The following is a 72,089-nucleotide window of genomic DNA, read 5'->3' as shown; positions in this document are numbered from 1 at the left end:
ATCTAGAATTAGTCCTTCATCACTTGCCATTAAAAGCAGATGCCAAGCTTGTCAAACAGAAACTCAGAAAGATGCATCCCCAGGTGGCTCTCTTGGTCAAGGTAGAACTAAAAAAATTACTAGACGTGGGCTTTATCAGACCCATTGATTATGCAGACTGGATTTCAAATTTGGTACCAGTTAGCAAAGTAACTGGGGGCATCAAAATCTGTATGGATTTTAGGGATCTCAATAAAACATGCCCTAAAGATGACTTTCCACTGCCAAATATAGACATTATAGTTGACATGACTGCTGGATATGAGATGCTCTCATTGATGGATGGTTTCTCCTGCTATAACCAAATTCACATTGCTCCTGAAGATCAACATAAGACTGCATTCACATGTGCTTGGGGTACTTACTACTGGAATGTGATGCCCTTTGGTCTTAAAAATACTGGAGCAACATATCAAAGAGCTATGATGACAATTTTCCATGATTTCATGCATACTTTGATGGAGGACTATGTTGATGACTTATTATGCAAATTTGTCACAAGAGATAGTCATCTAGCCATCCTTGGCCCAATCTTTGGCTGAATGGAAACTTACAAGCTTAGACTCAATCCAAAGAAGTGTGTCTTTGGTGTCACAACCGACAAATTACTAGGGTACATTGTTTCTCACAGAGGCATCGAAGTTGACCCTACCATGGTTAAAGCAATAATGGATATGCCTCCTCCTTCCAATCTCCATCAACTAAGAAGTCTGCAAGGAAAGCTACAGTCAATCCGCTGGTTTATAGCTCAATTGGTAGACAAATATCATCCATTCCAGCATTTATTGCATAAAGGTGTCACTTTTAAATGGATTGAGCAATGTCAATCAACTTTTCAAGCTCTCAAGGATTATCTGCTATCACCACCTATTCTAATGCCTCCTATAGAAGGAAAGCCATTTATATTGTATATTTTTGTCACTGAAACGACACTAGGAGTTCTCTTGGCCCAACAGGATGAGAAAGGCAAAGAGCAGGCTATTTATTATATTAGTCGGACACTAGTGGGCTATGAGCTGAATTATTCAACTATTGAATGGGCATGTTTAGCTATGGTCTTTGCAACACAAAAGCTTCGACACTATATGTTAAGTCATCAAACATTGCTAGTTGCAAAAATTGATCCCTTGAAATACTTGCTTAGTAGGGAAGCTTTGACGGGTCACCTAGCAAAGTGGGTTATGATCCTCAGTGAGTTTGATATTGAGTACATGGAGTGAAAGGCAATAAAAGGATAAGTCATAGCGGATTAACTTGTAGAGGCTCCTATTTATGATGATCATCCCATGTTGACGGATTTTCCAGATGAATTAGTCTTTGCTCTCACCTCTTCTAATGAATGGAAGTTATATTTTGATGGATCCCATACCAAATTCGAGTCCAGAGTAGGTATATTGTTTTTCACCCCTCAAGGTGATGCTATTCCCAAATCCTACAGAATAACTTTCCATTGTACCAATAATATTGCAGAGTATGAAGCTCTGGTCACAAGACTCCGAGTAGCGGTCCACTGGAATATCACACATTTGTAAGTCTATGGAGATTCTCAGTTAGTCATCCGTCAAGTGAATGATGACTATGAAACAAAAGATGAAAAGCTTATTCCCTACAAGCATATGGTAGATTTCTTCACGACAAAATTCACGGCTATCCATTTCAGTCAAGTTCCAAGAATTCAAAACAAGTCGGCAAATGTGATGGCTATGATTGCTTCCATGTTAAATATGCCCCACAATATGGACAAATGTGAATTTTTGGTCAAACAGTTGCTTGTCCCTTCTTTTGAAATTTCGACAGCAAATGTGATGTGTGTTCTTGTTGGTCCTAACTCCCTGTGGTACAATGATGTCTATCAATATTTGAAATCCCAAACTTTACCACCTAACCTTTCCACTAACCAACGCCGAGCCTTCATCTGATAGACAACCAAATATGTCATCATTGCTGACACCCTTTACCATCATTCCTTTGACCATACCCTCCTCAGGTGTTTGGATTCTGATGAAGCACAAATGGCTTTACGAGAGGTTCATGATGGTATATGTGGGGGCCATTTCAATGGTCCGCGCTTAGCCAAAAATTTGATTCATGCTGGGTATTATTGGCCCACTCTAGAAAAGGATGTTCATGATTTTGTCAAGAAGTGCTACAAATGCCAAATCCATGGAAATTATATTCATGCGCCAGCCCAAGAGCTTCATTCTATCATATCTCCATGGCCCTTTTCTCAATGGGGATTGGATCTTATTGGCAAGATTCACTCGACATCTGCAAATGGACACAAGTTTATCATTACAGCCATAGAGTATTTTACAAAATGGATCGAGGCTATCCCCATGACCTATATCACTGGTGTGCAAATTTCAAAATTCCTACTGAATTATATCATATGCAGATATGAGGTTCCCCTTGCCATAGTCACAGATAATGGCCGTCCATTCAAGAATAAAGATGTCAAGGAACTCTATGAAAAGTTTCACATCCAACACTGTTTCTCCAGTCCATACTATCCACAGGGTAATGGTCAAGCTGAAGCATCAAATAAAACCATTATCAAGATCCTGAAAAAAGTTGTCAATGACGCTGGTCGAGATTTGCATGTACAGTTGAATCCAACACTATGGGCTTATCACACTTCTATCCGCACACCTATTGGCGCAACACCTTATTCTTTGGTGTATGGTGCGGAAGCCATTTTACCCTTGGAAGTGGAGATTCCTTCTTTGCGTATTTCCTTACAACATCTGATTGATGATGAGATGCATAGAGTCTCTCGGTTGCATCAGCTTGAGATGTTAGATGAGAAACGTCAGACAACCCTGACACATTTGCAAGCATATCAAAACCGTCTCCGTCGCTCTTATAATAAGAAGGTCAAAGGGCGACACTTCGAAGTGGGAGATCTAGTTTTAAAGGCAAACCCCAAGAATGCACAATCTACTAATGTCATCAAAGGCAAGTTTGAACCTAATTGGGTTGGGCCTTTCATAGTAACTGCAGCCTATGGCTTAGGGGCATATCAGTTTGCCACCCCAGAAGGTGAACCTTTGTCAGATCTTGTAAATAGAATGCACCTTCACAAGTACTAGGCATAATTTTCTATCAGCACTTCTTCAAGTATGATCCTTAATTTTTTTTTAAAAAAATCAAAAAATCAAAATAAAAATACAAAAAAAGTGAAAAAAGAGAAAAAAAGAAGAAGAACATAAAAGTAAAGAAAAATGATTCACCCTCTAGTGAAAACCTGGCAAACAGGTGCTTTGGGAAATTACCATGGTGAAAACCTGGCAAACAGGTGCCATGTGTAAAAAGATCATTGCTCTGTCATCTATCATGACCTCTAGCTATGCTTACTCTCTACAAGTTTATCATGCCTACCCTTGTCCTGACCCAATGTTCTATTTCAGGCTTATGATTGGTCAGCATCATTGTCTTGCATACTCCGGTTTCTTGTGCATATGTTTCGGTCCTGGTCTCTATATATGTCTTTCAGATGTGTATTGGGTGCATTCCCTTTGTCATGATCAATCACTGGAACTTTCAAATTGAATAATGTCCTGAAAAAAATCCAAAAAAATTAAATAATGTCCTGAAAAAATCCAAAAAAATTGAATAATGTCCTAAAAAAAATCCTAAAAAAAAAATCAAAAAATGTCCTGAAATAATCCCTAAAAAATCAAAAACTGTCTTGAAATAAATCCCTAAAAAGTCAAATAAAGTCTTGAAAAAATGAACACAAAAACATTATAAAACTCGCAAAATAAAACAACAATATCCCCTTTGTGCATAGACAGATCGCTGAGCATACCTCCAACGACACGTAATCACACATTGTGCTTTAATGAAATCACGCATTAACAGATGAACTTTTTCAATCAAACCAGACATTCAAACTGATCACAATTGTCATATCAATCAAATGTTAACGTCAATATCATTTGTCCTTGTCACTACTATCATGGATCTTATACAGGGTGTGGTATACTCGAAACCAGACTGTGTCCTATCTTAGACGGGGTACTGCATTCCCTGAAACTAGATAGCATGATCGTCCTATCCACACTTTCAACTTTTGACAATGAAGATCAAGATGTTTGTTTGAGTTGTTGGAATTGGCGAGTCTTATCTTTTTATTGATTTATCTTTGGCTTTGATCATGTTCCTATGTTGCTTGATGATGTCACTGAGTGATTTAGAGTGACCGGGATGGTTCATGGTCCCTTTCTTTTTTGTTGTGATTGTTGTTTGTGGAATGTTTGTTACAAACTGGGGCAACTATATCATTGGGTGTCTATGATAAGTATGTTCGCTTTGTGAACGTCGCACATACCTCGACCCTTGATGTATGCACCCTAGGATGCTTCACTCATTCCTTGTGTGTGATGTGTATGTCTTTTGCAAAAAGGGTTGTGTTTCAGCTCTGGCCTTCAATGCCATGATGCTCTGCATCCATTTTGCTACATTAAATAAAGGTTCTCACCTACAAAGTGCATTGGTGAAAGCAAGTTTTTCTTCATCTCTATCTATCCTCTATCTAATTTCTTCCTACTAACATTTCTTCTATCATTTGGTTAGTCAGTCCAGTCTAGTGCTCTGATCTCCAAAAACATAAGCAGCATCTTGCATTCATTGATTAGTACATTTGCATTACATCAAGCATTTTATCCATTTCATATTATGAATGCATCAAAAAAACACATCAAAATATATCCATACATGTTCCACAATGGTACATAAATAGTACATAAGCCATCCATACATGGAAAATAACTATAAGTCATAACACATTGCATCCCATCATATCGATGCATATCATATCATATATCAAAATAATATCGGAGTACAAAATTGGACTATCTGTCCTAAGTATGGCCTACAGGCTGACTACAAAATGTCAAACTACATAATGTCAACTGTCTGTCATAAGGAGTGCATGCCTCTATGACTGGGTGCTCCCTCTATCCTCCTCATCCCTGTCATGTCTCAAACATGATGTCCCTCCTGTCCTTGGTCCTAGCTGTGGTGGTCTCATAGGTCCACTCACCCCCATGCTGCTCACTGACCTCCGAGAATGTGTCCTTCTCTCTGTCCTCGATCGTGCCCGATATGATGCTGCTCTTTTCTCTGGTGGAACTGCACTCTCATATAGTGTCCTCCAATGGCATATCTCCTCTTTGATCTCTACCAACATCTGTGCCATCTCACATGCACTAGCATCCCTAATCAACCCAATATACTCAGTGACTCTCTGCCCTTCTTGTTGTGCTTGGGCTATTGTTGTATCTCGAGCCATTGTAAGTCTGGATATCTCTGCTCTAAACTGATCATGCTCTATCCTCAAGATGGCATTCTATCTCTCTAATGTCACAATGTGATCATGCTGACTCGCTATGGTAGCCCTGCACATCTCCATCTCCTCTATCCTAGCTGTCTCCGGCTCTATGGGTATATCCTGCAATGACTCCTGATCGGCTGAATCTGGCTCATAATATTCATCCTCATCATCTCTGTCCTCATCATCCCTCTCATGCTCTCCATCCTCATCCTCATCCCTATCCTCATCATCTCCCTCCTCCTCTCTAGCGAGTGGGAAGTCCTCCTGTCTCCTCGGTACCGAAATATCAGGATCTGTCAATGGCACTGGCCATCGTCATGCAAACCATCACTCATACTCCTCTATCATCCTGGCATCCACCACATCTGATCTTCAATCCCACTATCTCTTTTGTAGCTGTGTGAAGTCAGCATATGCTATGTATGGTTGAATCATCCTCCCCCACTAACTCGTCTCTCTGTGAGATCGGGCAAAGTGTGCAGTCCCTCTGGGTACATCCTGCCTCTCTCCAAACTGTCATCTCACTCTCTCTAGCAGGTACATCTCAATCACCCTCTAGTGGTTCACTGGTCACCCAATTAGGTACCTCTCCTGTCTACAATATGATAGCTCCTCCCTATCATCTGACCATCCAGGGCAATCAAGATATGGCCTCCATGTAAACTCTCTTAATCTGTCTAGCTCATGTCACCAATACAATATGTATCTGAAAGGACCCTGTCTCAGTACTCCCCCATAATAGTACACATATGGTCAGTGTGGTAATACCTATCTTTCTATAATCGGTCAACATATGGCTATGTGCTCAAATGCCCATACCTGTAACAGTGTGACTCCACAGCTCAATGTCTACACCCCCTAATATGCTATCTGATGCAACTAAAAATATAGCATAGCAAGCACACATGGTCGCCATGCATACATCATCCCCTCTGTCACCATCCGCTCTAGCACTCTTCCCCATCCAATAGGGAATCCATGTCCTCATCTATCTCCTACTAGTAGGCATGCTATAACCACTGCTATCACTACATATCACCGATCATACTCTGATGCCATGGTCTCCTAGCCAATCTCCCTCTCTACGATATCTAGATCATCTACGTCGCACTCAAATAATATGCACAAAGCATCTCTCCCTGTCACTGGGTCATACTCTATCATTTCCCCATGAATCAAAATGCGGAGGATATGCCATACATCTTCTAATGTCACTGTCGCCTCTCCAGTCGCCAGATGGAAAGAGGAAGTCTCTGAATGCCATCGCTTTGCCAATGCGGTAAGCAGTCCTGTGTTTGCCCTAATCTTGGGCATGAATGTGATATAGTATAATCCAAGTCCTACTAATGTATCTCTATCTGTGGTCCTGAGTCTATGTCGTAAGATGAAGCAGTTAGGTCAGTTCTCCCGCGTAATTAGTGGATACTGTCGACTCTACATCACAATTGGCGCACACTTTGTCAGTTTTAAGGTTTGCTCCTATGGGTTGCATTTCCTCATTTCATCCACAAATCAGGGTGTTCTTTGTCTATTTTGACCTATCCTACCCTTATCCCCCTTTTTGGGATCATTCGCATGCTGTTTTTGGTCAAATTAGGGTTCCCAGTGCACAATTGCACCTGTGTACCCTATTTTGCACCTGTGTACCCTACACAAGCGCATGACATCCTACACAAGCGCAGGATGCACACACATAGGCACAGAAGTCATTCTTTTCATTCCTTGTGGGCCTCACAATGTCCCGCAAGCAAGTCAAATTCATGAAATTGACAATATGGGTTTTCGAGATACATACCACTACTCCCGTGTCATCCGGTCGTCTGTAGGTGCGTACATGTTCCCCGAGGTGATCTGCCATTGAAATGTTTGCCATCTCTCTGCAAGCGTCCTTTTCCAGAGCAACAAATCCTCCTCTTTGGCTAGTGCAAATGAGCTCTTTTCATTCTCTTGGTCTCTTATATAGCTCTTTGTCAGTGCATAGATGGACGTGCACCCTCTCCATCTTATGCTGGTCGTGGTCTTTTGCACCTTCCATTGCTTGTCCTTCATGCATCCAATCTCTGATTTTCAGTCCGGTTGATCATATCATTTTCTATCATTCTTATCGATCAATTGGCCTCTTTTTCTGGCTATTTCCGGTCGATTCCTCGAGGGGGCATGCATATGCCATCATTATTGTCTGGGGCATTTTCATTATTGTTCTTTGAAACAATGCTTAGAATCACATTGTCTCAAAGAGGGGCAATATGTAGACATCTAAAAATGGTCAACCCTTGCGGAGTCATACTTTAACATCTGCGCATTGCCTTATTTTAGGGTTTTTGTGTCACATTAACATTTCTCCTATGTTGTGCACTTGGTCTTTATCATTTGTGAGCATTGAGTCCTTCTTTTGCATTCTTCATTTATCTCACTTTCAAATTTGGTCTTGTCGATAACGATCTTCAGTCATGATTTTGGTCGATCTTATCCTATCGCATCAATGTGCATGTTCATTTGTCATCATTTTGGACATCATCAATCCTAATTAGGGTTTTGTCCTCTTTTCAATCTTGTCATCTTGTGATCGATTTATCATCGATCATTGTCATTTTCAATCTTGTCATCTGGTGATCGATTTGTCATAGATCATTGTCATTATTCAATCTCGTCATTTTGCGATCGATTTGTCATCGATCGTTATCATTTTCAATCTTGTCATTTTGCGATCAATTTGTCATCGATCGTCGTCCTTCTCAATCATGTCAATTTGGATCAATTAGTCATTGTTCCTTGTCAATTGGTGCATTTATCAATCAAATCATTTATCAGCATTGGTCTTTTATCAAGTCAGAATCATGATCAAATCGATCCTACATCAAGACCTAATTGTCGTCCTTGCATTTATAATTCATCTTCTAGGGTTTTTATGATTTATTCATTTAACCTTGTTTGTCATTTTCCCTCTAGGATTAATAATTTATTTATTTATCCTAAGTCTTCTTGTCACAATTAAATATTTATTTAATTGGCTAACTAATTTCTCCTCTCTTTGTGAATTAATTACTGAATGAAAAATTATTAATTAATTTACCTAATTTTCCAATTTACTAATTTCTCCTAATTCCTAATTTTCTTATTTTCATCAATTTTCTAATTTCCTAATTTCTAATTCATCTAATTTTCTATTTTCTCTAATATTTCTCTAATTTCATGGGAATGACATAGCAATTTTGTCATAATTTATCATAATTTGTCAATCAATCAACTTTGACATAGCAATTTGTCATAATTTGTCATGATTATCAATCAATCAATCTTGCATAGAAAGTGTCAATTTTGTCATAATTTGTCATATTTGTCATTCTTGATTTGAAATTTCCTTTCAAATCTCTTCATGCTAATCTTGTCATCTCTCCAATTTGCCTATAAATTGGATGAATTTCTTCAATCAAAGATCCCAATTGATCACATTTTTCGAATCTCCGAATCAATCACGCTTCTAGTATTCTTGCGCTACCGTCTTGTCAATCTTGCTTTCACATTATGCTTATGCACTTGAAGGTGAGATCCACAAAACAAAGCTATTTGAAGGAGAAAGAAGGACAATGGAGAATCATGGAGGAGACATCCGCATTTGAGATGGTTTGCGTTTGAATTGAATGTTTCATTTCCATATCTCTATTGAATGTTTGTAGGTTTTGTTATCATTGTAATCTAGTTTTGTGATTGGGCTAGTTTAATATCTATTTGCTTTGATGATTTCCAGATTCCTATCGACAATAACTTAGTATTGTTTCCTCTTCTTTGGTGTCAACTTCTTTGCCGGTGGTCTCACTACCTATTGTTTCTGCCTTGGTGTTCTTGTTTTCTTGGGAGGAGGAGAGGGTATTGGTGAAGGTTTTCTCTTCCTATCAACTCTTTTAAACTCGGTAGGAATTTCACTATCAGAGGATGTAACAACCGGTGAGAGATGTGCCTCCGGTTGTAATCCTTCTAAGTCACTTCCTTAATACCCGTGATGTTCATAATGTTTTCTTTTATTTCCTTCACTTGCTTGGGTACACTCCTAATGTAGTTTTCTCTTCTCTTTCTCTGTTTCAATGTTTGTACACCACTTCCTATTGTTTGTGCATTTCCAAAAACCTTTTCTTCTAGTTCTCTAGGGGCTTCTAATAGGGCTTTGGCATAAGTTTCAATGATGTTTACATCTACCTCATGCCCCATTTTTGTTACCCATACAGTTCTAGGAAGAACTGCCTCCATCCATATCTCATCCTTTTTAATTATAAAACATATTTCCTTTTCATACTTGTCTACAATACTTTGTGGTAATCTCTTTCTTGTTTTCATTTTTTCTTTGAATGTTTTGAAGTACTCTGTTATATTGTTATCCTTATCAGTGCCCATACCGGTGAAGATTTCTAACAGTTGTTTGCCTACCAGTATATCATAACCAAAGTCTTTCTTACCAATACTGGGAACCTCTTTTGTGAGATACAACATCAGACATACCAGAAGATTGCCAAAACGAAAAGTACCTTTCTTGTCTCCTTTTATCTTTTTCAGATTGTCTATCAATTCATCTTTTAACCACTCACATATATCTATTTTTGCATCATTATTGACCATATCATATGTACTTTTAATACAAAGACTGGAAACAGAGTTGAGTTAGTTTGCATGTGTGGCTTTGTAACCTAGGATCATGCTTATAAATCTAACATTCACATCCTTAACATCATTCACTCTCAGGGATCTACTGTCATAGGTTGCTCATGTTAATGTCATCATTGTGTTATTGGGAACCTTCTTAGTCTTATCTAGTCTGTTACCGGTGGAGGGTAAACTAGTCACTGCCCTAACTACTTCTCTGGTGATTTTACAAACAAAATCTAGCCAAAAGAATTCTCCATGAACTCTGCTAAGGACAATCCTTACTACCTCCTTAGGAAAATCAGGGATGTCTAAGATCTTCACAAAACCTAAATTTTCAATTACCTTGTGTTTGGGTTTTACTTTTTCACTTTCATCACAGATAATAGTTTTAAATATTTTCAATATTTCTTTTGAACCTAATTCCTCAATATGGCAATGAATATAGATTCTAGGGTCTTCAGCATATGCAACACCTTTTGGAATTTTTGAAAAAGCACCTAGGGAATCATTCTGTTTCGCTATCTCGGGAATGATTTTAAAAACAGGCCTAGTGTGCTTCACAACTTCTACAACAGTAGGGTTTGCAATAAATTCTGAAGCAGAGGAGGAAGCCATTGATAAATACCTTAATCTACCTGATAGGTTTGAGTGCTTGAAGGAACTTGCTTCACTTCATCGCTTTGGATGCCCTCGCTCGTATTTTTGCACTCTCTAAAAGTTTGAATGCTTAGTGAATTGAAAAAGAGAGAAAATCATTGATTTATAATGTCTTTTCCTCCAACAACTATATTAAATGCTCATCGGTTAAGTGAAACTTAACACATCTGCTGGTAGAGAAGAAGTCCATCTTCTTACCATCAACCGTGGGTAAACTTGCATGATTTTCAACTTGTTGCAATACCCCCAAGGGTTATCTTTTCAGTTGGATGAAGAATCTTCTGCTGGTGGAGTAATACTGTGTTCTACCAGTGAAGGAATAGTCTCAACAACATTTTGATCTCTCTTTCTAATCCATTGTCTTGAAAATTATTGCTTTACCTCATCAACCTTCTCTTTACCTTTCAAACTAGGTCCTTTATTATTTTCCAGTGAAGCCTTGCTTCTACAAAATTTTGCAATATGTCCAATCTTGTTACAAGCATAACAAGTCACATTGTTCTTCTGAATAGCCTTTCCATATCCTATGCTGGTTTGTGCTCTGCATTGAATAGATAAGTGCCCAAATCTTCCACAAACATAACATCTTACATTCATTCTGTAGTTTTCTAAATTGTGACCAACTTTGTTACATTTGGAACATTGACCGGTGGGTGCATTAATGTTCTGATTGTTTCTAGATCTACACCGATTTTCTCTATGACCATACTTGTTACTGTTAAAGCATTTCCCATTAAATTTGTAATAATTAGGTTGTCTTACCGGTTTACCATGACCATGATTGTTTGTAGTACCCGAGCTTTCACCAACTTCAAATCCAAGTCCATTAGTATCTCCGTTAGGTTTTTGACTTTTCAACATATCATCAAGTTCTTTTGAACTTTTCTTTGATTTCTCTTTACATTGATTTGCAGTAGCCAACTCATTTTCCAGAATTCCCTTTTGTCTCATAAGTTCAGTTTTATCATGTTCCATGTGAATGAGATCTGTCTTCAACATATCATTTTCATGACTGAGTCTTAGATTTTCATTTCCAGCATCATTGAGTCTTTGATGAATACTAAGAGGGGGGGGTGAATTAGTATACCAAAAAATACTGTAATCAATCTTTTAAATAGTTTAGCAGATAACCAGTGCAACAGATTCACTAATAAACCAGTTAAGATAAATGCAAACCAAATAGCAAAAAAAGCATTCACCCACAAAAGCACAATCACCATAACACAAGATATTTGACATGGAAACCCAAATGGGAAAAACCATGGTGAGCAGAAACTCACAAGTAACTATCTGTAGAATAGTAACCAGACTGGTTAAGATCATACAATGTTCTTCACGAGAATAGATCCTATTAGGAATCTAGATCTCTGTTAGGAGATAAGTCTTGTTAAAGACTACCTTGTTAAAGGATTTCAGATCCATAGTTGTGAACCACCTCGTTAGAGGATTTACAAAGGCTTTGTTGGGCCTACCCGATTAAGGGTTTTAGACTTGTCAAAGATATTAGTAATCAACAAGTGAATGATCTAGATAATAGCACATTATGCTTAATTAGATCTATGACAGCTCATTGTTAATGCATTTCAGCATTACTTTACTCTTCAATATCTCTAGACTCTATCTCTTCACACAGACCTAATCCTCTCTTCTATGATCGCAGATAACCTTTTCTATTCTATCTCTTACATGCAAACCCTAGACATGATGTTCTTATAAAGGACTCTGATTTCATGTCGGTCCAATAGAATTATGTGAGGCCCTACCCCGACCCATCCTATCTTTTCAGTGATTTTCATGTTGGAACTATTATGGATGCTTTATTCTTATGCATTATGGATATAGAACTTTATATGATCCCATGAATTTGATAACATGGATATATGGATGCTTCATTTCTATGCTTTGTGGATATAGAATTTTATATGATCCTAGAATAGGGTAACATTGAGATGATCTATGTCATTATTTGATTTGCAGGACTTTATTATGATACTAGAAATATGTTTGCATATCTTATGAATGGATTAAATTATGAGGATTATGATAAATTGCTTATGTGAATTGCTTTGATATGTGGCAAATTGTATTGTATAATGTCAATTCTATGCAGAATGATTGTATTGTATTATTATTATGTGTTTTATATTATATGAGGCTATTGGAAAGTACTAATGTTTAAATTGAGATGTGCAGGAAATTATTTATGTCACCATGGAAATATTATGGAGAATCAAACCTAGGCCTATGTGCATTCGTAAAACAAGGGGTTGTCTATTTGGAGAGACAACACCCCATATGTATTGTATTTTATTCGTAAATGTAAAATGTTGCATGAGTGTAAATTGTATTTATTAAATTGTTTAAATCGTTCAAAGGAAAATTTCCATGTGTGTATTTGTGATGTGGAATTATTTTGTAGTGTCACTTCACACATATGTTGCATGTTGTGTTGGCAATTGTCATGTCACATTTTTGGAGAGTTTTATTTTTGTTAATTTTTATATCTCCAATTTATCCTTGAAGGAACCAAGAAATCTAGGTTAGTGAGCCACAGGGAGGGTCAACTCAGAGTTGACCCGTAGGTTAACTTTAGGTGGACTTTCTAAGGGTTAAATCAACTCTTAGAGTCAACTTTAGAGCATTTTTATTAGGCCTCATGGGGTACCTATGGGTGAAGGCCAATATTGGCCATGTGTCTTTCCCTTAGGGTTTGTTTAACCACCCAAAAAAGTGGTTTTCCCAAGATGGACGAATTCCATCTATAGGAGTGCCATCCTTGGTAAGATAACCTTCTTGATAGGTATAATTCCTCTTTCCCATTGCATTCCCCTTTTCTAAGTGCCTTGGTTAGGGAGTGTGTAAGACCTAGGGAAGACCAACAAATGGGAGCCCCTCACTCTATCCAAGAGGTTGGAAGGAGTGAGAGAAGCCTTCTTAGGCGAGGGATTTAAGCTTAGTGAGCTAATCACCCACTCTCCATTTTTGGAGATCTTGCAAATTTGAAAAGAAACCAGTTTTGGGATAGGAAAATTTGCCTAAGAATTGCAGAAAAGATTGTGGATTGGCTGCTCTTCGCCAAGCTTTTCCCTAGAATACCCTTGGCAGATTTCAAGGTTGGTGTTTCTTACTTGTTCATTTGAAAATCTGTTGGTAGAATGCGTGAATGTATATGTTGTATCTTGCATTGTATTTGTGAAAGTTCTATGTGATTCTTTTTCTATTTCTATTTATGCATTTTGTTGTGTTGGGAGTATCCAAGACTATCTAACCCTTGGGAGGGCCAAATGGTCTTGGGGGTGGCCAAATGGTCTTGGGGGTGGAAGGCATATGACAGCCTTAGAGTGAGAGGCTCTCATTATGAGAGTGATCTCAAGGGTTTGTCCATGTGACCCTTGCTACATATTTGTGCTATTTCATTTGGGGGTCATAAGGGAAGCAAATATGGCATGTTTGCCTTTTGGCGGTCATAAGGATGTGGGGGTTAAGAATGAGTTTTGGTTGTGTTTTCTTGGATGCCATGAGTTGGCTGTGAGTTACTATCTAACAGAAACTCCTCTAGGGTACTTGGTCCACTTCCACCCTAGTTAAACATCACATTATGTGATGAAGTTTTAGCTTGGGAAGGGAATGTGTTGTTGTGTTTTGTTTTCCCCTTGTCTGTTTGTGTTTGCTTGAGTGTAACCTGTCTAGGACTTGGTTCTCCAAGCTCGGGGGTGGCGTCTAGTAAGCCTAGGCTGGGAGGTGAGGACCCCATGGTCACAGCCTTATGATTATATGCAGGTTGCTTGGAAAGAGGAAAGAAAGCTAGGAGATGCAGACTTATTTAGTTGCCAAAAAAAAAAGTGTAACATTATGCTTTAGTTGCAGAAATATAAATGAGGAGCTTTATGTTGTTTTTTTAATTTCTGCATAAAGAAATGTATTAATGTATTCAAGCCCTCATTATTAGGAATGAGAGACCAATTGGGTTATTTCACCCATTGTAATAGTAGGCTATTTTATTCAAATATGCTATGAGAAAAGTGCATTTTATTTAAATTCTGTAATCTATAATGCTGCTGTAAATTTTATTTAATTCTATCTCATAATGAATTATGTTATTTTATTTATTTCTACAATTTTAAGTAAAGAAAGGAAAGGAAAAAAAAAGGAAGAAAAGCCATGTGTGTTTAAGTAATTTCCTGCAATATTTAAATGTTGTTATTGTTGTTATTTTTATCTCTGTTTAGGCATAGCTGAAAACTAATCTATAAATAAAAGAAATTTGTTGTAGATAACCCTGTTAGTATAACTGTCATTACTCCTAATGCTGCATATTAAAATAAATCATACCTAAGAAATGGAACATATAACCATTGAAATGTTGTCATTATTTTGTCAATTCCTGCAAGCTTTAAAATTAAAAAAATAGATATACATAAGAACTGCATGCTTATGTATAAATTTATTCAAAAAAAAATAGAGATTACTAACCCTAATAACTTGACACACACACACACACACACACATATATATTCACGCATTTAAAAATATACACAAATGGAAACATTTAAATATGTTCAGAACTGATTATATATAAATATATATATATATATATATATATATATTTAAACAAAAAGAAATAAAAAAAAATAAAACAAAATCGGGGGGGGCTTGGGCCAAACCACTGTGTGTTAACACAGTGGATGGCTCATGGCCGAGCCACTGTGTTTACACATAGTGGGTGGCACCGCCGCCACTGTGTGTAGACATAGTGGATGACCCGCGGCTGCCATTGTGCTACACACAGTGGGCGGTGCCGTCGCCACTCTATGTATACACAGTCGGTGCCAGCAACACCGCCCGCCACTTTGTGTACACATAGTGGGCGGTGTTGCTTGCCACTGTGTGTACGCACAGTGGCGTCCAAGGATGCCTGCGCCACCACCTCCGCCCACAACCCTCTTCTCCCTCCTTCGACCTCTGCCTCTCCATGGCCGTCGTCGTGCCCTAGCTCGGCCCCGTACTTGCAACACACACAACACACACACACTCACTAAACAAAAAAAAAAAATATTAAACCCTAACCCATTTTGGGTTAGGGTATAAGTAAATAGAAAAAGAAAAAGAAAGGATTTTAAATAAAAAAGGAAAGTGCAACCCTAACCCAATTTCGGGTTAGGGTTAGCATTTTAATAATATGAGCATTTTAGTAATGCAACCCTAGCTCATATTCGGGTTAGGGTTAGCATAGAAAAATAAAAGAAAGAGATTTTCAAGAGAATTTAAATAAAATATAAGGAAAAATTTACTCAACCCTAGTTAGGGTTTGAAATTTAAAATTTAAGTTAAAATAAGAAGAAAGGGGGGGGGGAATATTTTTTTAAAATTTGAAAAGAATTTCCCCCATATAATTTTAGCCATATGTGTTATTTAGTTAAAACTCCTTAATTCGATTTGGAAGAGAATTAAATTTTAATATAGTCTATTTTATATAATTTAAAATGGAGGATTAATGTTATATACATTAATCATATAGTTGATTTAATTTATTCAGCTAGGGAAATTTTATAGTTATTTAATATATTCAATTAGATATAGACATTAAGGTTAAAATTGGGAAAAATTAATAATTGAAAATTATTAATTATTTTTAGGAATTCTTAGCCCTTGAAGCCAATGTTGGCCAGATTAATTATATCGTCAAATTTAAAGGTTTAGGGGAAATTAAAATTGACTTTAGCATAATATCGGATCTAGTTGACAAATGACATTGTAGAATTTCGAACCCTTGTCGGTTAGATTTAAATATGAATTTGCATGTGTTTCAATTAATTAATTTTAAAATTAAGATAGTTTTATCATTATTGGACGGGGATGATTTAAATGCATTTGAGATAACTAATTATCCCTCGATTTTAATTAGCAACAACTTAATTAAGATAATTGAATTAACTAACTAAATTGCGACATTAATTAATCTCCATTAAATAAAGTCGCTCATTTGAGTTGGTTAATTAATCCAACCTTAGAAAACAATTCTGATTACATCTTAGTTAAGACAAAACTCTATTGATTTCATTTTAATGTAGGATATGTTATGAGTTTATGTTGTTCAAAAAAAAAATATTTTTTTTGTTCCCTTTTTTGCCCAAAAGTTTGGGCACGACATTTTGGTATCAGAGCAAGGTTTCCAACACTAGGAACCTTTCTCCATTATAGTTCGCTTTAATTATTTAATTAAATTAAAATTTTCTGCAAAAATTATTTATTTATTTTATTTTTGTTTTATTTTCTCATAAGGATGCCCTCGACTACATGACAAGCTCGCAAGCACAGAAGGTGTCCTAAGCATACATGTATGGCATGCAAGGATGTTGATAGGGAGGAACCGGTTCTAGAAGGGAACCCGGAAGCCCCTCCAAAACCACTGGTCGACCCAAACTAAGACATCTTATTAGCACTCCAGAACCTTATTGGGATAGTGCAGGATAGGCTTCTAGCAGTTGACTGTCATGCAGATTACCAAAACTTAGGGAGCCACAGGTCAGCGAATAGGGAACAGAGTAAGAGTGCTCCTCCTAATCCCATAGAGGGTCAAGCCGAGCATGAGCCTGAGTCCATTCATCTACCCGGACCACCTCCAGTAGCAGCACCTGTGTACTTTGAGAGAGCAAGTCGGGAACTAGGAGATCTGATCAGAGAGGTTTTGCACCTCCAGCCACCATCTTTAGGGGGATCTACCGATGGGGTAGAAGCTGGGGCTTGGCTTTTGAACCTAGATCGGTGCTTCACATTGCATTCTTACGAAAGCAATTTGAAGGCACAAGTTGCAGTCCACCTTTTGAGATCGATGGCCTCCACATGGTGGAAACAAGAGGAATTCAAGTGTGGTCTAACTGCAGACACCCTCACATGGGAAATCTTCATAGAGAGTTTCAGGGAGAGGTACCTATCAGAGAACTTTAGGCAGAGTAGGATTGATGAGTTCCATGACCCCCAGCAGAAGGGTCTCTTAGTGACCCAGTACAAGAGCAAGTTCATCGAGCTCCTACCTTATGTAGACTACCTGAAGGACGAGAAGCTTCTCATCAACTGATTTATCAGGGGACTTAATGCCAGGATAGCAGGACTGGTGAGGATGGCCGCTCTAGGGAGCCTTCGAGTTGCCATGGAGAAGGCCTTGATAGCCGAGGAGATTCAGGTCAGGCCACAAGACACAAGGGATCAGTTTCAGAACCGAAACTCGACACCCTAGTCTTTTGGGTTTCAGAAACCCCATTCGAAAGGTAGCCATAGAAATGCATCAAGGTCCTATAAACCCCCTCCTTTGCAGAAGTCACAACAGAGTCAGAGACATAGGCCTCCTCAGGGACAGCAGGGCTTTAAGTCCAAGCAGTGGCAGTCACAAGGTCCTAGGCATGACTAGAGAGCACAGGGTACATACACACCTCCGGCACGGACTTAGCAGTCCTTTAGGGGTGGGTACAATGGTTCTAGTAGGACAGGTGGGAAGCCTTACTCTAGGCCTCAGGGTGCACAGTTTCAGGCACATGGTGCTTGATTCACATGTGGAGCCATGGGGCACATGGTGAGAGAGTGTCTGCAGGGTTAGATGACAGGTAATCAGAGGATGGCAGCATCAGAGCCTACAGTTGGAGATATGGGCAAGTCCCATAGAGTCTTCACAGCAGTTGACAACCGCCAGGTAGAGCACCAGGCCACAGTCATTGAGGTTGCAGGTAAGATCAAAGGTAGTGGTATTTCTATATTATTTGACTCAGGAGCGATTGACTCCTTTATATCTCCATTGGTTGTGGAGCATTGCAGGCTAGTGGCAGTTAGGCAGGGTGTCAATTGGGAAGTGGAGTTAGCATCAGGGGCTAGAGTGTCAGTGGATTCAGAGGTTAGGGGATGTCCGCTCTAGATTGGTAATACCACCACCATAGTAGACCTTAGAGTTACGCCACTCAAATCTTATGGCATCATACTTGGCATGGATTGGCTTTGCACCCATAGAGCCAAGATGGATTGTCGTGTGAAAAAGATTGAGTGCGAGGATGATCATGGTTCTCCCATAGTAATTGCTGGGATTCAGAGGCCCGTGTCTCTTTGTATGATTTCCACTATGTAGCTTAAGTGGAGCATGCGAAAGGGATGCTTGTTGTTTGCTATCACCATCAGTGATAGAGAGGAAGAAAATGAGAAGGAGCCTTCCATAGATGATCATCCCATCCTTGAGGCATTTGTAGATATGTTTACCGCCGAGCTACCTGGTATGCCACCTAGCAAGGAGATTGACTTCCACATAGATTTGGTGCCAGGAGCCAAGCTAGTTTCGAGAGCACCTTATAGGATGACCACACCTGAGCTTAATGAGCTCAAGATGCAACTAGAGGAACTCTTAGAGAAGGGTCACATTCATCCTAGCATCTCCCCTTGGGGCACACTAGTCATCTTCGTGAAGAAGAAGGATGGGTCCCTTTGGTTATGCATGGATTATAGGCAACTGAATAAAGTAACCATCAAGAACCATTACCCCTTGCCCAAGATCGATGATTTGTTTGATAAGCTTCAGGGTGCTAAATTTTTTTCCAAAATAGATCTGAAGTCAGGGTACCATCAGTTGATGATTGTGGAGAGTAATATCCACAAGACTGCATTTCGCACCAGATATGGCCACTATGAGTTCACTATGGTCCCATTCAGTCTTATGAATGCTCTAGCTGTATTCGTGAGTCTCATGAATGGGGTATTCCACACTTTTCTCGATCGATTTGTGATTGTGTTCCTCGATGACATATTGATATACTCTCGGAATGAGAAGGAGCATGAGGAGCATTTGAGGTAGGTTTTGCAGTGTTTGAGGGATAACCAGTTGTTCGACAGTTTGTCAAAGTGTGCTTTCTTTAAATTAGAGGTCAAGTGCCTGGGGCATGTTATATCAGGTGATGGGATCTCAGTTGACCCATAAAAGATCAGAGCTATTATGGATTGGCCAGTGCCAACCATTGTGACAGAAGTCAGGAGTTTCATGGGTTTAGCAGGATACTACAGACGCTTTGTTGAGGGATTTTCCAGAGTTGCACACCCCATCACATCCCTCCAGTGAAAGGGAAAGAAATTCAAGTGGACAGAGAAGTGTGAGAGGGATTTTCAGGATCTGAAAAGGGCACTCACTAGTGCACCTATTCTTATTGTGCCAAACCCCATGACCGATTTCATGGTATGCACAAATGCTTCCTTGGATGGATTAGGAGAAGTCCTTATGCAGGAGGGTAGAGTTATAGCGTACAAGTCTAGGAAACTTAAGACTCACGAGCTTAACTACCCTACGCATGACCTAGAGCTTGCAACAGTAGTTCATGCACTTGTGAGGTGGAGACACTTCCTTTTGGGTCATCAATTTCAGCTTCATTTAGACCATCAGAGTTTGCAGTACATCTTCACTCAGCCTAATCTTAATGCCTGTCAGAGGAGATGGATAGAGTTCCTTTGTGAGTATGATTTTGATGTCCACTACATCAAAGGGAAGGAGAATGTAGTCGCTGATACCTTGAGTAGGAGACAACATGAGGTATACACCATATCTATGAGCACAGATTTGAGAGACCGTATATTGTAGTAGTTGCCAAAGGATGGATGGTATCTAGAGGTGTCTCAGAGGATCCGATCTTAGGAGATCTTGGAGGGGAAGTATGTGGATTATGTTGGTATTTTGGTATGGTTTTGTCATTGATGTCAACACCTACTAAAACTCTAGCACTTTGGAGATCCAGCAACATTCACCAGCAAGCAAGTGACTTTTGCACAGTCACCGGTATATGGTACACCAGCAGGAAATAATGATCACCGACACTTGGAATGACTTGGAAAGCACTTGGTAATGTTGAAGACATTGTTTGGAAATCTTATCTTAGAGAATTGTTTATTGGCATATTTGTATTTGCATAATTGTTGTTACCGGCAAATAGGTCCAGAGTTACACCGGCAGGTTTATCTTTTCCAAATCAGCATGCCACGCTTCGGAGATGATTAATTATTGTTGTAAATGTATTAAGCCGACATGTTCAATCAATTATTGCATCGGATATTGTTTTGTTTATAAAATATTTTTATTGTAATATCTTGTAGAGCCGACCTACTAAAATTGGTCCTAGGTTATGGTATAAATGTAAGATCTTATTTGTAAGATTGAAAGGGGAATGCGAAAAAGGTTTTGTGCGAAGGTATATGCGAGATTAAGTAGAGCTATACATGTAGACATCATTTGAAGGTGAAGCTAGGTTTTTGTGAAAGCATATCAGAACTACACCGGTACTGAATCTAGCATATGAAGATTCTATTTTGAGCAGTACATTCTTATTGGATTCAACCATCCAATTGTAGTCAGTGTGACTCAAATTTGTGTTTGAGCAGTGAGCTCTAGGCGCTTGGCCTTTTTGCATGTGCAGACCCCATTTATTTACACTTACTATCTGCAATAGTATCATCTGATTGTGGGTAAGGTTTCCCACCGTGGTTTTTCCCCTTACAAGGTTTCCACATACAAATATTGGTGTTATGTGTTGTGGATGACTTTAGCTTTTAGCTTCATGCATTAATCTTTACTGGTATTGCATTTATCTATTAAATTTGTCCACCGGTATAATAGACTGTTTCATCGATATTAAGCAGTAATTTGATTAAGTTGTTTTTGGTTTAATATTATTAGAAAACTAATTCACCCCCCCCCCCCCTCTTAGTTGTCTCTGGGACCTAACAATTGGTATCAGAGCCTAGTCCTCTTTTTGCAGAAGTTTAATAGCTTGAGGAGATCAAATGTCTAGCAACTATTTCAGGAAGGATAGTCCTAAACTTGATGGAACCAACTATGGGATAGGGAAGATCAGAATGGAGACACATCTGAATTGCATTGGAAAGGACATCTGGGATGTTACAAAGAATGGCTATACTGCTCCCACTTCTAGTTAGCCTAATCCACCTAACCTAACTAAAGATGAGGAAAATGATTGCAGGGCAAGAGAAGCACTCTTGAGTGCTCTATTAGATTAGCAAATCATGGGATTATCAGATAGGTCTACTTCTAAAGCTATTTTGGATCACTTGGAAACACTGAATGAAGGATATTCCACTATAAAAATTGCAAAACTTGAAAGCTTCTGGGTTAGGTATGAAAGTCTGAAAATGGAAGAGGATGAAAGAATTTCTACTTTTATGGAAAGAGTAAATAAAATTGTTTTAGGTATAAAATGTTGTGGAGGAACCTTAAGTGAAGATGAAATTGTTTCAAAAGTTTTAAGAGGATTGCCACCGGCATATAAAATGAAATTTACTACAATAAATGAACTTAGAACAATGCCCAACACATCAGTAACTATGGATACATTGATTGGAAAACTATCAACCTTTGAAATTGAGGAATTTGGTCATGTTGCTACTATAAAAATAGACTTAGCTTTTAAGGCATCAACATCATCTGCACCATCATTTGACAAGTCTGATTGGAAATCCTTTTATGCAAGAGAACTTGAAGAAAGCAGGAGAGAAAATGAAGAACTTGAAGCACTATTTGCAAGAAAAAATGCCTAAAGGTCTAGTTGGAAGTAAGTATGAAGGTAAAGCACCCTTTAAATGTTTTAACTACAATAAAATTGGTCATATAGCTTCAAGATGCCCTGATAGACATGCTAGGTTAAGAGAAGAAGCTAGAAGGACATACAAACCTAACCTTGAATATCACAGATACAAATTCAAGAAGAATAAAAACAAATCTTGTTATCTTGTTGATGAAGGAGTCACTGATGATTATGATGAGGATCTGGCAGACAATGGAGGGGTTTTTGTTGCTATAACAGAAGATCAATTGGCACATGTAGTGCAATCGGTACAATAGGCCTTGGCAGCTAAAATTGAAGTAAAGGATGAATGGATCATTGATTCTGGATGCTCACATCATATGACAGGAGATAAAGGTAAATTCTTGAACTTTCAAGAATATAATGGCGGCTTAGTAAGATTTGGAGATGATAAAGCTTATTAGATCAAAGGTAAGGGTTCAATATCTCTTGATGGTAAGCATAACACTGACACTGTTTACTATGTTGAAGGTTTAAAGCATAATCTTCTGAGTGTTGGTCAATTAGTTGAGAAAGGATTTTAGTTACAATTTAAGAATGGAAAATGCAAAATCATGAACAGAACTAGTTTAGAAATTGCAACCGGTAATCAGACTATAGGTAATATCTTTCATTTGAATAACAGTGAAATGACATGCTTGATTGCACATATTGATGAAAGTTGGTTATGGCATAAGAGACTCTGTCATGTAAATTTTGATTGTATGGTAAAAATGAGTACTACTAAGGCAGTTAGAGATTTACCTAAAATTGTCAAACCTCACAACACAGTATGTAAGGAATTTCAATTTGGAAAACAGGTTAGAGCTAGTTTCAAAAGTATTCCAAAAAAATCAAATAATGCTCTTGATTTAATTCATATTGATTTATATGGTCTAGCTAGAACTAAAAGCTTACAAGGTGATATATATTTCATGCTAATCATTGATGACTATTCTAGAATGTGTTGGGTTACTTTTGTCAGAGAAAAATCAGAAGCACTTGGAAAGTTCAAACTATTCAATGCAATGGTTGAAAATGAAACCGGTAAGAAAATAAAATGTTTAAGATCAGATCAAGGAGGTGAGTTTACATCTAAGGAATGTAATACCTACTGTGAAGTAAATGGAATTAGAAGATAGCTATCAGCACCCCAGACACCAAAGCAGAATGGAGTTGTAGAGAGAAAGAACAAAACTATCTTGGATGCAGGAAGAAGTATGTTGACTAAATCAAATATACCACATGTATATTGGAGAGAAGTAGTAAGTACAGGGGTCTATACATTCAACAAAGTTCATATGAAAGGTGAAACTGGTAAGACCCCTCATGAACTATGGTTTGGTATTACTCCTACTCTTAAATATTTTAGAATATTTGGAAGTAAATGTTACATCAAAAGAGATGAGTACATTGGTAAATTTGATCCTAGAAGTGATGAAGGAATATTTTTAGGTTATTCATCTAAGAGTAAAGCATATAGATGTTTTAACAAGAGGTTGCAGAAAATTGTTGAGAGTACAAATGTAAAGATTGATGAACAATTCAGAGGAACTTCAAGGTATATAGATTCTGAGCCGGCAACAAAAATTCTAACAAATGAACCTACACCAAATCCACCGGTATAGAGTGAAGATCCAATTACACTAGTATCATCTGAAAGTTCCACTATAACCGAGGAACAACAACAAACAAAGACACCCCGATATGTAAGATTGAATCATTCTGAAGATCAGATAATTGGAAATAAATACAAAGGAGTTATGACAAGAGGAAGATTGACAAATGAAGAGGTATGTCTTATTTCTCAAATTGAACCATCATCAATTAATGAGGCATGTGAAGATAAATATTGGACTAAAGATATGGAAGAAGAATTAGAGCAGATTGAGAAGAATGACACATGGACATTAGTTCCCTGGCCTAAAGATAAAAATGTTATTGGAACCAAATGGGTATTTAGAAACAGACTTAATGAAGATGGTAAAGTAATCAGAAACAAAGCAAGACTAGTGTGTAAGGGATATTCTCAGAAAGAAGGAATTGATTACAATGAAACTTTTACACCGGTACCTATAATTGAGGAAGATAGATTATTCTTGGTTGTTCCAGCTCATAAGAACTATAAAGTATATTAGATGGATATTAAATGTGCATTTTTGAATGAAATTCTTGAAGAAGAAGTTTACATTGAACAACCTGATGGATTTTCTTTGACAGAAGACAAAGATATGGTTTGTAGGTTAAGGAAAGCCTTGTATGGGTTGAAGCAAGCTCCAAGATCTTGGTATGCAAGATTAGATAAGTATCTTTTGAATATTGGTTTTTCTAAAGGAAATGCAGACAATAATTTATACTATAAAGTAACTAATGATGACATCTTGGTTATAGAAGTTTTTGTTGATGATATAATCTTTAGAGGAGAAGATGGATTATGTAAAGATTTTTCTATCAAAATGCAGCAAGAATTTGAAATGTCTATGATTGGAGAAGTAAAATTCTTTTTAGGATGCAGATTTCACAAACTAATAAAGGTATATTCTTTAGTCAATCAAAATACTTAAAAGAGTTACTTAAGAAATTTGAGATGGAGAACTCTAAACCGATAAGTACTCCTATGACAACAAATAAAAAATTATCACTAAGAGATGAGTCAACACCTGTTAATCCAACTAGGTACAAATCTATGATAGGAGGTTTACTGTATTTAACACAAACAAGACCTGATATTATGAATGCAGTATGTATTGTTTCAAGATTTCAAAGTAATCCTAGAGAAAATTGTGAATCAGTAGTAAAAAGGATTTTTCGGTACTTGCAAGGCACTACAAATCTTGGTTTATGGTATCCTAGAGATGAAAACTTTGAATTAAGTGCATACACAGATGCAAATTGGGTAGGAGATGTAGATGACATAAAAAGCACCACTGACAAACATTTTTCCTTGGAAACAGATTAATTTCTTGGTTGAGTAAGAAACAAAGTTGCACATCTTTATCAATAGCAGAATCATAATATGTTTTAGCACCAACAAACTGTACATAGGTATTATGGCTTAAACAAATGTTGAAGGACATAAAGGTAAATTGCAAGGAACCTATAACTATCTATTGTGATAACACTGCAGCAATTGATATATCTAAGAATCCGGTACTACATTCTAAAAGAGAATGTTGAAGCAAAAGTAGTAAAACTGGTTTATGTGAATACTAAAGAGCAGATTGCAGATATTTTCACTAAACCTCTGCCTAAGGAGACCTTTGAATATCTAAGAGATCAGCTTGGGGTCATACCCCCACCAGTAAAAACTTAGATAGTTGATGTCTGTCATCAACCGGCAGGATTGATAGAGATATATTCTTATTCCAGCTTTGATGAGGAAGCTACTTCTCAGGGGGAGTAGTTGGTATATTGTAATTGGTTGGTATTTTGTATATGGACCTGATTTTTTTTTGTAAATTTGGCATTTGATGTCAAAGGGGGAGAGATATCTATTGGAAAAACACATTATCTTTTGGGAAGAGATTGGTATAGAAAAACATAAGGGAACTCATATTACTCTAAGGGGGAGAGATTGTTACTTTAGGGAGATTATTGGTTTTTATACTTGGTATTTCTGGTTTGGCACTTTGATGGTTTTTTCTTCTTGTGTTGCCATCAATGCCAAAGGGGGAGATTGTTGGTATTTTGGTATGGTTTTGTCATTTATGTCAACACCTACTAAAAATCTAGCACTTTGGAGATCCAGCAACATTCACCGGCAAGCAAGTGACTTTTGCACAGTCACCGGTATATGGTACACCAATAGGAAATAATGATCACCGGCACTAGGAATGACTTGGAAAACACTTGGTAATGTCGAAGACATTGTTTAGACATCTTATCTTAGAGAATTGTTTATTGGTATATTCATATTTGCATATTTGTTGTTACCGACAAATAGGTCCAGAGTTACACCGACAGGTTTATCTTTTCCAGATCAGCATGGCACACTTTGGAGATGATTAATTATTGTTGTAAATGTATTAAGCCGACATGTTCAATCGGTTATTGCATCAGATATTGTTTTGTTTATAAAATATTTTTATTGTAATATCTTGTAGAGTCGACCTACTAAAATTGGTCCTAGGTTATGGTATAAATGTAAGATCTTATTTGTAAAATCGAAAGGGGAATGCGAAAAAGGTTTTGTGCTAAGGTATATGTGAGATTAAGCAGAGCTATACATGTAGACATCATTTGAAGGTGAAGCTAGGTTTTTGTGAAAGCATATCAGAACTACACCGGTACTGAATCCAGCATATGAAGATGCTATTTTGAGCAGTACATTCTTATTGGATTCAACCATCCAATTGTAGTCAGTGTGACTCCCATTTGTGTTTGAGTAGGGAGCTCTAGGCACTTGACCTTTCTGTATGTGCAGACCTCATTTATGTACACTTACTATCTACAGTAGTATCATCTGATTGTGGGTAAGGTTTCCCATCATGGTTTTTCCCCTTACAGGGTTTTTACATACAAATATTGGTGTTATGTGTTGTGGATGACTTTATATTTTAGTTTCATGCATTAAGCTTTACCGGTATTGCATTTATCTATTAAATCTGTCCACCGGTATAATAGATTGTTTCACCGGTATTAAGCAGTAATTTTATTAAGTTGTTTTTGGTTTAATATTATTAGAAAACTAATTCACCCCCCCCCCTCTCAGTTGTCTTTGGGACCTAACAGATTACTCTTTAGAGTCCGATGGACTATTACGCCATAGAAGGCACATCTATGTACCTTCTCCTAGGGGATTGCGAGAGTTCATTATCATGGAGGCTCATAAAGCTCCTTATGCAGCACATCCCAGGGTTAAGAAGATGCATTCAGACTTGAGGTAGTTATATCATTGGCCAGGTATGCAGGAACTTATCACTGAGTTAGTAGCCTGATGCCTTGAGTGTTAGAGAGTTAAGGCAGAGCACCGCCATCCAGGTGGGTTGCTCCAGTCACATGCTATACCCGAGTGGAAGTGGGATACTATATCCATGGATTTCATCATTGGTCTTGCCATGTCATCTCGTCACCATGATGCTATCTTGGTGATAGTTGACAAGTTGACCAAAGTGGCCCACTTCTCACTAGTCCGGACTACCTTCACAGCTCCAGCAGTGGCACAAGTTTTCCATGCAAGATTATTTTTTACAGGGATTCCCTATTCACTTCTTCCTTTTGGAAGACATTACAGGCAGCTATAGGCACCAAGCTCAATTTCAGCACAACCTATCATCTGGAAACAAATGGACAGACAGAGCAGGTTAACCTGGTGTTAGAGGATATGCTCCGCATGTACGTCATGGATCATCAGACCAGATGGGAGGAGTACCTTCATTTAGTAGAGTTTGCCTACAATAATGGGCATCACACTTCTTTGGGGATGCCACCTTTTCAGGCTTTGTACGACAGACCTTGCAGGACACCTTAGAGTTGGGATTGTATTGAGGATAGAGTGGCCATAGGCCCTGAGATGGTTTGTGATATGGAGCAGTAGGTAATTTTGTTTAGATAGTGCCTTAGAGAGGCACAAGATAGGCAGAAGAAGTATGCAGATGCAAAGAGGATAGACCAGAGTTACATGGTTGGGGACAGAGTTTTTTCTGAGAGTGCGACTGCATAAGAGTCCAATCCATTATGGAAAGGGTTCTAAGCTCGCACCTCGCTTTGTCAGACCTTTTGAGATCCTTAAAAGGATAGGACCAGTTGCTTATCATCTAGCTTTGCCACCTAGCCTATCACACATCCACGATGTGTTTCATGTATCAGTTTTGAGGAAGTATATCTATGATGAGTCTCATATTTTAAATTGGGATGCTTTGCAGGTGGAGTCGGACAAACAGCTAGCTTTAGAGCCCATTCAAATTTTGGCTCACTGGACGTTGGCCCTTCGAGGTCGAGAGCTAGACCAGGTTAGGGTCCAGTGGGATTGCTATGATGAGGTTACAGCTTCATGGGAGGATGCAACACGTATGAGATCGCAGTACCCTCATATTTTTGATGAACTCCAGGAGGACGTTCATGCCTAGAGGGGGAGGATATGAGGTCCTACCCCAACCCATCCTATCTTTTCAATGATTTTCATGTTTGAACTATTATGCATGCTTTATTTTTATGCATTATGGATATAGAACTTTATATGATCCCATGAATTTGATAACATGGATATATGGATGCTTCATTTTTATGCTTTGTGGATATAGAATTTTATATGATCGTAGAATAGGGTAACATTAAGACGATGTATATCATTATTTGATTTATAGGACTTTATTATGATGCTACAAATATGTTTGCATATCTTATGAATGGATTAAATTATGAGGATTATGATGAATTGCTTATGTGAATTGCTTTGATATGTGGCAAATTGTATTGTATAATGTCAATTCTATGCAGAATGATTGTATCGTATTCTTATTATGTGTTTTATATTATATGAGGCTATTGGAAAGTACTAATGTTTAAATTGAGATTAATAGGAAATTATCCATGTGACCATGGAAATATTATGGAGAATCAAGCCTAGGCCTATGTGCCTTCGTAAAATGAGGGGTTGTCTATTTAGAGAGACAACACCCCATATGTATTGTATTTTATTCATAAACGTAAAATGTTGCATGACTGTAAATTGTATTTATTGAATTGTTTAAATCATTCAAGGAACAATTGCCATGTGTGTATTTGTGATGTGGAATTATTTTGTAGTGTCACTTGACACATATGTTGTATGTTGTGTTGGCAATTGTCATGTCACATTTTTGGAGAGTTTTATTTTTGTTAATTGTTATATCTCCTAATTATCCTTGAAGGAACCAAGAAATCTAAGGTAGTGAACCACAAGGAGGGTCAACTCAGAGTTGACCCGTAGGTTAACTTTAGGTGGACTTTCTAAGGGTTAAATCAACTCCTAGAGTCAATTTTAGAGCATTATTATTAAGCCTCATGGGGTACCTATGGGTGAAGGCCAAAATTGGCCATGTGTCTTTCCCTTAGGGCTTGTTTAACCACCCAAAAAAGTGGTTTTCCCAAGATGGACGAATTCCATCTATAGGAGTGTCATCCTTCGTAAGATAACCTTCTTGATAGGTATAATTCCTCTTTCCCATTTCATTCCCCTTCTCTAAGTGCCTTGGTTAGGGAGTGTGTAAGACCTAGGGAAGACCAACCAATGGGAGCCCCTCACTCTATCCAAGAGGTTGGAAGGAGTGAGAGAAGCCTTCTTAGGCTACAGATTGAAGCTTAGTGAGCTAATCACCCACTCTCCATTTTTGGAGATCTTGCAAATTTGAAAAGAAACCAGTTTTGGGATAGGAAAATTTGCCTAAGAATTGCAGAAGAGATTATGGATTGGGCTGCTCTTCTCCAAGATTTTCCCTAGAATAGCCTTGGTAGATTTCAAGGTTGGTGTTTTCTTACTTGTTCATTTGAAAATCTGTTGGTAGAATGCTTGAATGTATATGTTGTATCTTGCATTGTATTTGTGAAAGTTCTATGTGATTCTTTTTCTATTTCTATTTATGCATTGTGTTGTGTTGGGAGTATCCAAGAATATCTTAACCTTGGGAGGGCAAAATGGTCTTGGGGGTGGAAAGCATATGACAGCCTTAGAGTGAGAGGCTCTCATTATGAGAGTGATCTCAAGGGTTTGTCCATGTGACCCTTGCTACATATTTGTGCTATTTCATTTGGGGGTCATAAGGGGAGCAAATATGGCATGTTTACCTTTTGCAAGTCATAAGGATGTGGGGGTTAAGAATGAGTTTTGGTTGTGTTATCTTGGATGCCATGAGTTGGTTGTGAGTTACTATCTAGTAGAATCTCCTCTAGGGTACTTGGTCCACTTCCACCCTAGTTAAACATCACATTATGTGATGAAGTTTCAGCTTGGGAAGGGAATGTGTTGTTGTGTTTTGTTTTCCCCTTGTCTGTTTGTGTTTGCTTGAGTGTAACCTGTCTGGGACTTGGTTCTCCAAGTTCGGGGTTGGCTTCTAGTAAGGCTAGACTGGGAGGTGTGCACCCCATGGTCATAACCTTATGATTGTATGTAGGTTGCTTGGCAAGAGGAAAGAAAGCTAGGAGATGCAAACTTATTTAGTTGCAAAAAAAAAAGTGTAACATTATGCTTTAGTTGCGAAAATGTAAATGAGGAGCTTTATGTTGTTTTTCTTATTTCTGCATAAAGAAATGTATTAATGTATTCAAGCCCTCATTATTAGGAATGAGAGACCAGTTGGTGTTGGTGTAAATAATTATTCATCATGGATATTATTACACTTACTTAAGTTTACTTAGGAAATGCAATTTCATAGTAGTTTGGGTATGAGACACTTGGGTGTTTGTGCCACATTCGGATAGTGTGTGTAGGAGAAATTCCACCTTTTATGGTGTTGATCTTGTTGTTACACTCCACTCTTGTTGTTACACTCCACATTCAGTGGGTGATCCACCTCATGTGGACTATTATATTATTTCTCCTAAAAATCAAAAGAAAAAAATCACAAAAGCAATTTTTGGGGGGTCCGCAGACCCCCCCCATGATACCCATACTGCATCTGCAGGTCTGCAGCGCTGTCAGCCCGCATACCTGCCGGACCTGCCGCAGTCGCCACAACCTCTTCCCGCCACATACCTATCTGCATGCTATGTACGTCCCATCCTCGCTGCTTGATTGCCAAGACCACCGCCCGTCTGCAGGTCCAGATCATCCTACCACTGTCAGTCCGCGTGGCCTCACAGTGCATTCTGCCGCTGCTGCCTTCTACCCCCTCCGGCCATGTTCCCTCCGGAGCCTGCCGCCGGCGTCCGGACTGCTTCCCCTCTCCGGTGATAGCAGCCCCCTCCCGTCGGCCGGGACACTGACTCCGCCGATAGAGATCTCCGGCACCTGCTACCACACACCGTCGGGGAAAATCCTTCGACAACCACCCAGACCGGTGAACCCGCGCCCGCCACTGGCCCATGGGTACAACCCGTGACACGTCACCTTTGTACATAGTGCCACATCATCTGTATGGTCACAACGCAGATGCCACGTGGCTCATCCAGTCAGCAAATCTATATGGTACGGATTGCACAGTCACTTGCACAGTCATCTACCACGTCAGCTATCCGTACAATACAAACGCACAGTCAGCAGAGAGGCAAAGTTTTTGTGATGGTCATACTACCATCAAATTTAACCCAGTGAATTGCTGACATCAGCGCACACATCAGCATTTTTCAAAAATTTCACAAGCCCCTCTCATTGAGCTTTTTGATTTTGCAGTTCAACTTCAAATGGCCATAACTTGCTCATTTTTGCTCCTTTTTGGGTGCAATTTTTTTTGAAATGGGCTAGAATTTCATGCTCTCCGTAGTGGTGAAGAAATTTTTTGATTTTGATGCACTGATTTTTTTAGAAAATGTAGTTTTTGGTGACTGTACCTGAGTAATCCCAGTTTTTGCAACTTCAGAGGCTTCGTTTGGGGTCATACGACCTCCTTTTCAAGTGCCATTTTTTTTTAAAGTGCGTATTTTTTCATCTAATTTCACATGATGCTATCAGATTGATGTCATTGTAAGTATAAATTGTACTTTCAGACTTTGGCCATTTTTGGCTCTTTTGGTACTTGTATATTTGTTTGAATCTCAGTTAGATTCATTGCACTATTGATTGAAGTCTCTTGTATCTCATTTGAGAAGTTGTAAAATTTGCATCATAAGTCCACTTTGCCTTGTTTTGCAAGTGGCTCATTGTAATCGCACTAAGTATAAAGTGCCAAAATCATCACTTTGGGGGGGGTACTTTGATTGAGTGAATTTGGGGGGGTGTCTCTTATGCTTTTTTTCTCTTGTGTTCCTTCCTTTTTGCTTCTATGGGTTCTTCTAAGTTTCCTCTCTTAACTCCACATAACTATGCTACTTGGAAAATTGATGCATGGAGTAAACTTATGGAAAAAGGACTCACTCATTACATTGATGGAACTATTGTTGCTCCCACTGATCCTAAGGTTGATCCAGTTGGTCACTTGGATTGGCTCACTAAAAATATCATGGCAATTGGTACCTTAAGAAAGTATGTATCAAAGGATCTCATTTTTCATATTGAGAAATGTACTCTAATCAAGGATGCTTGGCAAAAGTTTCAAGACTTGTATGGTCAAGTTGATGAGATTAGGGGATATCAAATTGATAGTGATCTCACCATGTTAGATCCCAAGAACTTTGATACTATACAAGATTATGTCACTAAGGCAAATGAGTTGAGGGCACAACTCAAAGATTGTGGCATTGATAAGAAGGATACTCAATTGATATTCAACTTGATAAGCAAGCTTCCACAAGAATATGCAGCATTTGTTTCTAGTTTCCAAACCCATAGGATGACAATGGGTTCAAGCTACACAATGCCTACATTTGATGCTTTCAATGAAATGTTGATGATGGAACAAACTAAGTTGATAAGCATGGGCATTCTTAAAGCTTCTAAGTCTCAAGCATTAGTGGCAAATCAAGGGAACAAAGGAAATCAAGGAAAGGACAACTCAAACAAGAAGAAATGGCAATCAAAGCCTAAAGAAAAAGCACCATCTTCTCCAAAACAAGGAGATTCATCCTCTTCCAAGAGATATAATTCACCAAAGAGGGAGAGACCTACTTGTGCTTATTGTAAAAAGATTGGTCATGAGGAACATCGTTGCCATTCTAAGAAGATTGATTAGCTCACACATATCATTAAAAAGAATAACATTGATTTGCCTAAAGTCTACAAGAAGGATGATTCATCAACTTCCACTTCCTCACATTCAAAAGGAAAAGGGCAAGCATTCATGGCTTCTACAAGTGGAAAGACTCACTCTTTTGGAACAAGAAAAGGAAAAGCTCTATGTGCTACTATCAGTCATGATTCAGAGAGATGGCTTCTAGATTCAGGGGCTTCTCATCATATGGCATCTTTGCAGTCCATGTTCTCTACATTTGAGCCTTGCACCATGCCACAAATTTTGATGGGCAATCATACATACATGGATGTGATTGGGAAAGGATATATTGACATTGGGGATAACTCCTTCAATGATGTGTTGTGTGTACCCCACTTGACAAACAATCTCCTTTCTATCTATCAAATCACACATTGCGCAACTAAGAGAGTTGTGGAGTTCACACCTGACTCAGTCTTCATTAGAGACTTGGAGACTAGAGCTATCATTGTGACTGGGGTGGTTGATCATGCATCTCGGTTATACTCCTTTTTTAGATTTTGTTGATGATGATGATTTCACATTTGATGATTCTACACATGATGATCACACTTCTTGTGATAGTTCAGATTTTGAGGAGAACTTTGGGCACTTGAACATGGGGATTCTCACATGTGACTCCATTCTTGAGTCTTGTATTTCATCTCCTCATATTGATATCACATCACCTATTACACCTGATGATGCAGATAGTGCGACAGTTTTGCCTTCATGTGATTTAGTGCAGCAGGATATTTATTGTCTTCCAGCTTCAGATTCATGGGATGATTACTTAACAGATATTGCAAGTTTGTTTATGGAATCCTACATTGCAGATTTGGGAGACATCATTGATGACATTCATCTTCTCTTTGATGAAGGTGATCCTTCTTCGATTGTTGTGAGGGCACACTCTGACCCTCTTGTTCATTCTCTACATGATCATTCTTTCGAGGTTGACATGATTGTGGATACTTATGTACAACAGTTGGAGGAGGTCTCTTTATTTTTTGAGGAGACACGTGAGTCTTTGGAACATGTTCTACATCCATCTCCACTAGATCTTGGAGTGCCTTTTTCAGCAGTGTGGCACAGTTTACCACCTTTGGAGGGGGTATCTTTCAGCATCGACATGGGGACATTTGAGCAATTTTCAGAGATTCCTTTCATCATGAGTTTTCTTCATACATCTTCCCTTCATGATTGGGGAGACTTCATGGATACACCTTTGGTTTTGTTTCTTCCTAAGGGGAGGAATGTTGTTTGACGTTCGTGGAGCAGTTTCTTCATACATCGAGCTTCTATCATTGGTACAGATTCTACATTGAGGGGAAGCTTCCTAGTTTCTCTTCTTCTCTCATATGGGGGAGACTTTTTCCTCACATGGGGTTTTGTCCTTCATATTCTTCTATGAGAGTTCTCTTGTATGTTTTCATCCCTCTTTTGGGGGAGGGTTTTTTCCCATTGGGTTTTTCTCTCTTTCCCCACTTTGTGAGAGATTTCATTGCATTGGTTTTCATGCATTTGCATTTGTACATGGGTACCTAACATGGCCTCATAGCCGGGACCCATCTTGCATTGCTTAGTTGCACTTAAGGGGGGGTGTTGGTGTAAATAATTATTCATCATGGATATTATTACACTTACTTAAGTTTACTTAGGAAATGCAATTTCATAGTAGTTTGGGTATGAGACACTTGGGTGTTTGTGCCACATTGGGATAGTGTGTGTAGGAGAAATTCCACCTTTTATGGTGTTGATCTTGTTGTTACACTGCACTCTTGTTGTTACACTCCACATTCAGTGGGTGATCCACCTCATGTGGACTATTATATTATTTCTCCTACCTACCCACACCTATTTCCTACCTACCCTTGTTTCTTATTGAGCCACATGTCATGTTTGTGTGCTCACATATCGCTAGCCTTGCCTATATAAGAAAGCTCATCTACATTGTATGTAACTATGTAATTTGATTATGGATCATTTTCTATTGATGAGAATACAGTTTATTCTTGTCCCATATTATGTCTCTATTTTGTACATTTCATTGAGCTCTTGATCTTGGCAAAATCTCACAGTTGGGTTATTTCACCCATTGTAATAGTAGGCTATTATATTCAAATATGCTATGAGAAAAGTGCATTTTATTTAAATTTTGTAATCTATAATGCTACTATAAATTTTATTTAATTCTTTCGCATAATGAATTTTGTTATTTTGTTTATTTCTACAATTTTAAGTAAAGAAAGGAAAAAAAAAAAAAGGGAGAAAAGCCATGTGTGTTTAAGTAATTTCCTGCAATATTTAAATGTTTCTATTGTTGTCATTTTTATCTCTGTTTAGGCATAGCTGAAAACTAATCTATAAACAAAAGAAATTTGCTGTAGATAAACCTGTTAGTATAACTGTCATTACTCCTAATGCTGCATAATAAAATAAATCATACCTAAGAAATGGAACATATAACCATTGAAATGTTGTCATTATTTTGTCAATTCCTGCAAGCTTTAAAACAAAAAAAAATAGATATACATAAGAACTGCATGCTTATGTATAAATTTATATAAAAAAAATAGAGATTACTAACCCTAATAACTTGATATTTATATATATATATATATGTGTGTGTGTGTGTGTGTGTGTGTGTGTGTGTGTGTGTGTGTGTGTGTGTGTGTGTGTGTCTATATATATATATATATATATATATATATATATATATATTCATGCATTTAAAAATATACACAAATGGAAACATTTAAATATGTTCAGAACTGATTATATATAAATATATATATTTATATATATAGATGTATATATAAATATATATATATATATATATTTTTTAAAAAAATAAAAAAAATAAAAAAAATCAGGGGGGCTTGGGCCGAACCATTGTGTGTTAACATAGTGGATGGCTCACGGCCGAGTCACTGTGTTTACACACAGTGGGCAGCACTGTTGCCACTATGTGTAGACATAGTGGATGGCCCGCAGCCGCCACTGTGTGTATACACAGTGGGCGGCGGCGACACCGCCCGCCACTGTGTTTACACATAGTGGGCAACACTGCCCACCACTATGTGTATGCACAGTGGCATCCGAGGAAGCCCGCGCCACCACCTCTGCCCGCAACCCTCTTCTCCCTCCTTCGGCCTCCTCCTCTCCATGGCCGCTGTCATGCCCTAGCTCGGCCCCATACCTGCAACACACACTCACTAAACAAAAAAAAAATATATTAAACCCTAACCCATTTCGGGTTAGGGTATAAGTAAATAGAAAAAGAAAAACAAAGGATTTTAAATAAAAAAAGAAAATGCAACCCTAACCCAATTTCGGGTTAGGGTTAGCATTTTAATAATATAAGCATTTTAGTAATGCAACCCTACCCCATATCTGGGTTAAGGTTAGCATAGAAAAATAAAGAAAAAGATTTTCAAGAGAATTTAAATAAAATATAAGGAAAAATTTACTCAACCCTAGTTAGTGTTTGAGATTTAAAATTTAAGTTAAAATAAGAAGAAAGGGTGGGGGAATGTTTTTTTTTAAATTTGAAAAGAATTTCCCCCATATAATTTTAGCCATATGTGTTATTTAATTAAAACTCCTTAATTCGATTTGGAAGAGAATTAAATTTTAATATATTCTATTTTATATAATTTAAAATGGAGGATTAATGTTATTTACATTAATCACATAGCTGATTTAATTTATTCAGCTAGGGAAATTTTATAGTTATTTAATATATTGGATTAGATATAGACATTAAGGTTAAAATTGGGAAAAATTTATAATTGAAAATTATTAATTATTTTTAGGAATTCTTAGCCCATGAGGCCAATGTTGGCCAGATTAATTATATCGTCAAATTTAAAGGTTTAGGGGAAATTAAAATTGACTTTAGCATAATATTGGATCTAGTTGACAAATGACATTGTAGAATTTCAAACCCTTATCGGTTAGATTTAAATAATGAATTTGCGTGTGTTTCAATTAATTAATTTTAAAATTAAGATAGTTTTATCATTATTGGACGGGGATGATTTAAATGCATTTGAGATAACTAATTATCCCTCGATTTTAATTAGCAACAACTTAATTAAGATAATTGAATTAACTAACTAAATTGTGACATTAATTAATCTCCATTAAATAAAGTCGCTCATTTGAGTTGGTTAATTAATCCAACCTTAGAAAACAATTCTATTTACATCTTAGTTAAGACAAAACTCTATTGATTTCATTTTAATGTAGGATATGTTATGAGTTTATGTTGTTCAAAAAAAAAAAAAAAATTTGTTCCATTTTTTGCCCAAACGTTTGGGCACAACAAATTAGACTACAAGTTCCTAGGTACAGTGCATCTAGACACATTTAGTAACACGACACAAACAAACTGCCAAAGTGTCAGTGGATGATAACTCATCACACATTACAGTAATATCGGTTGGTAACTCATCACAGATATATACCGGTTAATACAATATACCGATTACCGGTTGTCAAAAATCAAGACTTGAAGATCGTAGTGTTCCGATCAAAAGTTAACTACCGCTTGGGTCCTTCATACCACTTGAGATCCTCGAACTATTTGGGGTCTTCATACCGCTTGGGATCTTCAGTTAATTTGTGACCGGTAAACCATCTTCTACAAAATACTGATAGTCTAAAGACTATACATTCAATAATACACAATACCGATTCGAACAATTACCAGTTGAGCATAACTCATACATCAAGAAAGTGTGTGTCCATCAATGAAAATAAAAACATCATCACAATGCCAACAATCTCCCCCTTTGGCATTGATGGCAACACTTAGGAAAATTTTGACATCTAAGTATTTTTACAATAATAACACAAAAGATGCTACAATCAAAATTACTCCCCCTAAGCATATACACTACCCCTTTTGCAAAAATTACAAGTAAGTGCATAAAAATTCACCAAAATTTCAATGTATGTACACTACTCCCCCTTTGCCAACAATGACAAAGTAATGCAAACTATCCTTTTTTATAAAATAACATAAAGTAGATGTTCATGACAATAAGGAATGAAATTTCTCAAAAATAGATTTAAAGTTCTGCACAAAAATATTCATGTCCAATGTCCATGACTCAAGTAATGAGGTAGCAACCTCACTTTCAGTCTTCATCTGGACTGTTAGTTCTTCCATTGCATCAATGGTACTTAGCTCTTGAGTTACCTTGATGGCTTCCAAGTTGAGAAAACATCTCTGGAGAACCTGCAGTTCTTGCAATAGGAGCAGTTGAAGCTCCTACAAATCTTGAGTCCGGTTGCTAATCTCTAAGTCCATCTTGGCAGTCTGACGCTGAAAATGATGAACAGTTTGTCCATAGGTAGTGAATAAATCACATCTTAAAGTTGCTAATATATTCCTGCAACTCTGATTGGAGTTGAGCTTTCTATTTGAGAACATCTTCACAAAACAGATGGGGTTGGCGGATTTTACTCAAAAGTAATTTACCCTCACCCATAGCAACATTGATATCATTATGCTGCTTCAATAGATGTGTCCTAAGTTCATTCATTTGCTTGGCTAAGGTAATATTGAGTGCCTTTTCATGGTTCTTTCTTGCAGTTGCTTGAGCAACATCTTCCAAGTATTGTACTTGGTCCTCTACTACGGTACAAATAAGTTTGAGCTTGGATAGAGAGGAGTCGATACTGGGGAGGTTAGTACTAGGAATTAGACTGGTAAGGGTGTCAACTGCAATTTGTATGACATCCTGTTCTTTCTTCTTCCGTAATTCTTCCAGTCTCTACTATGCAAGTTTGATGCCTCAAAGTAGCTCGGACTCATCTACAGATTGAGTCAGAAAAGCAAGAGTTAGATCAATAGGACTAGTGGATTCAACCTGCTTGGTTTGATCACTGGTTGCCTTAGGACTCTGCCCTCCTTCTTTGGTCTTGATCTCAGCTCATTTTCTCATCTCTGCTTCCTTCTCCTCTTCCACTCTTTTCTTGTCTTCTTTCTTCTTCTCTGACTCTTTCTTGTTCTCCTCTTCTTGTTTCTTCTCCATTTCTTCCTTCTTCTTATCCTCTTCCTACTTTTTCTTCTCTTCCTCCTTCTTCCTTTCTTCTTCCTTCCTCTTGTCTTCTTGTTTCTTCTTTTCTTCTTTTCTCTTATCTTCTTCTCTCCTCTCCTCTTCTTCTTTTCTCTTATCTTCTTCTTGCTTTGCTTTTTCCTCTTGTTCTTTCTCTGCTTTCTCTTTGTCTTGTTTCTCTTTCTTAGCTTTTTCTTTGTCAGGAGTGACATCCTCATTATCTAATGCATTAACATCAATAGGGTCAATTTGTTCTATCACTCTATCACCTTGACTATCAAATACCTCATCCGGTTTGCCTAAGGATAGGTTAGGTTCTTGATCAGCCTTCTTAGTGGCTTCAGATACTTGGTGTATTTCCACAACAGCTTTAACATGTATGTGTGTATCCTTTTCTACTTCAGTAGTTTTACCTTCTAGTAACCTGAGTCGCCTCCTTCTCATAAAGAAGATGCCTTTGTTCTTATCCATAATTTCAAATAACTCAAAATTTGAAGCATCAGGAAAGTATTGTGCAAAAATTTTCTCCCTGATCTCTTGTTCTCTTTCAATGGAAATGCGCCATTTATTATCCAAAGAATTATACAAAGAATCTGGAGTAACAGATTTAATCTCAGAAGCGATCGTTCATTAACACATAAATATTTAATGACCTCCTATTCTACCTCCTCTTTCTGACTATCATTGAAGTCATCAAGCAATTTCCTCCTAATATTTTTTATTGTCCTCTGACAATGTGTCATTGGTTTATAAGAAGAAATATCTATATTTACCAGTGCAGAAGTTGTAGGTACATGACCGGTAGACTTCAGATTTTTGCTTGATTGCCTTGTCTTCTTTATTTGAATCTCTGGTTTAGTGTCTTCTGCCTCTGGTGAGTGATTCCTATATTTCCGCTTCTTCTTGAATACTTTTGCCAAAATAATCTCAGGTTTCTTTTTGGCTGGTGACCGCTTGGTCACTTTCAGACTGGAAGATGTAACCAGTGCAGATATCGATGGCACTGCTTTGCCCTTTTTCTGCTTTGGTTCCTCAATTGGTGTGACCCTCTCCAAGTAGGTACCGATTATTTTCTTCTTTGCATCCAGTGGTGAGGCAAGTAGGGTAGAGGCATACCCGATCAATAAGTCATTCACCACTTCATACCCCATAGGGCCAACTACTTCCTTTCTTTATTCTACAACTTTCATTATGCAGTCATATGTCCTTATTGTTAACCAGATGTCATCTTCATACTTCTTCACTATATCACCAGATATCCTCATTCTCTGGCTCATCTTTCATTTGAATTCATCAAAATACTTACCTAGAACCTCAGGATATGCAGTTCCCACTGCTTGTAGACTCTTCTTAATCTGTCTAGAAACCGGTATGTCAGTAGACCATTGAACATCACCTACTCTAGGGAAATAAACTTGAAAGTAGAAGAATAGACTGACCAGAAGTTGGCCAAATTTGAACCTCAGTGATTTATCATGTTTGATGGATTTCAGATTCACCAACAATTGCTTCTGTAATCAGGTACATAGGTCATATTTAGTATCTTCCTTTATCATCCTGTAAGCAGCATTCACCACAGCAGTAGGGACAAAATTCATTTTGCTGCCATAAAATATTCTGTAACCAATCACCATGCAAGCATATTTTACCAGATCATCAAAAAAGGTGTTGATGGTCATTGCCCGTTGGTCACTCACAGAACCAGTGAGCTCTGTCATTTTAGTTTTGGTGACCTTCTATAGAGATGGTACTTCTCCAACATTGCAGAATCCGGTGACGGCATGAATTGCTTCCGGTGTGATGTCATGGGTCTGCTCGAGATACATCTTGTCACCATGCACTCTGTTGAGGATAATGCGAATATGTTCTTCTGTAAATTCTTCCAAAAAGTATACTACATTGTGTAAGTTCATCTTCTCGAGGATGCTATACTCTGGTTTGATTTTCTTGTCATCTCCATAGAACAGACTTAGCTGGGAGTGAATCACTATAGATCCTAGGTCTTCCAACTTATAGTCTATATACCCTAAAACATCTTCCTTGACAATGACTCTGGCAGGAATTTGAGATAGAGCATTGTATCTCATTTTCTTTTGAAGAAACTTAGGTGTATCTTTGGGTGCACTAGAACTAGAATGCGATGCAGAAGCCATAACCAAATGATAAGAAAGAATTTCAGAAAATTCCTTCACAATCTGAAATTTAGGTTGTCCAATATCGCGCACAGTACACCAATTCAGTTGCTAGTTCACCGCTTAGTGTTCTTCACTGATTGCTTGAAGATGATTGCAATATTTTGTACATGATTTCTCCAAATGCCAAACAAATTTCTTTGGTTTCTCTGCTCTTGAAAATTCTTCTTTTGAAAATAGATAAGTGAAAATGACGACGAAAATCCCTTTTAAACAAACTCTCACCTACCATAATAAATGCATCACCGCTAGGGCACAAACCCTAATTTTTCCTTTTACTGCTTCAGATCTTCTACCGACTGACAGGTAACATATACCGGTAAAGGTCTTTACCGATATAAACCAGGGGTTTGAAATATTTCACCGATATGTTCCCCCTAAGCTTTTCTGAAGCTCAGTTTGCTGGTTCAGAGACTTCCACACTAGGTGCAGAAGCAGGTTCATCCTGTGACTCTTCTTCTGATTTATTTTTCCAAGTTTTATTCATTTCCACCTTAATGGTTTCAAAATCAATCTTCCCTTCTGGAGTGATCGGTATATCACCGGATAGGCTCTTTCTTAGTCTGCAAGTTTTGGTAGTGTGTCCTGGTTTGTTACAATGATAACATACCATTCCAAGTGTTCTCCATGGTCCATTATTCATACTTCCATTCTTCCTTCTGCATGTTGCAGTAGTGTGACCACTACCATGATAGATCAAACAAGTTGATTTCCAACTAGTTGCCACTTGATAACCAACTGACCGATGGTCATAGGTATTGTACCGGTTGGGATTCTGGTTCACAGGAAGTTCTGAAATAACTCCTTGTGTCCTTGGAGAATATCTCCCAGTGTTGTGCAAAACTGACCTGTATTCAAATGCTCTATGCCCAAACTTGTTGCATGCATAACAGTTTCCATTGAATCTATTGGATCTAGGCATATTGTTTTGAAAATAAGGAAAATTGTTGTAGGCCTTGCTTCTACACACATTAGCAGTATGTCCTTCTTTGAGACAATTAAAGCAAACATGTTTAAATTTTTGCTTACTTTTATCCTTGGATGTCGGTTGCTTCTTTGATGCTCTAGCTTTTGTTCTAGAGGTCTCACCTTCCTCATACCCAGAGAAACCAAGTCCAGTGGTATTCTTTACTGGCTTTGCTGATTCTAGCTTTTGCTCTAGCTTAGCACTACTTTGATTGAATTTGGCAAGTATTTCCTTTGACTTAGTAAGTTCCTTGGAAATAGCAATATTGGATTCCATCAAGGTTGCATTCTTAGAAATAGCCATGTTTATTTCACCTTGTATTACTTCTTTTTCCACTTTACACTCCTAGAGATGAGCGGTAAGGGTACTGATTTCTTGCTTCAACTTGGAGATCTCATGATCTTTGTGTTTTACCAGATCTTCAGCTTTCCTTCTATTCTCAAGCTCCTGACTCATTCTGATAGTCAGTCCTTCCAACTCCCTTCTTAGATTGACTTTAGATTCATTCAGTTTTTCAAATTCTTCAACTAGGGCATCCATGTCAGCTTCATCAAAAGAGCTATTTTCAGTGAGTTCCATCAGTTTCTCAGCATGCTCTCTTCTCTTGGCCAAAGAGGCTTTATAATTGACTTTGAGTTCATCATAGGCTCTCTTAGTTTGAGTGAGATGATGAGTAAGTTCCCTCACACCGTATTCCCCCATATCTCCTTCCAAGTAGTTAGACTTATAGAAAGGTTGGCTCTGATACCAATTGATGAATACTAAGAGGGGGGGTGAATTAGTATACCAAAAAATACTGTAATCAATCTTTTAAACAGTTTAGCAGATAACCAGTGCAACAGATTCACTAATAAACTGGTTAAGATAAGTGCAAACCAAATAGAAAACAAAGCATTCACCCACAAAAGCACAATCACCATAACACAAGATATTTGACGTGGAAACCCAAATGGAAAAAACCACGGTGAGCAGAAACTCACAAGTAACTATCTGCAGAATAGTAACCAGACCGGTTAAGGTCATACAATGTTCTTCACTAGAACAAATCCTGTTAGGAATCTAGATCTCTGTTAGGAGATAAGTCCTGTTAAAGACTACCTTGTTAAAGGATTTCAGATCCACAATTGTGAACCACCTTATTAGAGGATTTACAAAGGCTTTGTTGGGCCTACCCGGTTAAGAGTTTTAGACTTGTCAAAGATATTATTAATCAACAAGTGAATGATCTAGATAATAGCATAGTATGCTTAATTAGATCCTTGACAACTCATTGTTAATGCATTTCAGCATTACTTTAGTCTTCACTATCTCCACACTCTATCTCTTCACACAGACCTAATATTCTCTTCTATGATCACAAATAACCTTTTCTATTCTATCTCTTACATGCAAACCCTAGACATGATGTCCTTATAAAGGAATCTAATTTCATGTCGGTCCAATAGAATTAGACTACAAGTTCCTAGGTACAGTGCATCTAGACACATTTGGTAACATGACACAAACACACCACCAAAGTGTCGGTGGATGATAACTCATCACACATTACGGTAATACCGGTTGGTAACTCATCACAGATATATACCGGTTAATACAATATACCGATTACCGGTTGTAAAAAATGAAGACTGGAAGATTGTAGTGTTCCAATCAAAAGTTAACTACCACTTGGGTCCTTTGTATCGCTTGAGATCCTTGAACCACTTGGGGTCTTCATACCGCTTGGGATCTTTAGTTAATCTGTGATCGATAAACCATCTTCTGGAAAATACCAATAGTCTAAAGACTAAACATTCAATAATACACAATACCGATTGGAACAATTACTAGTTAAGCATAACTCATACATCAAGAAAGTGTGTGTCCATCAATGACAATCAAAACATCATCACAATGCCAATAGTCTTCTAGTCAAGTCATCTTCATTCTTCTTTCTATCTTCAATGTCTTTACAAAATCTCATAGTCATCTCTTGCATTTCATTTCTCAAGGTCATGTTTTCTTGCCTCATCTTGTTCATAAGATCATTAAGAGTTTCCTTTTCATCATCATCACTCTACAACTTTTCATGAAGTTCTTTTCTCTTGTTTCTAGCAATAGTGAGATTTTCCTGAAGTCCTTGAATGCATTCTTGTGTAGTCCTCAGATCATCTTCAAGTTTGATATTCTTCAATTTCTTTGCATCATAGTCCACAAGAGCTCCTTCTAATTGCTTTCTCAAGTTTTCCATTTGTACTGGTGTCAGAATCTTCCTCAAGTTGTTAGGGTTTTGAAAATAGAGGACCAGGCTCTGATACCAATTGTTAGGATTAATGTTAGTCCCAAAGATATTTAGAGGGGGGGGGGGTGAATTAGTATCTAACCAGTGAACATATTCTTTAACATTATTAAGTATTTTTCATTCCAAAATAGTGTACCGATAAACAAGAATTAATGCAGTAAATATGAACAGTAAAGACAACATAGAAAGCATGCCATAACAGAAGATATTTAATGAGGAAACCCAGTGTGGGAAAAACCTCAGTGGGATTTGTGACCCACAATATTCACTCACTGGCCAATGAATGGATATTACTTACAAGAGGGGCCTGCACATGCAAGAAGGCCAACTGCCTAGAGCTCACTGCTCAATTACAAAAGGAAGTCTCACTAACTTACAAAATGGATTATGAGAATCCAATATAATGTACTGCTATAATTCAGCATTTGCTATGCTAGGTTTAGTACCGGTTTAAGCTCATACTATAACCATAAACCTTTATACAAAATCTTCCTTAATATTCGTTCATCACTTCTACCATCATATGTCCATCCTATCCCTCATTACAAAATGATTTACAAGACCTCATACATATATGAGTCTATTACAATATGCCTTGTCGGTTTTACAAAAAGATATTTACAATTAAATACAATAAACAAAACTTTATCCCTATCGGCTGGGGTGCTCGTATACATTGTTGTCGCTGTCGGTGAAGTGTTTGTTAGTGTCGGTGTCTGCCAGTGTCTTTACCAGATGAATACCTAGTGGTTTCCTGTAGGTTGCCATCAATGACAACACCATCATTTCTCACCAGAGTGTAGAATTCCAACAAAGACATCCCTAAAATACATCAATAGGTCATATCCACACATTACATTAAAGTCGGTCCATAACCTAGATCTACCGGGACCAAGTATAGGTTCATACACCACAACAACGATCTCCATCTACCAAGTCTCAAACATGGTCACCAACAGCATCCCGAAGCTCCACCAGAAGCTGCACCATCACCGCTTATGAAATTCATCAAATATCTCCACCAAAATCTCTGTCGGTGAATGTTAGGTCCCAGGGACAACTGAGAGGGGGGAGTGAATTAGTTGTCTAATAATTTAATCCAAAATCACTTAAAACAACTTTAATGCACAATACTGGTGAACCAGTCTTTTATGCTGGTAGACAATTTTATCAGTTAATTACAATACCGATAAGGATTAATGCATGAAACAGAAAGATAAAGTCATCCACAACACATAACACCAATATTTGTATGTGGAAACCCTGTAAGGGGAAAAACCATGGTGGGAAACCTTACCCACAATCAGATGATACTACTATAGATAGTAAGTGTTTACAAATGGGGTCTGCACATGCAGAAAGGCCAAGCGCCTAGAGCTCGCTGCTCAATCACAAATGGGAATTCACACTGACTTACAGTTGGATGGTTAAATCCAATATGAATGTACTGCATAATTTAGCATCTTTGCATTATGGATTCAATACCGGTGTAGTTCTATTTGTCTTCACAAAAACCTCCTTCAACCTTCAAATGATGTCTGCGTTTATAGCTCTGCTTATCTTCACATATACCTTCACACAATTCTTTTTCGCATTCAACATCTGATCTTACAATTAAGATCTTATATTTATACCATAATCTAAGACCAATTTTAGTAGGTTGGCTCTATAAGATATTACAATAAGAATATTTTATAAACAAAACAATATCCGATGAAATAACTGATTGAACATGTTGGCTTAATGCATTTACAACAATAATTAATCATTTCCAAAGCATGCCATGCTGTCTGGAAAAGATAAACCTATCGGTGTATAACCTAGACCTATTTGTCGGTAATAGAAAATATGCAAATACAAATATTTTAATAAACCAATCTTTAAGACAAGGTGTCCAAATGATGTCTTCGACATAATCATGTGTTTTCCATTCCATGCTATTCCAAGTGTCGGTGATCATTATCCTATCGATGTACCATATACCGGTGACTGTGCATAAGTCACTTGCTTGCTGGTGAATGTTGCTAATTCTCCAAAGTGCCAGAGTTGATGAGTGTTAGTAGGTGTTGAAATCAATGACAAAACCATACCAAAATACCAACAATCTCCCCCTTTGACATTGATGGCAACACGAGATGGAAAAACCATCAAAGTACCAAAACAAAAATGCCAAATACTAAAAACCAATCAATCACTCAAATAACAATTTCTCCCCCTAGGAGTAACATGTGTTTACTATATGTTTTTCCATATCCATCTCTCCCCCTTTGACATCAAATGCCAAAGCAATATAAAAACCATTTTCAGATACAAAATACCAATCAATTTTCTATACCAACTACTCCCCCTGAGAAGTAGCTTCCTCATCAAAAGTCGGAGTAAAAGATTTCTTCTGCTAGTTATGTCGGTTGATGATGAACATCAACTGTCTAAGTCTCTACCGGTGGGGGTATGACCCCAAGCTAACCTCTTAGATATTCAAAAGTCTCTTTAGGTAGAGGTTTAGTGAAAATATCTGCAATCTATTCTTTAGTATGTTAGGGTTCCCACAGATACTGAGAGGGGGGGTGAATTAGTATCTGACCGGTAATGAGATTTTCTTAAAATAGAACATGCAGAACATAAAGTAACAATATACCGGTATGCAAGAATTAATGTAAATAACAGAATCAAAAACATCCACATGAAAAGAACACCATAACACAAGATGTTTAATGAGGAAACCCGGTGTGGGAAAAACCTCGATGGGATTTGTGACCCATAATATTCACTTACTGGCCAATAAGAGAATATTACTTACAATAGGGGCCTGCACATGCAGGAAGGCCAACTGCCTAGAGCACACTACTCAATAAGAAGTCACACTGACTTACAATGAGGATTATGCAAATCCAATGATTTGTACTGCTTTACAATAGCATCTTCAATGCCATATTCAGTACTGGTTCTTGCTCTGTTCTTTACATATACCCTTGACCTACAATTTGCACATTAGGTCTACCTTATAATTTTCTTTATGCTTTTTATCCATATCCTACAAATGACTACAATGATCTCTTTTATATACAAGAGTCATTTTACAATTTGTCAAGTCGGCTTACAATAATAAACAAAATACTACATATCAAAAATCTTGTTGGCCTCTATGCCGGTATACATGTTCTCTTCTATGTCGGTGCCGGTGTAGATTGATCTTGCTGATGTTGGTGCACTGTCTTGTTTGAATAATGCTTTGCCGGTATAATGTCTTGCCGGTGTCATAGGATTGCAAGGTTGCATGTGTAATGCTTTTGCCGGTATAATGTCTTGCCGGTGCCATAGGATTGCAAGGTTGCCATCAATAACAAAACCTTCAATCACATACAATGTCTCATTGGAGTGTCCATATGCCAACAATATCCCCCTTTGGCATTGATGGCAACACTCATGAGAAATTTCAAAAAGATATCCAAAAATGTGAGAACTCCCCTTGAGCATATGATCCCTGTGTTTTTAAATTTTCTCATCCTACTACTCCCCCTTTGGCATCAATGACAAAGGTTAGTAGAGTTTGTAGTTGTACCAATCCATAACCTCAACCTTGTAGTTGGGTAGTTATTATCTGAAGAAGATATCCCAAAATTAAGTTTATGCCATCCATAAACTTCTTACTATCTTTTATTGCTGTCTCAGTTCTGTTTACTGTACCGGTGAGATACTGCAAGTGCTTTGCCGGTGTTTTGCTTCCCTGTGTTAGTGCCTCTGAGATTTCCTTCCATAGAGATGCTAAATAGTCCAATCTTGGACTTAGTTTAGATCTCAAGAGTTTTGCCTTGTTTATTATTTTCTCTTTTTCTCTTTCCAATTTGAGTACTTCTTCCTCAAAATTTGTTATCTTTTCCTCAAAAACTGATAATGTATCAAGTGAGTTCACAAAATTATCTACAAGTTTATTGATCTCTTCCTATACCTTGCTCATCTTTTTGTCTACACTATGGTCAAAAAGTTTGTCTTGCAGGTGTCTTTGTACAGAGTTTTGTACTCTTTCAATAAATTGCATAGTTCTGGTAGAGTGTGTCAAATTCCTTGTTACAATTCTTTATTCCTTCCTCAAAGAAGTTTTGTTTCTCTTTTTCTACAATTTCCTTTATAGTTTCTACCTTTGTTTGCTCAAAATTTCTAGAAATATATTTACAAAGTGTATCCAACTAGGCTAAAGAATCTTTATTATCTATATTACAATTAGGAGCTATTGATTTCAAAAATGGAATCGAATCATCTATCGCTTTATAAGCTTGCAAGCTATAATCAGTTATTTTCTTGATAGATTCAAGTAATACCTCAGTCACATTTGATGGTGACCCAAAAAACTGAGTGTCGGTGGAAGTGACCATGCTAGTATTGACCTCTGGTAGGTTTGTTTGTGTCTCCATCTCTTTAAGCACTGGTTTTCCTACATCATTTCTTACCGGTGGAATCTGTTCTGAAGCCTTTAGCTCTGTTGGTTGCTCTGTTTGTGTTCTAGATTCTATCTTTTTCTCTGTATCTACTGCTGGTTGCTCTGTGTTTCCTATTACTGGAGGCTCTTTGGATATACCTGATTTATCTATTGTATCCTTATCTACCACTATGTTGATCTTCTGAGTATCAACATTCATAGTATATAGGTCTTTAGGATTAGGATTATTATCCTCTGTATCCGTACTCTCAGTTGTCGGTTGATCTTCAGTAGTTGTTGTTTTTACCGGTGGAGTATTTAGAGGAGGTGGGGGTAAGTTGTCTCTAATCTTAATACTTGGTGGTCCACCAACTTTACCTTTCCCTTTGTCCTTCTGATATACCAGAATGGGCTTAAAATTCCTATATTCTTCTTGTTTTTTTTTTCAACCAAGAATATATCCCAACCATTTTTTGTTTCCTCTGAAACCTCTGTAACTCTACCTACCATCAGTGAAATTTGCCGGTGTGCAGTGGAAAAAACTGTCCGGTTGGCCTGAGCTATCAGATCATCAATTTCCTTAGGTGAGTTAACCGGGTATACTACAAGTAGTTTTTCTATTTTAATTTTCTTATCCAATTCAATTATTCCTTGCCTTCTGGCCTCAAGTCTTTTATATAGTTCATCAGGAATTTCATTTAAGACTTGCAACAAAAACTTTTTATACATGTCCATGTGTAATATAACACTCTCCTCAACTTGTCCTTTCTCATCATCTGATAGGGTGTCATAGATTTTCCCTATGTTTTTCAATTTACCTTCCTCTGTGATCTCATTCAGTAAGATATCAAGAGGGGCCAAGTCAGTGTTTGTCTTTTTCTTCCTTTTGGGTGTTAGCTTCTTCTTAGGTGTGACCTTTCTGACTGGAGATCTCACAACTTGTTGCTTCTGTCTTGTCCTTCTAGGTGAAGGAGTGGTTACCGGTGAGGGGTCTCTTTTCCTAACAACTCTTTTAAAATTTGCTGGCATATCTCCTTCTGAGGAAGTACCTACTGGTGATAGATGAGTTTCATGTTGTTGGGCTGCCAACTCATCTTCAGTTATGCCAGTTTTCTTTAATACATATTCCTTTATGGCTTTTGCTTGTCTGGATCCTTTTCTCACAAATGCCTCAACCTTTTTCACTCTCTTCTTAGATTGAATTTGACTTTCTATGGTCTTAGCACTACCAAATACTTCTTCCTTTGGTTCATTGGGGGCTTCCAGAAGTACTTTGGCATAAGTTTCCACTATGTGGTCATCTGTTTCATACCTCATCTCTGTTACCCAGATTGTCCTTGGGATGACTGCTTCCATCCAGATCTCATCCTTTTTTATTACAAAACATATATCATCCTTGTATTTGTTGACAATTTCCTGTGATAGTCTGATTCTTTTGTTCATTCTGACCTTTAGTGCTTGAAAATACTCATTGATATTCTTTTCCTTGTTTTCACCCATGTTGTTGAATAAGTCTGATAATTGTTTTCCTACCAGTATGTCAAATCCAAAATCCTTGTTGCCTATACCGGGAGCCTGTTTGGTTATATGTAGCATTAAGCATATAAGTAAATTTCCAAATTTAAAGGTTCCTTTCTTATCTTTCTTGATTTTGCCTAGGTTATCAATCAATTAATCTTTTAACCATTTGCAAACATCAATTTTCACATTGTCCTTAACCATGTCATAAGCACTCTTTATGCATAAACTAGAAACTGAGTTAAGCCTATTAGCATGAGTTGCTTTGTACCCTAAAATCATGCTAATGAATCTCACATTTGTATCAGCTACATCATTAACCCTAAGAGATCTTCTGTCTGATGTTGCACCAGTTAACTTCGTTACTAGGTTATTGGAGACCTTCTTAGTCTTGTCAGGTCTGTTACCGGTGGAAGGTAACCCTGTTACTACTTTCACAGCTTCCTTTGTAATTTTGTGCACTGAATCAAGCCAAAAGAATGAACCATGTACCCTTCTTAAAACTATCCTAATCACTTCCTTGGGAAATTCAGGAATGCAGAGGATTTCAGTGAATCCTAGGGTTTCAACAACTTTATGTTCAGGTTTCACATTTCTGGAATTGTCACATATAATAGTCTTATACATGTTTTTGATTTCTTCATCACCTAATTCCTCTATGTTGCAATGAATATACATTCTAGGGTCTTCTGCATAAACAACACCTTTTGGAATTTGGGAAAAAGCACTTGTATTGTCATCTTTCTTAGCTACCTTGGGAACTAGCTCAAACACGGGCCTAGGGCATTTTATAACCTTGACTACTATAGGGTTTGCTATGAATTCAGGTGTAGAGGAGGATGCCATGATGATAAATACCTTTTTCTGCCTTTGAATGGATTGATTGCTGAAGTTCTTTGCCTCTTTGCTTGGAAACGCCTTAGCTCGGAAATCTTCGCGCTCTCTGAAAGTTTGAATGTTTGGTGAAGTGAAATGGAGCCAAAACCTTATTTTATAAAGTCTTTTCTGCTACCTACCACATTAATTGCTTGCCGGTAATGTATTAGCTCAACTTTATTTGTCGGTAATGAATTATTTTCAACTTCTTTTCTCTAACCGAGGGAATAATAGCACATGTGTCATTAGATTGCCAAACCCTCAAGATAATTTTCTTCAATTTGATGAAGAACATCCTGTCGATGGAGCATTGCTCTGTCCTGCCGGTGGAGCATTTGTTGGTTCTACCGGTGGAGGAGTATCCCCAATATTTAGATCACCTTTTCTAATCCATTGCTTTGAGAATTCTTGCTTAACCTCTTCAACCTTTTCTTTACCTTTCAAACTAGTACTTTTGTTGTCTATCGGTGTACCTTTACTTCTACAAAATTTAGCAATATGACCAATCTTGTTACCTGCATAACAAGTTACATTATTTTTCTGAATAGCTTTCCCATAACCTATGCTGGTTTGTGTTCTGCATTTATTTGATAAATGACCAAATCTTCCACAAACATAACATCTTTCATTCATTCTGCAATTTTCAGAGTTATGACCAATTTTGTTGCATTGGGACCATTGACCGATGGGAGGATTGATGTTCTGATAATTCCTAGATCTACATTCATTTGCCCTATGACCATATTTATTGCAGTTAAAGCATTTTCCATTGAATTTATAAGTATTAGAAGGTCTTACTAGTTTGTTGTGATCCTGGGTATTTGCAGTACTGGAGCTTTCTCCAACTTCAAATCCAATTCCAGAAGTGTCACCTTTGGGTTTTTGATTCTTCAATAAGGTACCAAGTTCTTCTGAGATTCTCTTGAATTTTTCTTTGTGTTGATTTGCAGTTTCCAATTCCCTTTCCAAGATTTCTTTTTGTCTCATTAGTTCATTCAAGTCATTTTGAGTATGCATCAGATCTGTCTTCAACATGTCATTTTCATAGCTAAGTCTTGTGTTCTCATTTGCTGCATCACTTAGTCTTCTGGTCAATTCTTCTTCATTCTTCTTTCTGTCCTCAATCTCTTTACAAAATCTCATAGTCATATCCTACATTTCATTTTTTGTTGTCATGATCTCTTGTTTCAATTTACTTATCATATCATTTAGTGATTCCTTTTCATTATTCTCATTTTGCAATTTTTCACAAAGTTCTCTTCTCTTATTTCTTGTAATAGTAAGATTTTCTTGAAGTGCCTGAATAATGTCCTGAGCTGCTTTTAAATCATCTTCTAATTTGATATTTTTCAACTTCTCTGCATCATAGTCAGTAAGAGCTCCTTCAAGTTGCTTCATCAAATTTTCCATCTTTACCGGTGTCAAGATCTTCCTCAAGTTGTTAGGCTTCTAAAAATAGAGGACCAAGCTCTAATACCAATTGTTAGGGTTCCCACAAATATTGAGAGGGGGGGGTGAATCAGTATCTGACCGGTAATGAGATTCTCTTAAAATAAAACATGCAGAACATAAAGTAACAGTATACCGGTATGCAAGAATTAATGTAAATAATAGAATCAAAAACATCCACATGAAAAGAACACCATAACACAAGATGTTTAACGAGGAAACCTGGTGTGGAAAAAACCTCGGTGGGATTTGTGACCCACAATATTCACTTACTGGCCAATAAGAGAATATTACATACAATAGGGCCTTGCACATGCAGGAAGGCCAACGGCCTCGAGCACACTGCTCAATAAAAAGTCACACTGACTTACAATGAAGATTATGCAAATCCAATGATCTGTACTGCTTTACAATAGCATCTTCAATGCCAGATTCAGTATCGGTTCTTTGTCTATTCTTTACATATACCCTTGACCTACAATTCGCACATTAGGTCTGCCTTATAATTTTCTTTATGCTTTTTATAGAAAAATCTTTACATAATCCTAAAAATAATTTTACTTCTCCAATCATAGACATTTCAAATTCTTGTTGCATTTTGATAGAAAAATCTTTACATAATCCATCTTCTCCTTCAAAGATTATATCATCAACAAAAACTTCTATAACCAAGATGTCATCATTAGTCACTTTATAGTATAAATTACTGTCTGCATTTCCTTTAGAAAAACCAATCTTCAAAAGATACTTATCTAATGTTGCATACCAAGCTCTTGCAGCTTGTTTTAACCCATACAAAGCTTTCCTCAACCTACAAACCATATCTTTGTCTTCTGTCAAGGGAAATCCATCAGGTTGTTCAATGTAAACCTCTTCTTCAAGAATTCCATTCAAAAATGCACATTTAATATCCATATGATATACTTTGTAGTTCTTATGAGCTGCAAAAGCCAAGAATAATCTAACTACCTCAATTCTAGCTACCGGTGCAAAGGTTTCATTATAATCAATTCCTTCTTTTTGAGAATATCCCTTACACACTAGTCTTTCTTTATTTCTGATTACTTTACCATCTTTATTAAGTTTGTTTCTAAATACCCATTTGGTTCCAATAACATTTTTATCTTTAGGCCGGGGAACTAATGTCCAAGTGTTATTCTTCTCAATCTGTTCTAATTCTTCTTCCATAGCTTTAATCCAAAATTTATCTTCACATGCCTCATTAACTGATGCTGGTTCAATTTGAGAAATAAGACATACCTCTTCATTTACCAGTCTTCCTCTTGTCATAACTCCTCTATATTTGTTTCCAATTGTCTGATCTTCAGAATGATTCAATCTTACATACCAGGGTGTCTTTGTTTGCTGTTGTTCCTCAGTTACTGTGGAATTTTCAGATGATACCGATGTAACTGGATCTTCATCCCATGCTAGTGGGTTCAATGTAGATTCATTTGTCAAAAATTTTGTTGCCGGTTCAAAATCCATATACCTTGAAGTTCCTCTGAATTGTTCATCAATCTTTACATTTGTGCTTTCAACAATGTTTTGCAATCTTTTGTTAAAATATTTGTATGCTTTTCTCTTAGATGAATAGCCAAGAAATATTCCTTCATCACTTCTAGGATCAAATTTTCCAATATACTCATCTCTTCTAATATAGCATTTACTTCCAAAAATTTTGAAATATTTAAGAGTAGGAGTAATGCCAAACCATAGTTCATGAGGGGTCTTACCAGTTTCACCTTTGATGTGAACTTTGTTGAATGTGTAGACCACTGTATTTACTACTTCTCTCAAGTATACATCTGGTAGATTTGATTCAGACAACATACTTCTTGCTACATCCAAGATAGTTATGTTCTTTCTTTCTACAACTCTATTCTATTGTGGTGTCTGGGGTGCTGATAGTTGTCTTCTGATTCCATTCACTTCATAGAAAGTATTAAATTCCTTAGATGTAAACTTACCTCCTTGATCTGATCTTAGACATTTGATTTTCTTACTGGTTTCATTTTCTACCATTGCTTTGAATAATTTGAATTTTCCAAGTGCTTTTGATTTTTTTCTAAGAAAGGTAACCAAGCACATTCTAGAATAGTCATCAATGATTAGTATGAAATATCTATCCTTGTAAACTTTTAGTTCTAGCTGGACCACATAGGTCAGTATAAATTAAGTCAAGAGCATTATTTGATTTTTCTGGAATACTTTTAAAAGTAGCTCTAACTTGTTTTCCAAATTGACATTCCTTACATACTGGGTTGAGAGGCTTAACAATCTTAGGTAACTCTCTAACTGCCTTAGTAGTACTGATCTTTACCATGCAATCAAAATTTATATGATAGAGTCTCTTATGCCATAGCCAACTTTCATCAATATGTGCAATCAAGCATGTCTTTTCACTGTTATTCAAATGAAAGATATTACCTCTAGTTTGATTACCGGTTACAATTTCCAAACCAGTTATGTTCATAATTTTGCATTTGCCATTTTTGATCTGTAACTGAAATCCTTTTTCAACTAATTGATCAACACTCAAAAGATTGTGCTTTAAGCCTTCAACATAGTAAACATTGTCAGTATTATGCTTACCATCAAGGGATATTGTACCCTTACCTTTGATTGAACAAGCTTTATCATCTCCAAATCTTACTAGACCTCCATTGTACTCTTGAAAAGTTAAGAATTTACTTTTGTCACCAGTCATATGATGTGAGCATCCTGAATCAATGATCCATTCATCCTTAGTTTCAATTCTAGCTGCCAAGGCCTATTCTATTGGTTGAATAGTGGGTGCGAGTTGATCTTCTATTATAGCAACAAAAACCCATCCATTGTCTACCGAATCCTCATCAGAATCATCAGTGACTCCTTCATCAGCAAGATAACAAGATTTGACTTTATTCTTCTTGAATTTGTATCTCTGATATTCAGGGTTAGGTTTGTATGTCCTTCTAGCTTCTTCTCTTAACCTAGCATGTCTATTAGGGCATCTTGAAGCCATATGACCAATCTTATTGTAGTTAAAACATTTAAAGGGTTCTTTACCTTCATACTTACTTCCAACTGGACCTTTAGGCATTTTTCTTGCAAATAGTGCTTCAAGTTCTTCAAGTTCATCATTTTCTCTCCTACTTTCTTCAAGTTCTCTTGCATAAAATTTTTTCCAATCAGATTTGTCAAATGATGATGCAGATGATTTTGATGCCTTAAAAGCTAAGTCAGTCTTTATAGTAGCAACAGGACCGAATTCCTCAATTTCAAAGGCTGATAGTTTTCCAATCAATGTATCCCTAGTTACTGATGTGTTAGGCATTGTTCCAAGTTCATTTATTGTAGAAGTTTCATTTTATATGCCATTGGCAATCCTCTCAAAACTTTTGAAACAATTTCATCTTCACTTAAGGTTCCTCCACAACATTTAATACCCAAAACAATTTCATTTACTCTTTCCATACAAGCAGAAATTCTTTCATCCTCTTCCATTTTCAGACTTTCATACCTGACCCAAAAGCTTTCAAGTTTTGCAATTTTGACTGTGGAATCTCCTTCATTCAGTGTTTCCAAGTGTTCCCAAATAGCTTTAGCAATAGACCTATATGATAATCCCATGATTTTCTGATCTGATAGAGCACTTAAGAGTGCTTCTCTTGCCTTGCAATCATTCTCTTCATCTTTAGTCAGATTTGGTGGATTAGGCTGACTTATAGTAGGAGCAGTATAGCCATTCTTTGTTACATCCCAGATGTCCTTTCCAATGCAATTCAGATGTGTCACCATTCTAATATTCCATATCCCATAGTTGGTTCCATCAAGTTTAGGATTGTCCTTCCTAAAATAGCTGCTAGACATTGGATCTCCTCAAGCTGTTAAACTTCTGCAAAAAGAGAACCTAGCTCTGATACCAATTGTTAGGTCCCAGGGACAACTGAGAGGGGGGGGGTGAATCAGTTGTTTAATAATTTAATCCAAAATCACATAAAACAACTTTAATGCACAATACAGGTGAACTAGCCTTTTATGCCGATAGATAGTTTTATCATTTAATTACAATACCGGTAAGGATTAATGCATGAAACAGAAAGATAAAGTCATCCACAACACATAACACCAATATTTGTATGTGAAAACCCTGTAAGGGGAAAAACTATGGTGGGAAACCTTACCCACAATCAGATGATACTACTACAGATAGTAAGTGTATACAAATGGGGTCTGCACATGCAGAAAGGCCAAGCGCCTAGAGCTCACTACTCAATCACAAATGGGAAGTCACACTAAATTACAGTTGGATGGTTAAATCCAATATGAATGTACTACATAATTTAGCATCTTTGCATGCTGGATTCAGTACCAGTGTAGTTCTGTCTGTCTTCACAAAAACCTCCTTCAACCTTCAAACGATGTCTGGGTTTATAGATCTGCTTATCTTCGCATATACCTTCACACAATTCTTTTTCACATTCCACATCTGATCTTACAATTAAGATCTTATATTTATACCATAACCTAAGACCAATTTTAGTAGGTTAGCTCTACAAGATATTACAATAAGAATATTTTATAAACAAAACAATATCTGATGCAATAACTAATTGAACATGTCGGCTTAATGCATTTACAACAATAATTAATCATCTCCAAAGTGTGCCATGCTGATCTGGAAGAGATAAACCTGTCGGTGTATAACCTGGACCTATTTGTCGGTAATAGAACATATGCAAATACAAATATTCTAATAAACCAATCTTTAAGACAAGGTGTCCAAATGATGTCTTCAACATAATCATGTGTTTTCCATTCCATGCTATTCCAAGTGTCGGTGATCATTATATCTTGCCGGTGTACCATATATCAATGACTGTGCATAAGTCACTTGCTTGCCAGTGAATGTTGTTGATTCTCCAAAGTGCTAGAGTTGATGAGTGTTAGTAGGTGTTGACATCAATGACAAAACCATACCAAAATACCAATAGTGAAACCCTCATTGGAACCAGAAACCAAGCTTCTAAGTAAGCAAGATAGCATCCAATCATAAGACCAAAACCAACTGACCAAATATGAGTTTGAGTATCATGAACAGGTCAATTCCATCACCAGACTATAAAGGAGCCTACCGGATCATGCCGAATCCAAGTTAACAAGAAACTACTTAACCTACCAGAACCATAAGGGTGCCGGTAAAGCATCCAAACATCTAGTGTTGGCATCAATGACAAAACATCAATGCAACACATAATCAATTCCACCAAATGGCCAACAGTGTGATGTTATTGAAAGAGGGCATGGACTGAGAATAAGGTGGTGGGACATTATGATAAGTAGGCATAGGTGATGATTGGGTAGGAAAAGGGACACTTAAAGGAGGAATAAAGTTGTTGAAGGAATATCCCCTTTGTGTCACATTGATTGGTTGAGGAATAGTAGGAATATTCATGGAAGACATAGGTAACGATGGAGGATTAAATGAAGAAGAAGGATTTCCCCCATGACCTATGGTTGTAGGAATGACATTTTGAGTTGAAGTAGTCATGATGTTAGATGTGAAAGTAGGAATACTAGTCATAGGTGTAGTCAAAGGAATATAAGAATTGACTTGTGGTGAAGGTTGTGAGTAACCTAGGGTTTTGGCACAACTCTTGATAGGCACGACATTAGAATCAACAATATGTGCAATGCCATGCAATATATCAATTCCATTCTTATCACTTTGAAGCATGTGTTTAAGACCTTGAATTAATGGAAGAGCTTCACTATTAGGGTATTCTTGGGACATCCATTGTTGAAAGCTATCAAATTGATTGTCTAATGTAGAAAGTTGACCTAAAAAAACCCTAGTTAAAGCTTCTTCTTCATCATGGGATCCATCAATGGGGTGAATAGGGACATGATTAGGATGGGAAGCATGATCCTCATTAAATAAGTCACCCAAATTAGGCTCCATCTCCTCGGTAATTAAACCTTGGGAAGCCTTAATTCTAATGCTTCATCTAACAGGGATATGATAGGTAGGACTAATAGTGGTAAAACTCATGCATTAGAGGGAAAATTTGAATTTAAATTTTGGAACAAAGCTTACAAAATTAAGTAATGCAAAATTTAAGAAAATAATGATTACACAATTTGAACTGTGTTGGAGGAAGGGAATGACACAATTTCCAAAAATGAATTGAAATTGAAATTTTAAAATTAGGGCCAAGGGAATGCCACCTAATTTTAAAATCATAATTTTAAAAATCAGGGTAGACTATAATTAACCTCTTAATTTAAAAAAAAATCTTGAAAATTGAAATGTTGAGTTTTGAAGGATCAAAAATCGATAAAATCAGCCAATATTCTAGATTTAGGCTACTAAATATAGTCATAATAGTCTCCCAAAATTTCAGGAAAAAAGTCAAGGACCGTGGCGAGAATGCACATGGTCCAACCAACTTTTTTTGAAATTTTTTAGGGATGGATATTATGATGATTTTAAAGCTAACCCCCCAAAATTGGTGAATTTTATGATCTCTAGATGGACGAAATGAAGGTGCAAATGTGAAATTAGGACCCTCTTAGGGTTTTGAAAAAAAAGAGGAATTGAATTGCAATTTGGAAAAAGGTCAAACCTAATAGATAGGGACACCTTGGAAAATGCTCAAAAATTTGAATTGAAATGAAATTGATTTGAAATTCACATAAAATCCAATTAAATTTGAAAATTAAGGTTTTGTGACCTAACTACTTAATTTTAAAATTTGAATTTTGGGAAAAAGGGCTCAAATTGAAAATTTGAATTGTAGGATTGAAGACAAATTTGAGAACAAACAGAAATCTTAAAATTAAGTTGAAATCCAATTTTTGCACAAGTTCAAGATGATTTTTCAAAATTAGGGTTATAACAAGTAACCTTTTAATTTTGTAAATTTTATTTGCAAATTGAACAAGACAAGGAGGAAATTCAATTTGACAAATAAAACAATTTTTAGATCTAAGATAACCACAAGCAATTTTTTACAAATCACAAGTTCAATTTTAATTTTAAAAACTAGGGTTTTTAATGATTTAACCACTAAGTTTGAAGAAATTTGAAACTTGTACATGAAAAATATGCAATTTTGTTCAAAGGAAAACATGCAAGATGTTGGGTTCACCAAAATGTAATGGTGGGAAAATGGTGAATGATAGATCAAGAGGAAAAGTACCCTTTCCCAAAAAGAGAGATGAGAGTTTCACTATTGATTACCCTTCAAATACTTTTCACCATGTTATATTAGGAAGAGGAGAGGATAATTCACTAGATTCAATCTCTCCACATGAAGATGGTAGATTGAATTCTGAATGAAGTGGGAATGATAAGTTGATCCCGTCTTCCTTGTTTGAAATGGAAAGGAATTGATTGAATTATGTAGTGCAAAAGTGAAAAAAAATTATTATAACTTGAGATCGGAATATGGGATGAAGCTATGCACCTGGATCTAGTAGTAATATGTCAAGACAAAGTCACGCTGCAAATTTGAGGAAAAGTTGTCTGGACCGTGGCAGGAATGTACATGGTCCTCCGAAAAATCTGCAAAACGAAAAGGGTATTTCTACCTTTGCAAATGAAGCCCGAATCCGAAAGTATAGTTGTGCACCTGCAACCTACATATAGAAAAGAGAGGGAAATGAGTTGGGATTGGGGGTTTGTCTTTAGGCCAAACCGCAGTTTTGGAATTAACCAAGTAATGAAAGAAAGTACTTGCAAGTAGCTATAAATGAAAGATTGAATTGTAAATCACCTCAAGGGAGGTTGTGATAGCAATGTTGATAGAAATGCTTGTGTGGAATTGAATGTTGTAATCAATCTCCTCTTCAATGGTTGAATCCTTGACTTGAATGCAACACCTAGCCTTGAAGGGAGAATTGAGAATGCTCAATGCTGGAAAAGAATGCTTGAATTCTCTTGAATGTTTGATCTCGTGTAAACTTCCCACTCATCCAACCTTATTGAACTTATGAATTCCCCTTAAATACATGATAGTGGATTTGATTTTCATCATGGGCTGACATCGGGGGAGTTTCCTACTTGATGCACAACCAACAATGCAACCCTAGGAAGGGTCCTACCCCAAGATAGGGTAGGGATAGGGGCACCACACCCTATCCTTAGAGGAAAAGAGTGCCACACCCCTATCCAAGGGGGGACAGTGGTGCCACACCCCTATCCTATCCATTTCTCTAGGGCAGAGTATGGATGGGGTGATGCAGAGGCCAAGGAAGAAGTTATTTCTGAGGGATGAGCAATCTCTAGTTTCTAATCAGGCTAGAGGATTTGAACTCGCATGCGTGAGGACGCTAATGCAGTCAAAAATTGCTAGGGTCATAATTTTATGACACTACAGAAATGATATGCCTATAATAACAATGCAACTAGAAGGGATAAGATGCGATCATTTGTGCTCCAAAATAGGGGATAATTATAGGATTCCCAATTCCAGGGGTGAGGTGGCAGGAATCAATGGTTAAGATTGAATCTAAAGATATCAAGGGTCAAATTGGAGGAGGTTGGAGAAGAGGTTGGAGGGAGGGACACTTGTCATCTCTGTGGTGACAAGTGTCAAGGAATCTTGCTCACAAGAGGGCAAGTGTCCAAGGGAGGATACATGTGGCAAAAGTGTCATGTGTCTCAAGGGGAGAATATACAACCCATAGGAGGTTAGGATGTGAAAGATAGGATAAGGTTAGTTAAACCTAGGATTAGGTGGAATGGGTTAGGTTAGGGGGTGGTTAGGTTAGGAGGCATGTGGGGAATTTGAATTTAAAAATTCAAATAATAGGAAAAGGCTAATTAACTTTCAACAAACTCATAAATTGATTTGTTTTAATTAATTAGGGGATTAGAAGAAATGAATTTAATGGGGGGGATTAATCAATTTAGATTAATTAATCTAATGGGGCTATTGAAATGAACTTAATGAATAAATCCTTAGATTTATTGATAAGTAGATGAATGGGGAATTAATCAAATTGCTAGTGAATTCAATTAAATTGGAAAGGGGGATTAATTAAATAATTTCTTATTTAGTTAATTATCTTCAGACCATTTTTAGGTGTATACATTTAGCCCCTATTTGAAGTGAGGTCTGATGATTTGTTGATTCAAAGAATAATCTTCATTTGATGACATTGATGTGATATTGGTTCGATAGGATGCCCCTACCATTGATTGCTAAATTGTGATATGGTGATGCCCCCTCGGGAGATCAATTGAGATGATTGACCTTTGGATTTTTTGGATCTTTGCAAAATTGATGTCCCGATACATTATTGGATAATTCCTGCAACTATGGTTGATAAAAGTACAAGTTATTTATCACTTTGATGTGGTTCTTGATGTGATTATTGATAAAATTGATGAGATCGAGATCAAGTCTGGTTTTAGGAATGACACCTCCTATATAAGACAAAGATGATAAAAGCGTCTGGTTCCAGGAATGATATATCTTGTATAAGACTTGATCAAAACTTCTGGTTCGAGGAAGGATACATCCTATATAAGACATGATAGAATAGATTAGATGAGATGGATTGACAAAATTGATAAGATTGATTGGATAAAGAGCTAACATTTTGTTGATATCTTGTTGCAGGAAGATTCAGATGTGCTGATGTAGGCACATTCAAGGGAGTAGCATAAGATTCATTTTGGGTCGACAATATTTGGAAAGAGATGAGTTATTGTTCTGATTGTGAATACACTTATGATGATACATTGATGATTCCTACGAAAGATTTGGCCTTGGATAAGATGAGCTTTTGTGATCCCATGGAAGAATGAAATGCAAGCTAAATGCAAATGGAACTGAAATGCAATGTTGCAATCAGACCAATCACTGGGTTATTTCTTTGTGTCATCATTGATCTTTTAGAATGTGGGAAGTTAGTGCAAACATCGATGGTATAATTGAACCATGATGACTTGAGCACTACTTTCCTGGATTTTGATATTACAAGTTAGCACAAGCATTGAGGTATAATTGAACCAATATGACCTGAGTGTTTCTTGTGTAAAACGGGCAGTATTAACCATTTCTCTATGCAAATCAGAAATTTCTTCGATGATACTCCGATGATCATATCCTGAGACAAATTTGTACATATTAATGATTAATTTACAGATAGTAGACAAGAAAAATAGCCTGTTTCGTCCTTGTTTCTCTAGTTAGAGACATCCTAGAGTCACTTAGAAATCATTATAACGAAAATCAAGATAAAAAAATTGAACCAAAGTGTTAAAATCATTAGTCAAAAGATATAATCTATTAAAAAAAATGTGTGATGTGCTTAGACTGATATGTGATGGCTTGATGGTTGATAAGTTTGATCTCATGTTAAATGTTGGATGTGTCTCACTTGACACTTGTTGGCTAACTGTTGTTCTACCTAATTGATTAAGCTCAATACATTCAAAAAATTTGCCCCCAGCCTAGAAACAAATTTACTATGATATACCCAATGATCCAAACCATGGTGAAAAATCGCCTGCAAGGCCTGCGTATGTACAAAAGCTTATTTATGGATATGAATATCACTGATGAAAATGAATGCAAGCGGAAAGATGCATGAACTAATAGATGGAAGATCTAGCTGTCAGATAGCGTCTGTTGTCAAGTTTTGACCATCTGCTTTTATTACACTTTTTCTCATATTTGATTTTTTTTTTCACTATTTTCGTTGTTTTTGTTGTTTTCTTCTTTTCCACTATTTTTGGATTTTTCTGCTTTTTCCCTATTTTTGGATTTTTCTGCTTTTTCAGACATAAATTTTTTTCAGATGTATGCTATTGATGGGTTCCTCGAGCTGATCCTCATCTGACATTGATAGCTGATAGGCTCCTAACCCAAATACTACAGTGACCACAAATGGACCCAACCAGTTTGGTTCAAACTTTCCTTTCTTTTCTTGATCTACCTGGTTGCATGGATTTTTCTTTAGTACTAGTTCTCCAACTTGAAATAATCTTGGTTTGACCTTGTGATTATAGCTTTGGCACATTCTTTGCTGATATACCTTTAAATGATCAAAGGCATTTTGTCATCATTCATGGATCAATTCTAGCTCTTGTAGTCTGGATACTCGTTGTTCTTCATCTGGGATATGCTCTTTTAATGATACCCATAGAGAAGGTATCTCTACTTCTATTGGTAGTATTCCTTCTGATTAATAGATAAGAGAGAAAGGTGTGGCTCCTGTTGGTGTACAGATACTGGTATGGTAGGCCCATAGAGCAGGGTTTAATTGAACATTCCAATCTCTGCCAACATCATTCACTATCTTTTTGAGGATTTTCAAGATTGTTTTATTTGATGCTTTTGCTTGCCAATTCCCTTGTGGATAGTATGGTGTGGAGAATCTATGTTGGATCTTGAATTTCTCAAAAAGCTCTTGTACATCCTGGTTCTTGAACAGTCGCACATTATCAGTGATAATGGTCATGGGTATGCCATAACAACATATGATGTAGTTCAAGATAAATGCAACCATTTGTTTTTCTATGATATTTGTGAGAGGTACTCCCTCAATCCATTTAAAAAAATATTATGTAGCTACAAGGATGAATTTGTGACCATTGGATGAAGGAGGATGTATCTTTCCCAGTAGATCAAGACCCCATTGGCAGAAAGGCCAAGTTGTTGCCAAAGCATGAAGCTCTTGTGCTAGTGCATGAATTAAATTTTCGTGGATCTGACATTGTTTGCATGTTTTACCTATCTGAAAAGAGTCTCATTCCATGGTTGGCCAATAGTAGCCCAAGCATATGAGTTTTTTTGAAAGGGTAAAACCACTTGAATGAGTGCCACAAATGCCATTATGGACTTCATTTAAGGCCTTCTCAGATTCTTCTTGCTCGAGACATCTTAAGAGAATATCGTATAGACCACGTTTGTAAAGGGTATCCGTGACAAGAGTATAATGAGAGGATTGGCAAATGAAGTTTCTCTTTTGGTTCTTTGACAAGTCAGGAAGGAGGATATTATCTTTTAGATATGTGTAAGTTTGGCCATAGTGGGAGGAATTATGCCCAACTAGGTGATAGATAATTTGGGAATCGAGACAATTATGTGAAGGGTAAAACAACTCTTCCACCAGGAATTCATAATTCTCTTGATTTTCCTGTGTCTACAATAGAGAAGCAAGTGTTGCCATGGCATTTTCTACTTTGTTGTCATTCCTCAGAATCTACTCAAAAGTGATTTCTACAAAATACTTCTTGAAACCATCTACCATCTTTTTATAAGGCATTAGCTTTTCATCTTTTGTTTGATAATTGTCATTGATTTGATTGATGATGAGCTGAGAATCTCCAAAAACTTGAAGTTGTGTGGTGTTCCATTCTATGGCCATCTTGATCCCTATGACTAAAGATTCATATTTGGTTGTATTGTTGGTGCATGGAAAACCAAATTTATATGCCTTTGGAATTATGTGACCTTGCGATGTGATGAATAAAATGCCTTCTCCTAATCCATGCTATATTCCATTATTGATTGTCATCTTTTGAAGAGTTCCAAATATTTCCGCCTTTCTTGTTTTGATAGAGAGGTTGGGGATGTAGAATCTTTGGGTGATCAGTTGTGCCAATGTTAACTAGCTCTATTGGTTTAATCAATATGGATGACCTTTCTTGATAGTATTCAGGTAATGTGTCAATTCTACCATCTTTTGGTGCCTCAAGGAGGTTTTCACCATTAGATGCATCCTTTCTTTTTTTTTTTCTTGGTGTAATGTTGCCAATAAATGGTTTTCAGCATTAGACCTGATTTGTTTTCTTTATTTTCACTTTTGCATCTAGGAGATTTGGCACCCACTTGACTGGAAGATGCATTGGTGAAATCCCTGGTGGAAGTTGTTGTGGGTTCAATTGCATTAAGATATAAGGCTATGACATGGTCATTAGGAAAGGTATCAATGGCAGTATGTCGTTCATTATGCCAATCAATAAGCTCAGGATGGATTAGAGGTAAGGGTTCCTCAAGTTGAGATGTTTCATAGGCATTAAGGGTCATTATAGAAGCATCAATGTTTTCAATATGTATTTCAATGTCTAGTATGATACTCTCATCAAAATGACCTCTCTCAAGTAGCTCCTGATCCTCCTTGATTAAGTCCAAGTCAACTGAATGTGATCCTGATTCAAATGATCTAGATCCTAAAGTTTGTCCTACATACACATGAACTATATCAGCACATACATCTTCTTCAAAGCAAGTTTCTTCAGATAATTGTTCAGAATTATGGGAATCCCATTCCTATTCATTAGAATTTGTCTCACTTGTAGCTTGCAATCTGCAAATTTGTTCATATAGTGTTTGATTTGCTTCTTCTATTTTTCTTGCTATATCCTTTCTTCTCTCATTTTCAGCTTCCTCTGGGCTGATATTGAGTTATGTCAACCTTGCTATTAGCTCTCCTTGATTTGTATCAGCTTCTTGTCTATTTTGATTAGGAGTTAACTCTTCTTGGGAAGTGCCTTTAGTTTGTTTTTCCTATTGATTAGAATCTTTCTTCTTTTTCCATTTTATGTTTGTTTGTCCTTGTTGTTTGGCACATGTTTCTTCCCTTTCAATTGCAAGTTTCTCTTGTCTGTTATCATGTTCATCTTGTTATTGCCTAGAAGATGTGTCTTCTTGTAGAGTAACTTGTCCATACCCTAAGCCTGATTTATTTGTATCTTGTCTAGTATGAGGTTGGATGGGCTCTAAGATACCTTCTTTCCTTTTTCCTACAAGACCTATTCCAGTGTATCCCATTTTTTGAAGGATGTTAAACCCTTTTCCATATTTTTCTATAGGTATTCTGACATTATTCATATTTTGTTGGACTTCTTCATCCTTGTATAGTCATTGTAGCACATCTTTGTCCTCTATTTCTTCAGATAATTTCTGAGCACTAACAAATGCTCCATCAAATATAGGAAGATGTTTCACAATTGGTTGTTGTTTAGAGTTTGATTGTTTACCATAAGATTTAGGAGGAAGTGGTAATTGCGATAGTGAATATTCTTCATTCCCTCAATCTCTTAACTGCATTTGTTTTTCCATTCTTGACAAAATTGAGGCAAATGATTTTTCCTTGGATTGTGTGCTTGAAGATTATGCCTCTCTAATATGAGGAACAATGACCTCTTGAGCCGATTTTAGATTAATATAGTACTAGAATGGATTTGAATCTGTTGGGATTGTAATTTCCTACCCATTATATGGAAACTTCAGACACTAATGATATGTTGATGGAATAGCTTGTATGTCATGTATCCATGGTCTTCCCAGGAGTATGTTCTATGATAAATCCAAGTCTAGAACTTGGCATGCTATGTCTTTCTGTAAAGGTCCCACTCTAAAGGGTAATACTACAATTCCTTTGGAAAAACACTCTTCTTTACCATATGCTTTGATTGTGATTATTTTTTGGGAATCAGCTGCATCTTTAGAATAACCTAGAGCACGAACAAGACTTAATGAGTGAATGTTTAAGCCAGCTTCCCCATCTATTAGGACATGTTTAATGAGTGTCCTATGCAAGGGAGAATTATGGGGATGTTGCAAGGAATCAATGCTTGGACATGAAGGAGATGGACTTTGAATATGATCTTCTAAAGTACATGCAAGAAGACAACTCTGTACTAACAAAGACAAAAATTCGTACGACAGTTTACACAGTCCCAAATGATAATTTAGACAACCCCATACAACAAAGGCATAAACTCGTACGATAATTCCCATAGAACCATACAACAAACTGATAAAAAAGAACCTCTATTGATCTGACTCGTACGACAAACTAGAAATCTCATACGACTGAGGAGAGAGCAAAGACACAATTTTGACTTTAATAGATTTTTGAACAAAAATGTTTGATGTTTGTATTTTGTTTTCCAGTTTTAGATGTTTGAGTTTCTATTTCAGGGATGAAAACACAACAAACACGTGATATGATAAGTGACCTCAAGGACAACATACTAAATCCTAAGGAAGCTGGCAAAGAGAGAAAACCTTTTCTTGCAGACTCAGGTAAACACCCAATAGCTAATCAAAATACGACTGTTGAATCTCACGCAATGGATTCTCAACACCGTATTATCCGACTCCAAACGCTATTGGGGGCACGATATGACAAACATCTTCGGAGAGTTACTATCTCTCTTGTAGAAAGATTATCCCCCTTTCGGAGGTGAACTGGTAGCTTCTATCTTAGGGTTCTTAGTAAGATTTTCCATTTGAAATTACCCCTTTGCAGTGTTGGCATTATAACAGACAAAGGGAGATTGTTGGCATTCCAATTACAATGAGAGATTGTTGGTATTTCAATAAGGATATTGAGAAGGTTGTTGATGACTATGGATATAACTGATTAAGGATGTTCACTGTCTTAATATTATTTTGTCATTGATGTCAAGAAATTGATTTTCTGATTCAGTATGATGTTGCCATATCTTAAGAAGTATGTTTTGAAAAGAGTTAAGATGTCGGTAAAAGACACAGAAAGAATGTGATGAATAAAGGGAAGAATAAGTTTTTCAATGGGCAACTATTACCGAGTTATACAATGATGGATCATGATGTTTAGATTGTTTTGATATCCTACATATGCTATTGTTTGTAAGGTTAATACTATACTATGTTACCAAGCAAAGAACCTAGTCAGTAAACCCTAAGGAACCTAGTCGATAAACCCTAAGGTTATCGCTATCGGTTAATGAAGGCAGAATGTCTACCGAGTGAAGTTTAGTAATTACCGAGTTGCAACCAAGTAATAACAGAATGCATTGAATGTATAAAAGCATTATTCAATGAAGGAAGCTGATGAGCTGGAGTTGATTAAATGATTGGTAAGCCGTGCATGAAGTTTGTTAAGAATCTATGGCAATGGAAGACCGACGGGAAGATCTACAGCTCAGATTGAACCACAATATCTTAACACCAGTTCCAAGAAATATATGCAAGTTCCAAGGCGAGGTAAAACATTTTCAGATCAAAGGATACATTGAACTTGGTCGAGTTTGAAGATCTGATGGCTATGATTGATTATGAGAAATGTGATCAAGGAGATTAAGTGGTTGGCAAATTGTTTATAAATAAGGAACTATTGATAAACAATGTATGTGAGCAAGTGTAATCATAGGAATGCTACATAGTGATTACCGAGCACAGAAGCTTGAAGACCTGTTTTGATAATAGAGTATAGAGCCCAGTAGAGGGACAAGATAAGTCCTATGACAAGATTGTATTGAGCAAATAAGAATCTACTTTAGCATTTTTAGATGTGAAGTTGCAGACATATTTTATTACTGTTAGTTTGTGAAGTGACAGAAAATCTCTTAACTGAGTGGACTTAACAGTCTTATCTGTAAAACCCTCTAGCAAGGTGACATGTCTGATATCGGAATTTGAACCGAGGATAGTGAAAGAGGCATTTAACAGTGAAGATTGGATAAATGTTGTGACAGAAGAGATTGATCAAATCAAGAAGAATGACACATGGACACTGGTCCCAAGACTGAAGGACAAAAATGTAATCGATACAAAGTGGATTTTCAGAAACAAGCTAAATGAAAAAGGTGAGGTTATTAGAAATAAAGCAAGACTAGTTTGCAAAGGTTATGCTCAAGAAGAAGGAATTGATTATGGTGAGACTTTTGTACCTGTGGCAAGACTTGAAGGAGTAAGAACATTGTTGGCATATGCTGCATTCAAAAATTTCAAGGTATATCAAATGGATGTAAAATCTGCATTTATGAATGGTATATTAGAAGAAGAAGTTTTCATTGAACAACCTGAAGGATTTGTTGAAGGAGAAAATAATGATCAGGTATGTAAATTTAACAAAGCTTTATATGGTTTGAAACAAGTACCTAGAACATGGTATGAGAGATTGCACTCATATTTGATCAAAATTGGTTTTATAAGAACAAGTGAAAACAACAATATGTACATGAAGAATGATGAGAATGGAATACTAATCCCAGCCATATTTGTTGATGATATTATCTTTTGTGGAAATGACTCTTTATGCAAGAACTTTGGAAATGAAATGAGCAAATAATTTGAGATGTCATTAATCAGTGAGATAAAGTATTTTATAGGATTAAAGATACTACAAATGAAAGATGAGATTTTCATTACCCAATCCAAGTACATAAAGGAAATCTTGAAGAAATTTGGAATGGAGGATTCAAAACCAGTAAGTACTCCTATGACTACAAACTATAAACTATCAAAGAATGATGAATCTGCATCTATTGATGAGACACTTTATAGATCTATGATTGGAAAGTTGCATTATGTTGTTCACAGCAGGCCAGATATAGCACATGCAGTAGGTATAGTTGCAAGATTCTCTACAGATCCCAAGGAAACACACATGACAACAATCAAAAGAATTTTTAGATACTTGAAAGGCACTGAAGATTATGGCTTAGTATATCGAAAAGGAAATGTCTTTGATTTAAAAGTTTATACTGATGTTGATTGGGCAGGCAACTCAATTACAACAAGTTGAGAACAGAATGGAGGGAACAACGTTTGCGGGGGGAAATTTGAATTCAAGAAATGGAGGGAACAGTAATGTTGGTTCCTCTAGGTCTGAATCCACTGCAGCTCGAGGACAAACATCTGATGATGAGGATGGAAGATAGGATGGGGACCCATGAACATGGGACCCTCCTCTCGATCCTAAAAAATTAAAAAATATGCAAGATTCTTGCCCCTAGGCGGTGTAGGTTGATATAGGAAATACCAAGGAGGGGCGAATACCTAAACCATGGAATAGCCTCTTTGCTAGACATGCCTCTAGTAAACTAACTGGTAAATCTTCTCTCCCCTTTGTGAAGGATATATCAGACAATAGAATAGGTAAACTTGTGATTGAGGTTCCTGATTTGGTTATTAACCATAGCATTTCTTTAATGACTCTTTCTTTGGTGGGGAAATTTGTCGGACCCCGACCTAATATTGAGGATGTTAGATCCTTTGTTAAAAGAAAATGGAGAATGAAAGAACAGGCTGAAGTTTCTGCCCTGCCACGGGGGTTTTTTGTGTTCTCTTTTTCATGCGGGGAAGATTTGGAAGCAGTTCTAAGTGGAGGCCCCTAGATGTTTGGTAAATCATCTCTTTTTGTTAGAAAATGGACCCCTAACATGGAACTAAATGACTCCTTTTTTGAATCTGCTCTAGTGTGGGTTAGATTGCTCGGACTACCATTGGAATACTGGGTGGAGGATGATTTCTCAGGGATTGCTAATTCCTTTGGGGAGCTTATTGTGATAGACCCAATGACTGCAGCTCACAAGAGACTAGTGTATGCATGCATCTGCATCAACATATCATAGAATATGGATCTCCCAAGTACTATTGATATAAACTCCAAACTTGGGTTATGGGAACAAGCCATTGAATTTGAATCTCCCCCTTTTGTGTGTTTTTCTTGCAAAAAAGAAGGTCACTGGGCTAAGGCTTGCCCCGGCAACCCTAAAAGACCTATGATTAAAGAAAAAAATATAATAAACCGGTTTGGAAAGAAAAAAATAAAAACAAAGTCTACAATAAGTTAGAAGAAAAAAGTGGAAATCTGGTTCCAATAAATCAGGAAAATGACTAAAATGACCTTATTAAAGACCCTACCATGAAGGGGAACAAGAAGAATGAAACCAAGGAATTTGAGATCAAAATAAACAATACCTTTGAAGCCCTTTAGTTGCAAGAGAAGGAGAATGAAATCAGTATAGAGACATTTGAGGATGGTGAGATTGAGGATATCACTGACTCTCATCATGAGGAACTATATGAACCCATATCAGAGAAAGAAGAACCCTGTTTAGGGAAAGAGCTTCAAGAACAAGAAATAGATATGAGAAGGAGCAATAAGTTTGGATCACCACAAGCAAACTTAAATGCTTTATTCCAGAACATAGAAGTAAATATGACCACTTCACCCTAGAAAAGAGAAAAGCTATGGAGCAACATACAAGATGAATCCAGGGCAGAACAACAAGAAGAAAACACAATAGAAAATGGAAAGAAAATTAAGACCAAGAAGACAGGAGGTCCTAATGGAGTAAAAACCAGAACCAGATCTAAGGCAGATTTTGGGGCCTCAAGATCCCCACCAGGACACAAAACCATGAAATGGCATAGGGACCAAGAGACTAAACAAAACATAGCTGATGGAAGGCAGAGAACTATCAATGAGTCTTGCCCCCAGGCTTCTAAATGAAAGTAATATCATGGAATATCAGAGGCCTAAACAGTCTCAATAAATAGGATATATTA

This window comes from Cryptomeria japonica, chromosome 5 (genome assembly GCF_030272615.1).
Source record: "Cryptomeria japonica chromosome 5, Sugi_1.0, whole genome shotgun sequence".
NCBI classification, from domain to species: Eukaryota; Viridiplantae; Streptophyta; class Pinopsida; order Cupressales; family Cupressaceae; genus Cryptomeria; species Cryptomeria japonica.
This window is presented reverse-complemented; position numbering follows the sequence as displayed.